The sequence below is a fragment of the Hemibagrus wyckioides genome, linkage group LG03 (genome assembly GCF_019097595.1).
Source record: "Hemibagrus wyckioides isolate EC202008001 linkage group LG03, SWU_Hwy_1.0, whole genome shotgun sequence".
Classification (NCBI taxonomy): Eukaryota; Metazoa; Chordata; class Actinopteri; order Siluriformes; family Bagridae; genus Hemibagrus; species Hemibagrus wyckioides.
This window is the reverse complement of record NC_080712.1, coordinates 24,855,004-24,927,092: the sequence shown is the minus strand read 5'-3', so window position 1 is coordinate 24,927,092 and position 72,089 is coordinate 24,855,004. Positions and strand designations below refer to the sequence as shown.

The 72,089-nt window shown below is 39.4% G+C and overlaps 1 protein-coding gene and 1 long non-coding RNA gene across 3 annotated transcripts; both read right to left on the bottom strand.

Annotated features, from left to right (window-relative positions):
• Positions 1–17,534: 17,534 nt before the first annotated feature.
• Positions 17,535–70,431, bottom strand: meis1b (Meis homeobox 1 b). Of its 2 annotated transcripts, XM_058379078.1 has the most exons (12): positions 69,709–70,431; positions 68,137–68,360; positions 67,075–67,216; positions 66,862–66,912; positions 66,417–66,467; positions 65,655–65,801; positions 59,032–59,143; positions 46,638–46,783; positions 31,409–31,485; positions 23,124–23,182; positions 22,134–22,223; positions 17,535–18,350 (listed from the first exon to the last, which is right to left on the bottom strand). In XM_058379078.1, exons 1-12 carry the CDS (start codon positions 69,718–69,720, stop codon positions 18,076–18,078), a joined length of 1,386 nt encoding a protein of 461 aa, XP_058235061.1. In that variant the 5' UTR covers positions 69,721–70,431; the 3' UTR covers positions 17,535–18,075. The 2 variants fall into 2 exon arrangements, 1 of the variants encoding a protein (XP_058235061.1); XR_009203544.1 differs by lacking the exon at positions 17,535–18,350 and adding an exon at positions 21,793–21,883 and having other exon boundaries at positions 22,134–23,182.
• Positions 31,492–46,620, bottom strand: LOC131345907 (uncharacterized). Its single transcript, XR_009203546.1, has 3 exons — positions 44,311–46,620; positions 43,843–43,913; positions 31,492–43,657 (listed from the first exon to the last, which is right to left on the bottom strand). It is a non-coding gene; the product is annotated as an uncharacterized LOC131345907 (long non-coding RNA).
• Positions 70,432–72,089: the final 1,658 nt, after the last annotated feature.

The window sequence follows — 72,089 nt, the reverse complement described above, 5'->3', positions numbered from 1 at the left end:
GTACAACACAATAATTTCTCACCCTACAAAACAGATATACTAGGTAGTATGATCTATTTAGGAAAACAGTGTAACTCAATAGCTTCTGGTTTATCTGAAATCCAGAGAAACCAGAGAGTGGTGTTGTTTGCAAACTCACATGTCATTCCAGGCTTGACTGATTTCTCTGTTAAAAGAGGACAAGTAAAACAGTGTTTGAATGAGGAGTAGACCATGATCTGTGGTCTGAGAGAGAGTGTGTGTTTTGTGTGTAGTAATGGCAGTGTGTTGGGACAGCAGAATCTGTTCAGGGAGATTTATCGCTTCAAGTCTTTGCTTGTATATTTTCAGTCTCCTGAACTGAGTAGAGCATCCATGATTAAAGAGAAGGGTTTCAATACACTTGTACGTAATGTACATTCTCTAGTTACAACCTGTTTGAAAACAAATTGTGTCAGAGTGTTACAATGATGTCAAATACTGATTCATTCTTAACTTTTAATTTTATGATATTTAGTATTTATTTTTATGATGAATTAAGCTTTACAGTTTTATGCACCCAAAATAGAGGCAAAAATTGCTTTGTGCCAGTAGGGTCAAATATTAAGTTCCTTGTGAAAATGTGGCTCAGTGATCCACTATAATACACACTTGCACGAAGAAATTTGTTCAGGGATCCAGTTAAATGATACACCTCTCTTTCTGAATGATAGAGTGTGTAGATGTACTACTAAAAGGACTCCGCTTGTGAATCCCTGTGACCCTGGCCCACCATGCAAGAAAGAGAATGGTGAGATGAAGTAAGCATTAAATAAAATAACAGATGCCTGTTTATTTATCTAGCCCTGAGGCCAAACTCGACTGGTGAGTGAATCAACATCAGGGCCATTTTCACCAGAGTAAATGGCGCATGTCATGGGTGGAGCAAACAAGAACATGGCTGAGAGGGTTTTAATCAAAAGACAATGCTAGACCTTTTTTCGGAACCCCCTTTCCATTCATGTGGGGCTTATAACTATACACTTTGCATGTGAAAGGCTTGAGATTTTTTTACAGTATGTGTGAGTATCAATGGGTGTGAAAAAGAAAGACTCTTTCTGGCCACATTCATAGCTCTCCCCATTTTCTCCCTTCTATCTGGTCCTGATGGAGTTCCAGCAGAGGTCTCTATGAATGGCTTTTCACTCATCACAAAAAAGGTTTCTCTAAGAACAACATAGTCGCAAAAAAACTTCACTGAGAGGAATCACTGTGTTTTATGATCTATTAAAAATTTTATTAATCTATCCACAAAACCAGGTTTTGGTCAAGGGTCATCACGCTTTAAGTAGCCCCCCCCCATGGATGGCCCCTTCCCCATCCTCACCCAAACAGCATATTCTAGCACTTAAACCAAAAATCTGCTTTATTCTTTCTAACGGACTGTTTATTGTCAAATGTGAATCTGTGGGTTCCATTTTCAGCTGGTTTTGACTTTTTTCATTTTCCATCCATGTGGATTGGACATGGAGACTTAAACACATCTTTGCTATTCGCCTTCTTCTTGTTTTTCATACCTAACCTGCAGAAGTTTTTTTTTAAAAAAAAAAATGCCCTGCCTCCTAGCACACAGACACTGCCCACTGTCAAATACACGTCCAGTTTTGTAGCTGGACCCCCATGCAGTGTTACTTCTGACCTCCAGTTCAACTTTGAACCATGACCTGCTGAAGTATCTGTGATGACAGGAAGCTGATTAACAACAAAATAATGCCCGATTCCAAGAAAGCGGAAAACAATCTATAAAACACAAAAAGAAGAAGACTTTTTCATACCACATCTCCAATCTCTCTATCGATCCTGACACTGTTTGTGGCACTGCGTAAAATGTTGCCCTTCTCACGCCCGCGCATCTTCTTTTTTTTTCTTTTTCGCTTTTCTCCCTCGCCGGTTGTGCGCCGCAGGTAGCGCGAGAGACGCGTGGAATTATGGGAGCTCGTCGGAGGATGTCGTTAATGAACTGAAGGCTCTCAGCCGGGGAGTAATGAGATGCAAATATTATGCACAAGCCAAAAACAAGGAATGCGGGTCACTGCGGCTGATTGACAGAAGGAGGCCACGCCCACTGCCACGAGCCGTGTTCTCTCTCTCTCTCTCTCCCTCCCTCCCTTCTAACGACGGTAACAAAAAGGAGTCTCTCATCCTGCACCACCGGCAAAGCGCGCTAAGCGACTATTGTTCCCTTCTACCCACTGGGAATTGTACTTAACTAGGCACGTCTACCTGGAGTTAAGTCTACTAATGTGCTATATTTTAACGATTTTTAATTTTAATTTCCAAAATGGGAAGACTATTGCCTTAAAATAAGACCAATGCTGCTCAGTTATTATGATGGTATAAAAGATGAAATATGATATATATATATATATATATATATATATATATATATATATACATATATAAAAGATAACTTTTATAAAAGATAACTTTACGTGTATTAACCTCATGCTTCCGAAAGAATTTACCAAGCTTTGATGACACAAGACTTTTATTTATAACATTTACAACACATTTAAACTCTGAACCTAAAAATATTCATTCAGTTTTTACACTGTGAGGCCTAATAATATACACATTTAAATGCCATCATATTATTATTATTATTATTATTATTATTATTATTGTTGTTGTTGTTTTTGTTGTTGTTGTTGTTGTGGCGGCGGTGGTGGTGGTGAGGTAGTAGTTAGGAGGAGGTGGTGTTAATGGTACTGTTGTGTTTCCCATTATATTTTCTTCTGTTGGTTTCTCCTGTGTGCACATTTTTTATTTTGATTAATACTAAAAAAATACAAAAATTATTTTTACACATACACAGCAGAACTAGAATTTTCTTGTGTACTCGGTCCTTAAATCAACTGTCTTTTATCTCTGATCTATTTTTCACTGTGTGTGTGTGTGTGTGTGTGTGTGAGAGAGAGAGAGAGAGAGAGAGAGAGAGAGAGAGAGAGACGATGTCGCCTCGATTGTTATCCTTCTCTCTTCACTGGTTTTGATTTTTTCGGCTGTCTGTAACAAAGCGCGCGTGCGCCGGACAGCTCCCACTGAAAGCTGGGAGTCAGTCCCAGCCTGCGGGGTTCACTGCAATTGAGAAAGAAGGAAGAAAAATCCTCTTTTAGTGATGAAATTAGAGTGGCACCTGATGATGTCGACTGTGACACGTGTTAATTGCTCTGTAGCTCCCCTAATTAGGGATTTTCAGATTGTGGTGCGGCTGCGGGGCAGATGCGGTGTAATGTTTGGGTTAATGTCCTGAAACACTCTAGCCATGCAAACATGTCGGCAATTATTTTGTGTAAGTCGATATCGATATGTTAAGAAGTATTAACAAATTTTATGTACAAAATGATTTTTATTTATTTATTTATTTATTTATTTATTTATTTATTACTCAGTTAATTTTGTTAGTTTTGTTTATTTTCTATTTGTTTATGCCCCTTTGAGCGCGAATGTAAATAATACAGTCTAAATTTTGAAATAAAGTTATATTAATTTATAGTCTAATTCAGTTACTTTATCTAATTTGCTTGAAGTGTGCTAACTTCGGTATTTCTGTTCGTTGTATTTTATGAACACGTATATTATGAGGTTCATTATAGGTTCATTATATCAGTTTTGTTTCTGAATGTCCTTGTTTCAAGTCTTTTTTGCAATTTATTTTAACTACATCATTTCTATTGCAATAGCTGTTAGAGGTGGCTGATGATGTGCAAACTTAATTTCGTAATAATTAGGCTACATTATAAACACCACATTCTTCAACTACATATTTCAAAAACATTACATGTTAAATTTTATATTCCAGATAATTTTCTTTGTAACTGTTGCTTTTGCAAGTTTTTTTCATGAGCCTATTTATTTACATTTCGTTGTCCTTTCAGGTGTGCTGTGCAGTCTGTTTTAAAAAGCTAGAATCTTCTGTACATATATTGCTTCTTTTTAAGGAATTACGTGCAAATTACGTGTTACCTACTACGTTTATTTATATTGGTCTTGGTGTATAACGCTTTGTTATTGCGCTGCCTCTGGTGAATTGTCTATGACATGGCTAATGGGAGTAATTGTTATTGTTGAAATTGCCTGCCATGAGACTGACAGCGGAGATTCTGGCGCGCTTTTACATCTGATCGGCCTCCTCCGTCGGGAAATGTCCATCGCCGCCGCCCAGTAATGCGCTTGTCGACGCCACTTTCATCTCATTGTTGACTACCAAAAAACATCGAGACATGTTGAGAGGAGATGTGTTGCAATCAGGTGAAAGGAGAGCGAGATAGAGAGAGCAGTGACTACAAATAAAGGCTTTAATTCCCACGTGTCTTTTTAGCTTTGTTTGATTCATATATTTTGTGTGTGTGTGTGTGTGTGTGTGTTGGGGGCTGGGGGGGGGGGGGGTCTGACCTCGGGAAACAGAGATATTCGTTCACTTACTTCAGCCTGTGGTTAAAATGGTTTGACTATGTTTTAACGTACAAGAAAATGTTACAAACAAATTGCTTACACACTCAATTCAGAGCTCTAAATCTACTGAAAGTGTTTTGAAACATGGTTCTAGCCAGGTGATGGGTCTGTGCTTGTTAGACAATGTATGCTTTTTACATGAGTATCGTCTGTTTAGAAAAAAATACTTGTTAAATACGGTAACAACGTTTCCAGTCTGAGGAATCAGTCCGATCCAAGCGAATAACATCTCTTCATTTGGCGTGGGCAACTGAATTACTGTATTCCTCTTCACGCAGAAGCAAAAGAAGCGTGTATTTAATACCTTATTGATTTGAACAAAGCTTGGCTAAATGTTTTCTATTGATTATATTTACTCTATAAGCTGAACGTAAAAATATGATTCAGTGATTCAGAGGTAATATCAAATTTTATAGCTCATGTCAAAACTTGTGCTATTATATGGCTTGTAGGCATTAAATTACAGGTAGGGTTAACACACAGTAGCCTATATGGTAGACTAGACAAAGAAAAACAGACTAAACTAAGTCTGAGTAATAATTCAAGCAGTGGACAGACTGTCATGCCATTAGCGAAGGACGAATAATTATAGTAGCATAATTGCATGACCATACTCCAATTTGATACCTTCGGTTAAACGTTTTTTATGTTATATGGTCTTACTTGCACAGCAGCAAGCGGATGATATTGTATCCAAAGCAGTACAAAGAAAAACAGCGCCCCTCCCTTTAATTATATCAATCAATTTCTTCTTTCAGTTTTATTCAAATAATGCCATTAGCTGTATATTCATTTATCATGGATGAAAAAGTAGATGCCATTAATTATCGTTTCCAGCATGCAGCAAAGTTGATTATGGTGATTTGAATATAAAACAAAACTACACAGATGGGTGGACATTAGGAAGGAGAGGCTCATTTGAATAGGTTAACAGACATTAATGGCAAAGATGATTTATTTTTCTGGCCTGCGTTTTAATGATATTGTTATTCCATGGAGTTATATGCATTCTCGTGAGTCCCGTACGGCAAAAATAAACGCTCATGCACTTTTTGATGTCCAGGGGGAGAAATGATTTGTAAAATTATTATTGCGCTGTCCACTTTATATGCCATGCACTTCTCGATTTCAGAGATAAAAGAAATTGATTTTACCTGTGGGGCTTTAACCTTTAAAGGTACTGTAAGTGGAACTGTTAAATAAAATATAATAAAATATGAGGGGTTAAACTATTATTTCACTGCTTTAAGTATAGAATGCTATAGGATGAAAATCGTGGTCTAATTTAATTTTCTGTAAAATAAATAAATAAATAAATTGATTAATTGATTAATTAATTGATTAATTAATTAACCATTGGGTAATTAAACATTGCTCCTGTTTCAGCATCTGATTAAAACTTAAATTTTCTTTTCTTTTTCTCAGTGAGAATTGTGTGCCTGTGCATCTTTATTTAATGAAATTACTGAAGAGGGAAACTGTTTTCACATTATCAGTCACAAAAACATATATACATACAGTACATACACACTCCCTATATTCACCTTATTCTCAAGCCCCTCTTGTGTTTACTGCTCCCTCACTTCCCCCTCTTCCTCTCATTCACACCTACATTACACCTACAGCTACAGGCATTAACCTGTGGAACAAGGCCTTTATGTATGAAAGTACTTCCACTGCCATGTTCCAATATATTAGATAATTCGTCCTAAAAGACTTTTTGGCCCAATCATTAAGGCATTCCCTTTTAATGTGAGCACTGTGGTGAGACAGGTTTGGGGCGATCTCTAACCATATGATTGTTTTCTCTGTGTTGTCTGTATGAAAGGAGGGGGAAGGCTTGCCCAAAGAGTGATCCCCAGGTGCTGCAGACCAGCCGTTGCACTTAGAAGCACTTGTTTCATCATAAAGCTGCAATAGATATCCAAATGAACAACTTTTTTGCATTTCATTGACCCCTGCACAGAAAATCACTAGTGACAATAGGTTTAGTGGGAGAGGAATAGAAGCTAAAAGAGAAGGCGGGAGTAGTGACAGTGTTGGCAAGCCCTGTGTGGGAGCAGGTGCCAGCAGAGAGGATAATAAACACGATACATACAACAAGATGGCTACTCACTCCAGCTAATGTCTTTTGGCTGTGGTCAGATCATCGGTCTCAAAATTCCACATTAACTTAATGAGCATTTCTTTTCTTTGCCTTCTAATTTTCTGTTTTCCCTTCTTATACAATTCTAGTATGAGTTCCATAATCTTCCTGTCCTTCTCTCTCACACTGCTGTCTTTTTCTGCTCCTGACCTGCACCCCTCTCTCTCTCTCTGTCTCTCTCTCTCTCTCTCTCTCTCTCTCTCTCACCAGTCAGGATCTTAATCAGCACCAGATGGACACAGTGTTGAAATTGTCCAAAAGGCTTGGAGAACGCAGGGAGCTGTCAGGCCTGTGGAGAGAGTGGAATTCTTCAGCAATAAAACTGGGATTTATTGCCTCTCTAGTCCCTGCTCTGATAAAATGTTCCTTTTCTGATAGAAGGAGGCCACTGTCCATTACACTCACCCAACTCCACTACCAACCTAAAAACAAGCTGCTGTCAGAGACCGAAAGCCTTCACGTCCCCTACCGAGCCAAATGAACCTGCTAAAATAGCCACTTTCCACAATAGGCCAGGTAATTGAAACCAGAATGTGGAGGATTTGATAAATAGCTTGACCCTGAAGGAATGTGCAAGTCATAAATTTTAAGTGCATTTTGGCTGTGCTGGATAAATGCATGTCTGTGCATGTACCTTTGTGTATGCATGCGTGTTCACATATATGTACAAGACTGTGTTTTTTTAATAATGGATATTATTCCTCCATGTTTCCTTCCTTCGTGGGGTTTAAAGCACATTTCCAGTCTATCAAATGTATGATTTCCAGATCAAATGCATGATTAATATTAGAATCTTATGGAGTTTGTTCATGTACTAGCTGGTTTAGATTAAATCACGTTGCAGGGCAAACCATGTGAAGTTCCAAAAGATGTGGCAGAGTTGTGCCAATTATATCCAACAAAATAAGTAATAGCATCTACAAATGAAAATTGATGTTAAAAATTGTGACTAATGCAGAGAAAAAAGGCTTGAATTGGAATGTGTCAACCATAAAATAAAATAAAATAAAATAAAAAAAATTGTCTATCACATTTTAATTAGGTTTAATTTTTAATTGATAAAAATCAATACAAATTGAAAAAATATAATATAAAGATATAAAATTTAATAATAATAATCATAATAATCATAATTATAATTTAATAATAAAATAATATAAAATATTCTGATCTAAAACAATTACATTTTAACTCATGTTAATGACTAGATTGTGATAAAAGGTAATTTACTGTTTGACAGATAGTTTAATCATGAACATAGAATTAAGTTTATATGATTCTGGCATATGGTTGCAGAAGAGTCAGGCTGTGTAAACAGAGCCTACAGAGGTGCTGCACATTGTGTTCTCTGTGATCCTCAACAAAGTCTTGTTTGTGCTAAGTTTTTGTCTCCCCATGACTATAATTTAGCATGCTAAATTATACAGCCATGCTAAAAGAACCTTGTCATACATGAAAGACTACCATGGGGTTCCCTGACTTGCTGACAGTTACCTGTACAGCCCTCTGGTGCAGGAATAAAATGAACTCTATTATGAGCCAGATGCATAAATATTTCCCTTCCTATTTTCCAAAATAGCTATTAATTTTACAAGTTTTATGGCTCTAATATTAAGTGCATGTGTTTTACAAGACATTGTGTCCTCTGACTCACCCCACAGACCCCCATCCCCCACCACACCACATCACTCCACCCACCCCCACCCCATTTTTTTGTACCTTGGGGAAGTAGGGAATTCACAGGCCCCTTTCAGACACACTCCTCCACATCCCATAACCTCATAGCCACCCTTTTTGAGAAACAACAGTGCAGTAAGTTGGGGTCCAGGAACAGGTAAATCCTTGTCTCCCTGATGGCATGCTGACCTAAGAGTGCAAAAACCTTAATCTTCATGACAAAGATGTCTATGCAATTAGTAATATATAGAGCAAATGCTATATTAATATGTTCTGACATCCAAAATAAAATGACCTTATGCAATGTATGTGCATTCATTCTGCCTTGGATTGATGTCTCTAAGATTTCTCTTGGCAGATCCAGAAGTTACTACAAACTGCAGACTAGTCTGACTCTGAATGTATCACTCTGGAGTGGAATTTTTAATGAATCAAGGAAGTAAACCTTGTGCATGTGTCCCTTTATGTATATTTAGATGCATGCAGAGAGAAGAGGGGACTCAAGATATGAAACAATCCAGGAATACACCTTGTCTTCTCCCCCATGGACAAATTGATGTCAAGCTGTCTGTCAAGATTAAGTGTCTGTTTGCTTTCTTTTCACATGTGGCTAGAGCACAAAACAGTTAGGGTCACCTCACTACCTTGTCAAAGCATCTTGCCCATGTAAGAAAAATGGATGAAAAGTAAACTTTGGGTGCCTCACCTGAACTTACTTTGCCTTAGCTATTATAGACATGGCTGAATTGGGGCTTTGCTGGTCATCTTCACAAGGACACTATCAAAGGGCCAGTTCCTGCAGCTTTGTTTTCCTGGCTGACGGGTTGTTTTCTCTCTAATCCACTGCATTAAGCCCCTTTCATACTTCCTTTCCTCTCCTTTGCTTCAGACCTCAGTCTGTGCTTTCAGAGCAGTCTTCATTTGCAATCCTTGATTATGATAGTGTCCCCACTGTCATGCCATGTTTTACTTAAATTAAATAAGCAGGAAATATTACCAAAAATTACTTTTAAAAATATTTAGTGTCAAGAAATCAGTAATTGTAGTAAATTTAGACATGGCTTGTGTTATAATTCTTTGATGGTAAAAAAAAAAGAAAAAAAGAAAAAGAGAAATGATATGAAATGATAAATTTATTAATAATTAATTGATCCATGCATGATGAGAAAACATGTATTACTGACCAAAATCTGGGTAAATAAACAATAAACAGTACATACATCTTTACAGAAATACAAACAGTAGTTTGCGCATTCATCTCCAGTATGTTTAACATGCCATAAATCTGGCCCTCTTAACAGTCCTTGTGTGTCTTAAGGTTGCCATGTCCATAATACCATATAACATAAGCACATTGTAGTTGATTGGTAGACATAAATATTGATGGCAGCTCAAACCCAGTTTAGCACCCAGCTACAATTCATCTGTAAACTGAACTGTTGCTGTCCAATAGAAAAATGTCAAGGTCTGGCATTTCAGGAGCAGCACAATCTTAAGCAGTACATCAATACAGCTGACCAATGCAGACAGGCAGTTTTGGTGCATAGCCTATGACCTAAAATGTATAAACTTCATTAATAAAAACATAAATACTAAATTATTACTTATTAAAGTTATTAAACATACAGAAGAGGCAAAATAACATTATTATAAGAAGTAAATGCTTCTCTAATTAACAGTATAATCTTATTTCTGAAGACTATTCACTTAATTATGTTGGATCAAATCAAGTGAAAAAACATAAACTTGGAGAAAATCGAAAGAAATCTGGAGTTTGAGACATGTCCTTTGGTAAAGGCTAAGGGAAAATAGACCACATTTTCAAGCAAACTATTTCCAACTATCTTCCAGTTATTGCAGTTGTATAAGGCAGGATAACTAAATCACATATTATAAATTATACATTGTGTATACATAGAGCACATGATTCAAAGATATTGCACATATTGAGCAAAGCATCAACAGAAGTTATAGATGAGAGTTGGCATAAATCAAATGTGGACATAAAATCCAAGTTTTACAAGGATATAGAAATAGAGTAGATCACGCTCCCTCTCTCTACTTCTGCCCTTGCCTATGAGGTCTACTCAGGTTTCTCACTCATTTAAGTGCTTTTAAACTTTAAAATTGCGTTTCGGTCATTGACATTCCATTTAGCAGCAGTGACCTTCCTTATGCAGACCCTAATAAATTGTGAGAAGTGTTAAAATGTGTTATAGTAGGTAAAACTACCATTTTTAACTTAAACCATCATGTGGAATAACAATGCTCCCCAATCAAGATTTGTTACTCTTATACCTTAGTGGACAGTAATATTAAAAGGGTGCATGGAGAAAGATGATACATCCTTGAATGGTCTAAACTATCAAGATATATGATAAGGGTTTTCTTTTTTTTTTGTAGTCCATGATTTTTGTAGGGAAACAGTTCACTTCTAAAATCTTCACCTGTAGGCAGATAAATTAAGACTGACTGAATGTGATAAAAATGGGTTCATGTAGAAATGTGGGTATTAAAAACTTTAATTAATTCAAAGCCTCTCTTGAGGTTCATGTAAGACACCAGTGGGGCCTTTCTGGTAAAATAAATCACAAATTTTGTGTTCAGCACAGTAGTGCACAGTAATTGTGATTTTAAAATATGTTAAAGGGTAACAAATTTTAGAAGAAAATTTTTGGCAGCTGGTGAGGCTGTTTTATAGTGTGAAATAATTGGTATACGTTCATAGCTTCTTTAGCTCTGCACTAATTTAGTTTAATTGGAAAATGTCTCAGCTGAGCTCTCTTTTGCAATCTGAACGCAGCTGAAAGTTGCTGGTAAATTCAAGCGCTTCTTTGAAACTGTAAATGTTGTTGGGTAATTATTTCTAATTAAGAAATTAAAGTTAAAAGTCTTATTAAATAAGGGTGCCTGAAAAGATGGGTTATCCGTTACATAATGCCAGATGTGATTCTTTAATTTCAGTACCTCGTGGTTGTGTTGGTAACGCTAATAAGCAACAGTAAACAACAACAAAGACACAAAAGTAGAGTCACTTGATTAACAAGCTTCCACTGGCGGTGTGAAACCGAAAACGCGACTCGGGAACCTGACAAGGCGAGAGCGCGTCGCCCCGACACACACACACACACACACACAAGGTAGAGGCGGTGGGCACCTGGTGTTGTGTTAGACCTCTTTAACACAGCTACGCCTCTGTCTGGTCTTCTTTAAAGTGGATTTCGCAGCTGGGTTGTTTTAGCGTCAGCGACTCAGCCACACACATACACACACCAGCGCGCATTCACTGTGCGGTATAAAGTCATAACCCATCTCTGTGTTCTGAATCAAAGAACCGTCAGAGGTGAACCTGTCAGTATTTATGAAAGTTGATATTGTCATGCAGCGAGATAGTACAGACTTGCGCGCTGTCCACTGTTACTACGTCAAGAGATGCCAATCTTTATTGAAACTATGCAAAAGACTAACATCCCCACCTCTAAAAACAGAACTGTGATTCTTACAAAATCAATTAGTTAATGATTTTATTAAAAATATTTCGTTTTAAACCCAACCCCAGGATGGACTTTAGTTTCTTGCAACGGTAGTAGATTTTGCACATAAGCCAGTGTCTTCGGTCGAATATGAATCTACAGGGTGTCCCAAACGTCCTTATATAAAGGGAAAATTACCCCCCTTTTTTGTTATTATATATATATATATATATATATATTTATATATATATATATATATATATATGGAGATTATAGGCATATTTAGTCTCTCAAGGAAAAAAAAAACTGGGGCACTTGTACTGTATATTAACTCTCTCTCTGAAGGTCATCTCGCTCTCTCGCGGCGGGTACAGCAGCTTCGGATGTCACCGTGCTGAGATCCGATCCAGTCGTAGCCTTTAATGAGCACCTGCTCTCCATGATAACACCAGCCAAAAACGCACTCACCATCTCCCTCCCATCCTTTCGTACGGTATGAAGTATTATGTTTCGGTTAGACAATAACCCCTCATGTTCTCGCCAGCTTTGATCTGAGAAAGCATTGGCTTCACGACTGTTATCTGGGGGCAAAGAAAAGCTTAACGCATAACTCCCAACGCAGCCGAAGTACATGGCATGCGTCTATTATCATCATTAGACTTTTTCTAATGACGTTTAATAATTATATCACTTGAAGTTCTCTTCGGATTAAATCCACGAATGTATTAATTTTGTAAATTATTACTTATTCTAAATAAACATATGAACTGTAACTCAGAATAAATTAATTTAAATACCCTAAAATAATAATATTGCATAGCTTTAAAAGGAAAATAAATAGACCCAAAATTAAAAAACCCAAAATCTAAAGTGAAAAAGGTCACAGGAGATGTTTAAACCAGTCAAATAAATTAAAGTCAAGGCGCATTGAAATGAAAATGCGCAAACAAAATTCGCTTGGCAAACCTATATTACATGCTGCAGTGTAGTAACTGTAGGTGAAAAGGTCGTGACACGTTAAGGTAAATATGTGAGTTGCAAGCTGAGACAAGACAGACAGCCCGAATTCCGCGCGCATAGCAGGGCAGTGATAAACCTGTGACCCACAACCACGTGGCCGCTCGTCTTTTATTTATGCTCACGGGCTAGAGTTGTAACCGAGAACCAAGGAACAAAAAAATAACTTATTCTGGCTACTGAATAAGGAGAAACGTAACAACAGGCATCCTCCAGAATGTGCTTATCTAAATTAATGAGATGCAATCCACTCATTGCGGTCCTGGGGTTAGCGTTTAATATATGTTTTTGTATAGCCTATATCGATATAACTTAATTTGGTTCTCAATTTAATAGACAACTGTTTTATTTTTCAACTATCCCATTCATACATGCATTTTAATTAGCTATGTCTGTTTTTACATGTAAAATCTGACCATGACAGAACCGTGTGAATTTCTAATGTTTGGCCACCATGAGCATAAATTCAGCAAGTCTTTAGAACTGTAATTTATGGATGGACATCATTATTTCAATGTGTTTAACCTCAGTTGTTGTTTTGAACAGGTTACACCTACGGGGTTTTCTTTTATTACATTTATCTACAAAATACTCATCCAAGATACCGTTTTCTTCGCTATAATTTGCAAGCATCAAAGTCAAAATTAGAGTCATATAGGATACTACTATCATTATTTTTTAATTTAAAATCCGTTTTGTCCCCAAATCTTTAGAGATCTATTTTGTTGTTTGTCAATCAATAATTATCATTATTTAAAATATTATTATAGAAACAGAAATTTGGCGAACAATATAGTGACCGAATAAAATGATATTAAATGAACAAACAGTAATGACCCCCGGATGCAGCGCCATGGTATCATTGATTACCGGCCTTATGAGATAATGCAATTACAAACATCAATACGATGCTGCGAGGGAAATCATTAAGTGGTGACAGTGATAAATGGCAGCAGAGAAAATTGTGCGCTCCTCTCCTATGGGGGCTCAGTGAATAGGGCACATGGTCACCATAGAGGACATCTAAAATAGCCCGAATGTGGCAGTAATTCAGGGTCTCTTAACCCAGTTCTAGGATCCCAAAGTCCTGGAAAGCTTAAAGCTTTTGTTACGCCCGAAACAGGGGATCCAATTCCTGAATGACTTGAACCGGGAGGTCCTCACACTAGAGGCGATATTCCTAGGTGATGTTTGTCCCGAATGACAAACTATCTTAAACAATAATGGTGTTGAAAGTGATATATTATTTTAAAGTTACTGTTAAAGTAGACTATATGGAACAGTGTGTCAAAGTAATATGGGATACCTGACTTAAAGGTCCAAAATAACATAATTTTGTCACTAATTTTTGAATGTATTTTAGTAGACAGTTTCTTTTTGCTCTACTATAAAGACACACGTGTCAGCTAAAAATAGTAAAATGTACAAAAATTAAAACAAAATATTGTTAAAGGTGTCATCTACATTTGTTTCATAACAACCTACCGGACGTCTTCACGTGTCAGGTGTCGTTCGTTTATAGTCAAAGAAATATAATAGTAAATTAAATAAATATTTATAACTGCTTTGGACGTGGTCACTCATTGTCATTCAAACTGTCATTGAACAAGAGTAACATTTGTAGTCGTGCATTTGCAAAGCTAGGAAAAAAATTATAAAAATATTTGGCTTGCATGAACAAGTTTCTGACATGCTTGATTTAATCGGTTAAACTGTTTTGCAGCTTAATACTTTTTTTTTTTACATTTTACTCTATAGACAATAAGTACAGGAAAAAATAAAAATAAATGTTTTCTCAGTGATAGAATAAATATTGGTTTAGGGCTAATTTAATTGAACTCTAAAGGGTCTGTATTAAACCCGTGTGCCAAACAATGTCGACATTGTACAAACATGATCCTTTTTCCCAGAAATGCGCTGCCCAAACAAACTGAACTGAATTTATCAGACGTTTACACAGCTCATTAAGGTTTCACTTTTGAATTGGTGTTGAATATCTGTGCCAAAGTACGCAGCAATATACATGTAGTCCTAAACAATTGTCCTTATAAACATTTACAATTACGTTGTCCAATCCATGAATCCATGAAGTTGCAGCCAATTAATATAAAACCACCACCACGACCACAATAATAATAATAATAATAATAATAATAATAATAATAATTATTATTATTATTATTATTATTATTATTATTATTATTATTATTATTATTATGTTGTTGTTGTTGTTGTTGTTGTTGTAAGTATTATTGCTAAATTGCGGAATTTTCTTCAATCACCTATAAGTAAGTAGTAGTACTAGTAGTACACTACTAGTAGTATAAGTATTAGCATTGGCAGTAATAACCTAATAACTTTGGACAGCGAGCAACAATCTGGTTCGTTTAGAAAGTCTTTCTAGGGTTTCATTTACTGCAGGTCATCTGTGTTCAGAGAATCCGTAAACACGACTAAGCTTAATTTCTTTCCATTTTTGGAATATAAAAGAGTCGCAAGTTTATAGTAAATACAAATCGAGCGTGTTTTATTATAATTTGGAACAGCGTTTATATTTTACGTATGGTCACGACTGCATTCATAAAAGGGTAGAGTTCCCAAAATTTGAGACCACAGGTAACTATAGCCTATTAGGCTGCAAACTCATTCTATTTGTTCTGTAACATAAACTCCCCAAATAATCGACTATTACGGGTAGACTTAAACTTCGTTTTGGTTAAGTATTGTAATGCATTGTTTTATATTAAGGTAATTTATTTTATTTTATTGTGTGTGTGTGTGGGTGGGTGGGGGTGTCAGGCGCATTAATGATATAAGTTATCAAGCGCTTTCGGTGTATTAAACGGGCTGTGCGTTTCCCCCTAAAGGACAGTTCTCCAGCTCCCCTAAAGAGGGCAGTCAAACATGGGATTTATCTCTCTCGTCTCCGGAGCGGGAATGGCGAACAGCTCAGGAATTCGAAGCCGAGTAGCTCTGAGCTGCTGTAATTAAAAACGCCCATTGGATTCTGCACAAAGAGTTTCTTACGAGTAAAACGCAAAACAATAAAATTCAGAAAAAGCAGTAATAACTCAGCAGCCACCCTTTTGTGATGTTAGATGAGAGAAGTAATGTTGATTTAGTGTGAGAGTTAAAACAACCCCTTTACTAGCCCCTAGCCAGAGCATTTTGTTTGTTTAGCATTATATGCTATTTTTGACTTTGTTTTGGTTTACTTTTAAAAGCGCGATTATTCCGACGAACATTATTTTGTGTAACTGAAATGTAGGCTAATATATCCAGAGGGAAAAAAGCCGTTGTGCTATTGCCAGGCGTGAGTCGCTGTTACAGAGGTATTCATCTTGTGCAGTAAGGCGTGGAGGGGGAACTAATCTTCCTATTTAAGTGTTTGTGGCAAATGTATCTAAATGAATTTTAATGCTAAACGGGGGATAATTCCTCCTTTATGCGTCAACCCTATGGTTATCCACTCGTCCACTGACGCATCACCCCTTCACAAGTGAGTTCCAGCATATGACTTTACACTAGGCATCTATTCTCTAGTGGACGACGAGGCACAGACCGGCCATTTAAAATCAGTTTCTCATGCGATCGTTTCTAAAGCTGTTGGTAAGAATTTTGATGTACAACACTTGAAAATAGAGAAAAACTACGTTAACTAACCTTGTAATTCGGTCACAAAATGGCAGGTGTGCCGAAAAAAGGATGTAAAGTTGGACAACCGTGTACCACTGCAAAAACCAGTGAGATATTATATGAGGAAAAATTCCTCACACTAGCTAAAATGCATCATACATGTATGCTAATAATAGCCCATATGGTCGCAATTGTCTTTTGCTGACTGCTAGAGTGACTGCAACATAAGTCCATAATCCAAGCTTGTAGCCTTCAACATCTGTTGAATACACATTATCTTGCCCCATTATAAGCAATAAAATTATTTTCAGTAATAATTTTGTCTTTCCTGAAAGACAAAAAACTCCACATGTATACATTTACCGTTACCTGCTTTCCCCAAGTGTTTGTACAGAAAAATTTATTAATTTACAATTTACACAATGCAGTACTCCAAACATGGGATGAGAAAATTAAACTGCTATCCCAATCAAACATATGATTCTGTAACTAATGGAGCTTCACTGACACACACACACACACACACACAGAGTAAATAAAACTATTTAAAGGAATTTTCCAGTGTTTCCCTAATCTCTAAATAAAAAAGGGATGCTGAGGCCAGTTGTTGGAACTGTAAAAACATTTATACATTAATATTATAATATGTGTTCTTTAGTTAAAAGTGTAAATATTTTAAGTTGCCTTCTCAGCTGTTTTCCCCAAATTTAAGAACTTGTGTTTATCATTGCAGTACAGATAGTACAGAAGTATAAATAATCAGAATTGCTTTTTACTGTGTTGCTAAGTCTTTCTGTAATGTTTATGATATCCTTTCAATGTATAACTTCCACTATAAGTGAATTTCCAGTTAATAAGCATAAACCTTTTTTAGCACAAGAACATGTGTCACAATTATTGACTGTGGCAATCGTGCATGTTACAGATGTGGTAGATATAGATTAGCTTTGAAAACATTGGAGAATTCCTTCAAGATTATTGAGCTTGTTTCCGTAACCGTCAGGATTTTTGATTATGCCTCAAACCAAGGGACCTTGGAGATTTTTTCAGAGTCTACCTCTGTCTAAGAAAAGCCACCCTCTCTCAGCAGAAGAAAAGGGCCTGGTAAATAATCAATGCAACCAATTATTGATTTATTCACATACTTATTTTTTTTAACGCAGGTGATTTAACGAGGGGGTCAAAAGTCTATGGAGATGGAACACACATAGTGTGGAAAGAAAAAAGTTCACATCCTTTTTTTAAAAAAAATCTATTAGAAACAACATAATATGCAAAACATTACCATTGCATTTACAATACTTAATTCCCAGTTCTTAAGTTCTTAAGTACAGTTCTCTGAACTTAAGTCCAAATGTAATTTTACAACAGTATACAGAACCCTCTCCTCCTTCTCCCTTAGGAGCTGATATAGCAATAATTTTAGACTTTCTCTATCTCTGTTTCATTCTTTGCAAAAGGGCACATGTGTCCCATGGTGTGCAGATGCTGGCATCTTTCTCATGTCCCGTCTGCACCTTAGAAGGAACTCAGTTTATGCGGCAAGCCAGCAAGTAATATTTGCTGGGTGAACCCCATAAGCAAACCAATCGCAGATCCCTGTCCTGATCACAGCTGTTTTTGAGGATCCATTTTTGTAGAAACATTTTGTAACTACTGGGCATTCATGTCCATGACTTGTGCGCCCATTGTGGGGTCTCCTGGGGGAAACATAGAGGGGCTGGAGGCTGACATGGGCATGGCAGGGTGGGCTGGTCCTCCATGCATCAACATCGCTGAGTGCTGGGGATGTCCAGGAATGTAGGAACATATCGGAGGCCCTGGCAGCAGCTGGTGGGGGAGCTGTGGGCAGCCATAGACAGGCTGGCTCATGCCTATGGCCGTCAGACTACTATGAGGCAGGTAGTCCCCTGGCATGCCCTTCAATCCTGTGAGTGGGAAGCACAAAAGAACTGCTTAACAAAACTCTATTTCAAATATGCCGGCACACTAACCACACCATCATATTTACACATTTATAGGAAACATAATGTCTTTGTAAAGTTTATACCATTTTAGCTAAGTAGCTACCTAACAATAAAAACTATTAAAAGTTGCTCTAAGTATACAGTTACTCTATATATATTTTGGTATTTCAATAATGGACTCATTATTATATAATGGGTCATCATACGTATTGTGGAAAATGTTATCTTCAGACTAGGGACTAGCTCACTGGACATAGCACATCAATCAGGGAGCTGTGCCAAGCACAATATTCATCCAGGCTGGTCACAATCACATTAATACAGGTTTATGGAACTAAATAGAACCAAATGATCTTGTGTTAATAATCATAATCATACTATCTATGGGTAAGACCTGCATGTATTTTATTTGAATATCTGATTGAAAAGATCAGATTTAGGAATAGGAATATATATATATATATATATATATATATATATATATATATATATATATATATATATATATATATATATATAGCACATTACTCCATTATTATCTAGTAATAAGAATTCCTGGGACTATTGAGTATGTGAGCTTAGAAAAGAATACAATAAATAAAACAGGTTCCTTAGGTTTCATGGTACAATTAGCTTCATTAAAACATACATGTTTTGTTTTCCGAAACGTTCATAATACTGACAAATGAACTGACATATGCCATACATTTATGCTCTACACCATCACTGTTTACCTCCACTTCCATTTATCTCTCTTTAAACATAATAAGCAAAGGTCTGTGGTTTAGTCTGAAGCCCCCTTTGAGAAATAGCACCATTGTGCTCAAATTAAACAGGAAAAGTGAAAACTGACAATGGGAGTCACTTGAGAGGATTTACATGGATGTGCGCAAGTGTGCCACAAGCATAAAAGGCCACTGGCCCCTTAGCAGTTCTGCAAAACCCACAGGAGCTTGCTGATCATTTCATTAACCAGTGCTGCTCACTTAACAGCTTTTGAATGACCACATTTTTGCCCTGATTTCTAAATATGTATATTAGGCAGTGCTATTTCTGATTGAACACTTTCACACTTTACAGAGAAAGACTCAACAATTCAAAAATTGCTGCTTTTTACCTCTTAATAAACCATTCAATACATTAAGTGGCTTGCCGTTGCATTTTTTTGGATTGCATCAAGGCTGACTTAACAAAGGATTTTGTGACCAATTCAGAGCTATATGCCCAAAGACCATGTTTTTTGAAATGAAAGTTCAGACTAGTGAAAGGTATCAGGGGATTTTGACCTTGCAGAAGGTTAACAAACTTCTTAATAATTGGGGGGAAAGAAATTGCAGACAAAAGGATTTCCTGCAGAGACAATGTTTCCAGTGAAGCTCACCAAAGCATACCAGCAGCATTTAGGCTTGAAAACGGGAAGGGGAGCAGAACATTTTCGTCTATGTATAAATAATGGTTTCACTGATCACTTTAAAATATTATATCCAAATTTAGGAGACACAGGGTCTTGAAAGTAAAAATTCTAAATTTGTGAAAGTAATATTTGAGAAGTAATTATATTTACAGGTAACAAAAATAAGTTTCTGGGGGAAAACAGCCATGTGCTTAGCAATCAAAGCCCCCTTCTTCTGCTTGAGCACACAGGATCTAAACTGACAGGTGCATTGTCTCCAAGACCCATAAGCTCTATAGTTGACATGGGTGGAAAGAATAATGCTCTCACTAAGATGGGTTAATTGGCTTTGATTTTAAGTAATGTTGCAATGTGACTGCTAGAAACACCTTAATTTCAGGTCTTGGGACTCCCTGGCAAATAACTGCTTAATCTTGCCTTAAGGAAAAATCCCCAACTAATGAAAATTGCTTATAAAATATAATGAACTCTTCGTCTCTTAATCAAATAAGATAACGTTTTTTCTGTAATAACCTATTAATTTAATTGGTCATGAAGTATAAAACACATCACTTACATTTAATTGACCTAGAAACTAAAGTAACAATATTTAAATTAGATAAGCTAGGAAATTTGAGTGATAAAGCCATAAAGACCAGCCATTCTCAACCACAGCGACATATTTCTGTCACGCTCTGGTTTCTCTCTCTCTCTCTCTCTCTCTCTCTCTCTCTCTCTCTCTCTCATTTACCTTCTCTCCCTTTAACCTATCTCATCTAAGATTCCACACATGGCCCAATTACAGAATTCAGCAAGCAAATTGAGGCTGTTTAAAGCAGGTTGCTAGCCAGTCTGCTGGGAACTATGGCAGCTGCTGAAATGCCAGAATTTGGATAAGGATACACTCTCCCTGTTTAGACACTCATACTGTCTGTCTGTCTGTCTGTCTGTCTGTCTCTCTCTCTCTCTCTCTCTCACACACACACACACACACACACACACACACACAGATAACAAGACAAGATGGATAGGAGCTTTAAAATAGCAAGGGTTGCATTATCATAATGTTTCTCTTGGTTCGGAACAGTACAGTCTAAGAAGTAGGATTTTTTTGACAACAGAAGCATTCTGTGCATGGCTGCATTAATGGTCTCTATTTTTGCATACTGAATAAGTCAAATCCATTTGTCACAGTGCTTGTGATGGCATATTTAATTTGGATATAGTCAATTAGGCCGGGATAAGCTGCATACCCTGCTGAGCACACCTCCATTTTGCACTCCTTCACTTCCTCTCCCTTTGCCATTAGTAATCCTATTAGGGCAGCCAGACAGGAAAATGGTAGACCAGGTCAGGATTGATGGAATCACCTTAAAAAAGTCTCACACTAAGAACAGATTCTTAATTTTGAAATGGCTGTGTGTGTGTGTTTTGACCAAGGGGCACAAGACTGTAGGGAAGTCATGAGGGTACTCATACGTCAGCCACACAGAAACAGATTTATGGCACGTTGGGATGCACACGTTTCTCTTGCTGCACTGTTGCTGCCTGCGTACATTTTGCCAATCAGTCTGTTGCTATGGTAACATCCCGCTAGCACCCAGTACTCCCCCTTCATCCAAAACCTCAACCTCAATCCCCCAATCCTCAACTCACCGTTCCCTAAACGAGTTTTCCTCCATCTCCTACACTCTCGCGCCTACCCTTTGCCTTAAGACACCAATTTTTCCCTCTGAATTCTATGATTCCATGCGCCATTTAATCATGTGGCTAAGAAAATATACAAGAGTGTTAGACCAGAAAACCGACAATTATACCACACCTGGACCTCACAAGATTAATAAGCACAAGATATTTATAAAAGAAAAATTTGAATCATTAGTAATAAAAAAATTTAATGATGCTTTTTCTCCCTTTTCATAAAATCATAAATCAAAAGGCAATACAAAATGAAAAAAGAAGAATAGTTAGAGTTCTGAAAAGAGATTAATGCCCTGTTTTTGTACTTACTTCCCCCACTTTGCGATTGGTTAACTAGAAGGTTACATGTAGTGCCACTGTCCCTCCATGCCCATATTCATGCCCATTCCACTCATAGGCCCTAGAAGGAGAGAAAACAATAGCAGAATGCCAGAGTATAAGAAAATAAGAATAAGCTTCAGAGTGCTAGCAGGAAAAGAATAAAGATAATGCCACGTGTTGAAAAGAGGATGAGGAAATGATCCACAAACCATGGGTTATACCTGTGGTAGAGTAAGGAGTTAGACAAGTGGCTGTACTAAAGCAAGAGAATTAGCATTGGTGGAAAGGTGCAAAATGGCAGGCTAGAAAAAGATACGCCAAGGTCTTACCAGGTGGTCTGATTCCCATGTGCTGCTGGCCATCCATCACAAAGCCTCCCATGGGCTGACCATCTGGGTTGTAGGGGGCTCCCTGACTTACTGTGGGTGAATTGGGGAGGGCACAGGACAGTGGTCAATTAGTGCTTTTAATTAAGTTTCTATTGCTGAGAATACATCATCTGCTAACAGGCACACAGGTTAAGGGTTCTTAGCCCAGTTTTTCTTCCTCACATATATGACTATGCATAATATATACATTTCCAATCAGACTTAAATAATAAAATTAAGATGGTACATGATTATGATTTAGTACCTCATTACATCATTAGTATCTTGAAGCAAATTAAATCCAGTCCACTGATAAAAAAATATTTAATGATCATTCTTTTCAACTATTCCTTATAATGCTAGAGAAGACTCCTTTTTCTTTTTACCTGTGAGCTATGGTGGATATATGCTGTTTGGAGGGAAATGGGAGAGGAGAGACTTTTTTTTTATCAAAAACAACAACCTCAATGTCAGTGAATGCCTTTGAACTTTCTTGAGTCCCCTAAAGCAACCTTGCTCTCTGAACCCCATTACAGCTCATAAACTTTAAAGCCGTCCACAACAAGCCATGCACCAGGGAAACTGCATTAGCAAAGCTTGGATGCCAAGCAAATTCACACACAATAAAAACATATTTAAATAATTATCCTCATTTAATTTCACATGTTTATATTATATTTATTTTTGTTAGACTCAAAACAGTTTTTGATTGGACAAGAGCTGTGGTATTTTACATCTAAACCACCGTTACAGTTTCAGTTCTTTATTTGATGATGTCTATTTTGCTACTTTATTCAGGACAGTATAAGGACTCTGAGCATGTGTGATTAATGCTTCGGATTAACTGAATGGACTTTTGTGGTCAGTCATGACCTGTGGTCCAGGCCAGGTGATGTATTTACCAAGAGGCAAACCTCTTGATGCATGGTGCATTTATTAGAGGAGACTTGCCTGCTCGGTTGGACTGGTCGATCATTGGCTGGACTATTCTCCTTCGTGCATTAATGAACCTGGAAAAGACAAAAAGAATTAAACAGCTTGTGTTTAGTTTTTCTTTCAGAAGGAAAAGCATCACTGCTACAGTGCAAAGTGTACAGTGGGACTAGTAAATATAGTTTGATTTCATGATGTCCACAAACATACAGTCAGCAGCCCAGCCTAAAACAGATCAGACCTGCCCAGGCAGCTAATCAGGGAGGTAAAGAAGGAGGGATTATTTTACTTTTCCCTTAAGACCTCAAGAGGGAGGGAAGGGAGTGTCACAGTGAAATCACCATGAACATAGATATGTATACTGAACTCACAAAGCTTAACAGCTTGTACAAACTTGCACGGCTTCAACATACACCACCTCAAGCAAATACAGCTAAGCCAACAAATGGCACTTTGCTCTTTCTCTCTGCATACTTGAAAGACACATCATGGTGTTTTAGTCCCCATTTCTGTTTCGACATTTAACCTTGTAACAGAAGTAGTTCATATGTTCAGGCCATAGATTTTTAACACACTTGGAGAGTGTCACAGGAGTAAATATATGGTTATCAGTGGAAAATATCCTGGTAAAATAATGTTGATATTCTCCATAAAAAGAAGTCATAGTGCAAAATGAATGTAAATGTTGGTTTCTTTTAAAATATTTTGAGTGTTTCTGCCAGTATGATAATTTTTCAAATGATCTTACCCAGCTCTGTACCCAGCTCAGCCTAAAATCCTTCTGCTGACCCTGTGACCTCAGTGACCTATGGGAGAGCAAGCTCAGGGATTCAGACTTGATTTATGTCCCCCTGCTGTTGCCACAGTTGGACACTTCCATTTCATCCTTTGATGGGGAATTAGTAGACTTTAAAGGAAACAATAGCCAGTCCTCTCTTTTCAGGAGAGTAAAAAAGTACAGGGAAAGAAAGAGAGAAGAAAGAGCAAAAAGAATTTACAGACAAAGGCAATTCATTTGCCCATCAGCTAATATCCCTTAATTAGAAAACATTTAAAATGTTTTTAAAATCCTGCTTTAGTGTCCATAAATTTTGAGTTGCCATATTATTACAAATATTACCAGTATCACTGTACCAGATCAAACATTACCTTATGGTTTATGAAAAAGAGAGCAGAAAAGGAATGTAGCGACATGGCAATACACCATCAAATGAGGGAACGTCTGGAGTTTTATCACCAACAGTGTGGGGAGCAAGGGGAGTCTTGGCCTAGGCATTCCATTTATTGCCTTCTCCTCTCTGCCTCCATCTCTGGCTTCAGGGTCAGATGCAGGTCACACTTGGCAATCTTCTGAGCTCTGCCCTTCATGCTCTTTCTGTCTTTCCCACTCTCACTCTGGGATTTTGTCCCACACTCTTTATTTTCCTCAAACTGAGCAAACAACTTGACTAATGTTGTTTATTTTCTGGACATCTTTTGCTAAAGGTATCTTAAACTTCCTCTCCCAGACCTCATCATATCTAGGGCCAGATGCACCACCAGACTGGAACAAAGAACACATGGTACACAATACCAGGCAGGGGACGGATGGAGGGGGGAGAGAGAGAGAGAGAGAGAGAGAGAGAGAGAAAGAGAGAGATTGAGGGAGGTAAGAGGGAGCTATAAGAACTGTGAGGAAAAAGAATGAATGGTCATGCTTTGCCTTGTGCACCAAGCACTTTAAGAACTTTAAGAAGCTGGTGAAAAGGGGGCTAAGAGTGTGTGAGAGAACACCAGTGCAGTGGCCCTTGGCTAAAGCCAGCGACTCCTTGGTTAAGAGTAAAAAGTTCACCTCTGCGCAAACCAGGCACATTATTGGGACGCATTTACGAGCTATTCAACCCAGCCACAGACAATGGGGGCCTATTTTGGAGCAAAACACCACCAGTGGTACCTCTGAAGTTGGGTGAAAAGAGTAGAGGCCAATGAGAAAACACAGAGTTTAGAAAAATGACTAAATAAAAGCTACTTATAAGTCAAATGAGGTACAAAATACCTTTTTTCTCCCCATCACCTCTGGTCTCCAAAAGTGTGTGTTTGTTACATACTATTTTGCAGACTCTTCCACAGAGATCATGGAAGTGATTTCTGTTTCGTCTGCAGGGGCCCTTATAATATCCCATTTTCATTACAAATGCCCAGGTGTAGCCCAATCGGCACGTGAAATGGCCAATTAAAAGCAAGAAATTGTCTTTTTCATCAGCTGCCTTTGTTGCGTGACCAATTAGGGGAAAGATCCAGATTGGAGATACAAAAGGTTATATCCCAGCATGTCTATCTAAATGCATATGAAGTAGGCCATTTTCCTCAGCAAGGCTTTTCAGCCTACTCTTCTATCCCCTCTCCAAATCTAACCTGAGCATGGTGGAAGTGTGTGCACAGCCACAGACAACCAAATTCACTCATAAAATCAAATTTCTACCAATGCAGCTACATTTACATGCATATTAAAATTCCACACAAGGGCACATTGGTTATGCTGGAGAAGAAGCTTGGTGATGCTTCCATACATCGGCACAGCAAAAACTGCACACTACTGCACACTAAAACAAATGAGAATGAGTACAGTTTACATATGGAATGTAATTATCATCAGGTTGATCTTTACAAGGATGGAGATGTTTAAATGAGACCATGTTATGAATTCACTGGCAGGTGATCTCATACACATCAACAGTGTATTTTACCCATTTGTCCACTATTCACACCCACTCACTTCCCCCATATCGCACTTCTCCAGTTAATACAACTTTTTTTATCCAAGTGTCCTCCAGATGTCCATTTAAGTAAGTAATTAGTTACATTAATCTTCAGTCACATGTTAGAAGATTACATTAATCTCCAGTCACATGTTAAAAGAGCATTGCTCCTTTCATTCTCATCTGGTGCTCAAAGTCATATAATTCTGCATATGCTCCTCCCCTGTGTGTCAAACAGGGGTCAGTCACTCTTGATGGGTTTAAATAAACCCAACCAGCTGTTTGCTGTACAGATTTCACAGACTTACACTCCTGACATTAATTCGCTCTCTTTCTCTCCCTTTCTTTCTTACTTTCACCTGTTCTTGTCTTCTCAGCACAGGTATACAATGATGTACATTCAAACATGTGTATGTTTTAATCCAAGATTTTTAAACAGGCTACAAACACACCTTGAACAAAAAGGCCATGATACATGATACAGTATCTTACATAGTTCTTCACAGCACTGCACCTTCCAAACTAAAGCTAACAGTATAGGAGTCACTACTTTGTTTTGCATTGTGCCTTGAATTGAACTTTATCCCTTCACTAAGGTATCTGCCTACATTCTCCTAATCAGAGAAAATGAGCGGAACTACGTTTCTTTAGATTTATCAAATACCTGTGACATTTTCATACTTCATGTCCATTTTTGACACTCCCCACCATTGATTTCAATTATTTCAATTGATTGGTCGCAAGTTTCTGGCTGGAGGAGCCCAGCTCCACTACTCTGTAGTATAGGGAACACAGTCTAATTCGGACCTAATTCAGACAAACAATCCAGGGATTACCTTGCTCTGCTCTTCAGCAGGTCTCTCCTGCCCAAAGAAAACAGTACTGATGCAGAAGGGGCTTTCAGGGAAGATGTCAGCCTAATCCTCCAGCGCCCATGTGGCTAGGTTGCTATTACTTCACCAACTACCCCCTCTGTTCTCTCCATCCTCCCCTACATGCTGCAATGGCCCAACTCCTCTCACCAAACAGAGTTAAAACCTTTCCATTAACAGCTGTGAAGTTGGCTTTTATGGCATAGGGGTTGCTGACTAGGGCCCCTGGGACTCACTTTATAAACACATGGCTGGTCAGGGAGATGGAAAGAGAGAAAGAGAAGGTGAGAGATAGAGAGGCACATAGGCAAACTGATAGTGTGGCTGAGGGGTGTAGTCAGGAATGCTTAGCTTTCATTTCAGAAGCAGGCTCACTTATTGGGATATATGAAGCTTGCTATTAGTGTGCTGAGCTATTAAAAAAAGCTGTTGCATGGTTGCTATTTAGATAGGTAGGTAGAGAGAGAGAGAGAGAGAGAGAGAGAGAGAGAGAGAGAGAGAGGGTCTTGCACTCCCTTGGAGCTGGGAAAAATTAGGTCATTTTTGGCAGCTTGTGTTCTGTTTGCTCTCACACCCCAGCCTAGAGAGAGAGACAGAGAGAGAGAGAGAGAGAGAGAGAGAGAGAGAGAGTATCTCATCTCACTCCACATATTTAAGTTAAGATTCTGTGCTTCATTTATTCATCTTTGGCTTTGGAGTCCTCTGAGCAGTTGGTACAAGGAGCTTGTTTTCTCTGTCTGGACAATAAAGACACAGAGTGCTGCAATATATGCTGGCACCAGTGTGTGGTAGCAAACACAGCTCATTGCAACTGAGTGTGAGGTAGAAGATATGGCTAAATAGCATGTTTTATGCCTCTCGCCTCATGGTTTCCATCAGGTCCTTTAGCACTGCCACCTCTCGCGCTCACCCCGGCAATAGACTCAAGTGACCAGTCTGTAAGCTAGCAGCCGCATAAAATATGTAAACTGATAGTACTCATTTATGCACATTTATTATAATCTTTTAGTAATTTAGACCTCTCTGAAAATGATCAAATAATACAGACTACACAACAGAGTATGGTCAGTGCCAAGGTTTTGATAATTCTGCTATTATTACTATAATTTATATCTTTAATGAAAATGAATTTGCATTCTTTTGATAATTTCTTAAAAGTGCACTCTTTGGCAATGTTTGGTCTGGACACAAGAACAGAAGTAAAAACCAAGTCAATGTTTTCAAACCTGGCACTGCATATCTACCCTCAAACTACCATATGTAGATTCCACCACAAGAAAGAGATAAACAGAGATAGAGAGAATTGATGGAAAATGTTGGCTGTGCCATTGGATGGTTCACAGACTCTGTTCAAATACACACACACACACACAGCCACATACAGTACACTCCCAAGCTCAGAAACAAAGTAACAGCAACATTGCACACATAACCTCAACACCCCCTAGTACCACACTGTATACACAAATATGTCCACCCAAACACACAAACACAATCTCATACACAGAGAACCACTCTAACTTGTCTGTTGTTGACATAATGCAGATAGAGATCAGGTCTGAGCAAGTGCAGAAATTCCAGTATGGCACAATTGTTAGCAAACACTCAAGAACTGACTGAGCCCAAATGCAGAGAAGGACAAACAATAAAAATACAGAGCCTCATCAATTTATGCTGGCTGAAGTTCATGCAGTTCATGGGGCAAAGCAGGAGAAGAGGTGTCTGGCAGTGTGTTTATGTTGTGAGAAGGGGTAAATACGGTTTAGCAGGGTGACCTCAGGTTGAGCTGTGAAATCTGCTTTAGGGCATGCACATAGAACACAACCCCCACCCCACACACACACACACACACACTCTTTATTCACAGCCCTGTAAATACTCTTATGGGTCACATACATGAAATGAGCATACAATCAGTGTCTATCGTGTTAAAACACCAAATCTAGAATCACCCAAAAACTCTGAAGTGACATAAACAACCATTAAACATTTATTAGAAATGCACAATAGGTCAGAGGTTATGTTTTCCCTCCAAGGCTAAAGAGGACTGCCAAAGCATACACATTCTGAGCATGGAGCAATCAGCTATAGCTTACACTGAACAAGTTTCAACTGCTTTTATCATGAACAGGCCTGGCTGTTAGCAAGGTGAAGCATGCCAATCATCTCTCTCTCTCTCTCTCTCTCTCTCTCTCTCATTCTCTCAGGCATAGAAACCGGATCCCAGGACGCTATTTCTCTAAAGTAGCGCCGCCACACTTCTCGCCATGCTTTTAAGACTTTCATAAAAGCCGTCTTATTGACAAAACAATCCATCCCTGAGGTTTAAACACCATCTTTAAGGGCATTATTAAATTCCGCCAGGAAGGGAGGACTGGACATGCGAAACCCGATGACCCACCCATTGATTTCACATCAGCGCTCTTTATGGAGCATTCTGAGAACACATACTTGCTCTGACTAAAAGATCAGAGACTAAAAGTCCTTTTTCTTCTCTCTCCGTCTATTCTTCTTTTCCTATTTTTCCCTTTCTCTCTTGTAACTGTAGTGGATCTACAGGTTTTTTCACTGTACTTTCTGTAACACAACACAGTATCTCAGTAAATCAACCTGAGCACAGTTGCCAAAAATAGATCTTGCAGTCAATCCACATTCTCCACCCACTGCTTGCCTGTTTCAGCTTAACATTGTGTGCTCACGCATGTGTTTCTGTTTCAGTGCTCATGTGAGCATAACTCAGTGTGCATCTTTTCCATGTGTGTGATCTATGTGTTTTTTGTATTCAGATTTTTCCCATGCACTTTTACATCTAGAGTGTCTTTGTGTGAGCAGCTACTTTTCAAATTTAAATATCGACTTTAAAATCACCCCAAAAGTCATGTTTGAACCACTGATTCCTGAGTGAACACCCTCTGCTGCTTTAGCATTTTTATTTAATTCCCAGCTTGTCGATACTCAGGGCCCTCATCAATAATGAACAACTACATGTGTGTTAACACATCTAATGCAGCATAGCTGATCTCTTCTTATTCCCCACATAGTCACAAATTAATGTGAATATAAGGATAGCACTGAATGCACATAAATTATCTAAATATTTTCAAATGAGTCACACTGAAAAATAAGTGAATAAAATGTGCATGTTTTTAAAGGGAGATAATGTTGGTTTAATCTGTGTTGGTTTAATCTGAGTGGCTGCTGTTGCTTGCTCCGTTTGATGAATTTCATCACTCTTGGACTGCTCAACACTGTGCTGGCCCTGTGTTTTGACTTGCCTGATAAATAGAATCCCAGCACAGGATGTTGCCTTTAAAATCAGTGGGTCAGGAGGTAACATCACCAGGGGTTGCCATGGAGACGCCCAATGGTGAGCTTCCTACCAAGCACAACAGGCCTATGGAGCTACAGATCCCGCATACTACCCCATGGAGTGTGTGTATATCTATCTCTCCTTCCTTCTCACTCCCTCCCTCTCTTTGTCCTAAGTTCCTTTCCATGTTTCCCCAGTTCCCTTAGATACATATAAGCACACTAAAACACACACACACATGCACACACACACACACAGTGTATAACACATTGTGTGTGGGGCACAAAAATCTCAGAATGGAGGGTTTAACATTAAACCTTAGGATTTAACCACCCTCAACTCATAATTAATAACACAAATGTGATACAATAACACACATACATGAGCTGCTTGTTTTTACTGATACAATTCCACTATTAGCCCTGGCATATAAGAACTGGTTAAATGAGGAACATAGTCATTTGACAACAAGTGTTCCAGGGCATAATCTGGCCAAATAATATCCCATGGGTTCCTGTAAGGTCGCATAAATTGATAACCTCAACAATATTCCCTGGTGTTATTTAGACTGTGCATCACCAATACTTGATTTGTGAAAATGAATCCTCTGAAGGCATATATGATGAGAACGTTGTCTCCAAGGCACCAAATTGAACAATGGCACGGATTATGTTGTCAGAAATTACATTTGCCATAATGGGCTCTAATATGTCTCCCATATTTCCAGTCTAGGCTGAGGTCCACATCCAAAGAGGATATATTAAACACAGGCTCTGCCTACATCCAGGCCAATTTTTTTTAAACAAAACCGATTAGAGCATTTTAATCTCTTAGAATTATAGAATATGTAATAAAAGCTTTCACACAGCCTGGGTGGGATTTCTTATCTTGTGACCTGGCAACCTTGTGGAAAATAAATGTGTGGCAAGACTGCAATCAAAAGTGCCAGTCTGGACTTGGTTTCAGTGGCCTATCCCACCTCTCTTGGGCAATTCGTTAGACATGGCTAATAATGGTAAGTACTTGCTGATGACCATCTCCAATGAAATGCAACCCAGGATGAAATCAGGATGATATTAGGGCTCCAGCATTGGGAACCTAGGAATCAAAGGATGTGCAGTACAGGCTAGTTTTTAGAAGAGGATTTTAAGAGACATGCAAGGCTCACTTCTCAGGGGAATAATATTCGGTTCACACTCAGAACACTGAGGCGTTGTCTCTTGAGATATCCTAGAACTATTCTATTGGCTGGATTGATGTTAAGGCAGATGAGGTACAAAGGGGAAAGGAAGTCAGGCTTTGGGGTAATAATTCAAATAATTAGACACTGCCAGAGGCAAGGCTATTGTTTGAATATAAATACAAAAAGTGCAATTCACTTACCAGTTATTCACTTGCAATATGGTAAGGCCAGTGTCTTGGGCCAGCTGTTTTTTCTGTTCTTCTGAGGGGTAGGGGTGCTGCAAAAACACATACAAAGCAGAGTGTGTAAATAAATCAATTAATTAATGTGAGAAGAGATGTAGCTCACAAATTCGAGAGCAAAAAGTGGCAAAGCTGTTGTTAATTAGTGCAAGAAAGCAAGGTGCCTCTATCTTAGAACCATTAAATGAATATGAAATAATGTAATTAAGGGCAGTGAAAAAGACAAGCCAATTATAAAGTTTAGTGAAGTGTAGAAACAAAAACATTAATTAGGAGTGCCATGCTGTAAAATCTCACTCTAATTTATATTAGTGCACCTCCCTTTGGCTGTGCTACCATGAATACAGAATATCACAAACAAATCTTCAACCATGGAATAGAGGTTATCCATTTCTCACTGTTTCAGTAGCATCAACAACACTTGTATCTATGCCAGGTATGATCTGCCAGCTGTCCTTATATAATCAGTCTTGTCCTTTATTAACAGTTGACAGCAGTTGAGTCCCGGGGATACCACTGCTATGTGTGGCATAGGGATGGCATATTCTCACCCTGTCACAGCTACATTAGCCAGTCACAGACATCTGTGTGCTCATGCATGTACAATATGGCAGATAGAGATTTCCTTCAAGTGCATTATGTGGCACCGTGACACTGCATGGGCAGCAGCTTGGTGGATATCATATTAAAAGGAAACTTAAAAAAAAAGTGGGTGGGAATTAACAAGATGAAATCTGTGAAAAAATTAAGGAACCACCACATCTCATTAAACAAGTGATATAAGACAATCTCTGTAGGGCCTTTAAAATGCTAAGAGAAGTCAAGAGAGAATGGTGTCCACAGCACAGTTATGATACAGAGACAGGGAGAGGAACTGCTCTTTCATCACTTGAAAATTCATGTGTTCTTCATTCCTTAGTTATATAACATATTATACATAATGTATACTGGTCACTCTATTGTGTATTTTGTGTATCTGTCCTGTACTATTTTGTTTTGTCTGTTTGCACTGTTTTTTTGTCTTGCACTATTTGCACTAGGTTGCACACAATGCCAGGGTTAGCCCTTTATATGGCTAGGACAACTAAATTTTAGTCCTTAGCTATGTGTTGTTTTATGTAGCACCAAGGTTCTGGAGAAATATTGTTTCCTTTCACTGTGTACTGCGTCAGCTATATATGGTTGAAATGACAATAAAAGCTTCTTGACTTGACTTGAATACCCCTACTCTTAGAACAGTATGTTGCAGAACGAGTTCACTATTAGATCAGCGTCTCTAAACCCATTAATAATACCTGAGCTTGCCATGGACTAAACAATATCAAGTGCTTAAACTGGGCCAGAAGTTGTGGACTCATCAACCAAACCTGAAGTCTCTAGCCCAAAAATGCACTCAAGAGTGCCCTGCAAATAGTCAAAAAGCAGAAAAAAATAATTAGGCTTTGAATGGAACATTAAATTAGAATTTAATTTTATTTTACTTTATGCATGCTTGTTTACTGTGATTTTCCCTGAGAAGGGGTGGGGGCTGTTTTCATATTGCTCAGTCATCTCCATGTGATCTGATTGTAGGTAATTGGAACAAACTGTGGCTAATTTAATGCAGATATTTATAATTGCAACATTGCCGAGCCACATTTGAAGCAAGAGTTATGTTTATATCCTGGTTAATTCTATCTAACCCAAGCTCTGTGTTGGGCAGACTATTCCCACAGTCACCTGAAAACCTGAAGTTTTGACTTTCAGACAACAATCTAATGGCCCCAATATCCCAGAAATCTCATTATTTCATTTTATGTAGCATTACCATATAAACTGGGATTTGTTGAAAAATTGAGAGCGTCACAATGTGGGAGAGAATTTGCATGAAACATATTGTAGGCTGTGGGACAGCCATGGGAACATAGGCCTTGTGACTGAGATCAGGAAAAGCCACGCCAGAGGCTACAAGACAACACAAACGTGGCCTGTTCTACAGCTGGCTGGCCCACACGCACTCCTACCCCAGAGATGGCTCTGGATGGACCAGATTGTAGACTGAGAGACGACACGCTGCCTTCTGGGGAGCCTTTGATTCATCTCAATATCTCACTGTCATCAGACTGTTAATACCAATACTAACCCTAGGCAATAATTGCTGGAGTGAAATTCTGACATGTCATGCTGGCCAACTCTGTAGGATTCTAAGGAGCTGTAGTTGGTGAATTTTAGGTAGGTTATCTGCTTTTTGGCTTTATTGTACTTGCCTAGGTAATGCTTATACCTCCATTATAGTCTCCATATATGTGGTAATATTATGTCATTTACTCTGTTAACACCAATAGAAACATTCAGAACATATTCATAGGTACTGAGATACTTTGATAAAATAACCATTAAAACAGTACCTCTAGTAAACGATTTTGTTTCCTTAACTGAACTCCCACCTACAGATTAACAAGTGCTTTACATTTTTGTGTCTCCAAGAAAACTACTGCTTCCAGTCGAAAAAGGAGGTTCAGAGAGAATGAGGTTGAGGGGTGGGAGGTACATATTACACAGTTCAATAACATTGCTCATTAGGACCCGATTACCTATTCTTCCTATATTGCTTAACACTTGTTTTGACAGTATCTCCCTGTCCATTCACAGTTGCTACTGCTCACACATTTGACTTCATGACCACTGCCCACTGGCATATTCCAATATCTCAAAGTAAGATCTTTAAGCCCAGGAAAAAAGTATTTAAATACTATTTATTTGTATCTGGATTTTTACATGATCAAGAGATTAAAGAAATCATGCATGCCCTTCACACCTTAGCATAAATTTAGCATAGCCAGTTCACCTACTGGCAAGTTTTTGGGAGGTGGATGGAAATCAGAGAACACAGAGAACAAGGAGAAGTACTACACAACCACATGGATACATCATGCTACTCTGCAGAGCTACTAAACCATCCTCAGGATCAAACTGGAGCTTTAAGGCAACAATAGCAGCATATCCAAAATTTAATTAATAAGCTGAGCAGGTTACAGTTCTGGTTAGGAAGATGTAGTTCATATTGAAAGAAATATCTGTACAGTATATATATATATATATATATATATATATATATATATATATATATATATATATATATACACTATATTGCCAAAAGTATTCGATCACCCATCCAAATAATCAGAATCAGGTGTTCCAATCACTTCCATGGCCACAGGTGTATAAAATCAAGCACCTAGGCATGCAGACTGTTTTTACAAACATTTGTGAAAGAATGGGTCGCTCTCAGGAGCTCAGTGAATTCCAGCGTGGAACTGTGATAGGATGCCACCTGTGCAACAAATCCAGTCGTGAAATTTCCTCGCTCCTAAATATTCCACAGTCAACTGTCAGCTGTATTATAAGAACGTGGAAGTGTTTGGGAACGACAGCAACTCAGCCACGAAGTGGTAGGCCACGTAAACTGACGGAGTGGGGTCAGCGGATGCTGAGGCGCATAGTGTGAAGAGGTCGCCAACTTTCTGCAGAGTCAATCGCTACAGACCTCCAAACTTCATGTGGCCTTCAGATTAGCTCAAGAACAGTGCGCAGAGAGCTTCATGTAATGGGTTTCCATGGCCGAGCAGCTGCATCCAAGCCATACATCACCAAGTGCAATGCAAAGCATCGGATGCAGTGGTGTAAAGCACGCCGCCACTGGACTCTAGAGCAGTGGAGACGCGTTCTCTGGAGTGACGAATCACGCTTCTCCATCTGGCAATCTGATGGACGAGTCTGGGTTTGGCGGTTGCCAGGAGAACGGTACTTGTCTGACTGCATTGTACCAAGTGTAAAGTTTGGTGGAGGGGGGATTATGGTGTGGGGTTGTTTTTCAGGAGCTGGGCTTGGCCCCTTAGTTCCAGTGAAAGGAACTCTGAATGCTTCAGCATACCAAGACATTTTGGACAATTCCATGCTCCCAACTTTGTGGGAACAGTTTGGAGCTGGCCCCTTCCTCTTCCAACATGACTGTGCACCAGTGCACAAAGCAAGGTCCATAAAGACATGGATGACAGAGTCTGGTGTGGATGAACTTGACTAGCCTGCACAGAGTACTGACCTCAACCCGATAGAACACCTTTGGGATGAATTAGAGCGGAGACTGAGGGCCAGGCCTTCTCGTCCTACATCAGTGTGTGACCTCACAAATGCGCTTCTGGAAGAATGGTCAAAAATTCCCATAAACACACTCCTAAACCTTGTGGACAGCCTTCCCAGAAGAGTTGAAGCTGTTATAGCTGCAAAGGGTGGACCGACATCATATTGAACCCTATGGATTAGGAATGGGATGTCACTTAAGTTCATATGCGAGTCAAGGCAGGTGAGTGAATACTTTTGGCAATATAGTATATATATATATGTATCCATGTTAAAAATATGTAAATATGTTCTTATAGAGACTATGTGTATGTGTACTCTAGTGTAGATAAAAAAAAAGGCTGGATATTTTGAATCCACTAGTCATGCTGGTCTGGGTAATTTTCTTAAGCTTGGCTGCTATGTCTTTCTTTTTTCATTGCAAAAAAATACTAAAACAGCATTTGAAGAACAGATGGAAAATATCGAACTCATCCTCCCTGCCTTTTTTTCTGCCTATCTTAATGATATGTCTTGTCCAAATATACTACTCCTTTCATCAGAATTTCCAGCCTGTCTGCAGCCATGCATGCCAGGAGAGCTGTGTCCTCCCTGTGCATTTTTGTACCGTCATGAATCTTATCAGAAAGAGAGAAAGAGTGTATTAGAGCACCAGTAAAACTCTCAAAGCCTGTTTCCTCTGTGGCCTCTTCGAAGCTCCAAGTGTTGAGTCCAAGCTCTATCAGAGAGATAAGAGACAGAGACTAACCCCTCCTCTCTTTGTGAACAGCAGGCTGCAGTTCTACATACAGTACAGACATAACCCATGCTGCCTGCTCATCCCCATCCTGCGCCTTACCCACAGAGAAATCCCCTTACCCAAAATGACTCAAGATTAGGTTGCTGAATATAGGGGGTAGCACTGCCGGAGGAATAAATTACTTGTACTTTGGTTAGATTTTAGAGTCAGTAAAATAATACTAATAAGAGAGCTGGTGCTACTTGAAAGTGGTGTATCGTAAACTGTTGCATGTTTTTCTCTGGAAAAAGTCAGGCATAGTTATGGGTGCTTCAATGAGAAGGGATATCTAGGACCAGCTCCAACAGTTCATTGTTACACACCACCAAAGCAATCCTGCAGTTTGGAATAAGTTTGGAGATTCATTTCATTAGTTGCTTTTATCTTTGTGATTTTCCTTCAACTAATGTTCTCCTCCAGCTCAAGCCTGAGTCTTGAAGATATCTATTCATTAACCAACATTTGGCATTGGCTGAGCCGGGTGGAATGAACACATCCTCCCTAGAGCTGATGGAGGACATCACTTTTTGTGTCCTATCTATGCAGTTAATTACAATTAGTCACAAACCATCCAGCTCATCCCCGAACTCTGATTGATCTTCATTATACATTATATTAGAGTTATTATCATTTTTAAGTTACCTATAAGCAACATTTCTCCTCTTTTGTGTGATTAAGAATAAGGGGGCTTTCTGCACAAGATGGCATTTACAGAACTTTATAATATAGAGCATGTGCTGAAATTGTGGCTTATGATACCCCAAGAGAGCAGAATACAGGGCAAGAGGTGCAATTCTTAAATCATAGCTGGAGGAAACTAAGCTAATATCTCCATGCTTAAGAAAACTAAGCTTGTTACCAGTGGGTGTTCCCAGAGACAGTGTCTAGTCCTAACCGACTGTCTGCTCTGCCAAGAAAACTGCATAGCAGGCACTGCAGTATTGTTTTCCTGTCAGGCAGTTTCTACACAACCAAAATCACTAGGGAACTCTTTTCAGGTGTATGGGTCTTTTTCAGTTGGATCTATTCTGCTGTCTCACCTATGTATTCGATGGACCTAATCCCCATGGAAACTGAGCTGCCCCTCAGGAATGCCTGGGGCTGCATCCGGGGGCCTTTTTGGCGGAGGTGTCCTCAGAGTATCACATCAACAGCCCATCTCAGAGGCTCTCCCTTGCTCGGAAAAGGAATAGTCTTCCACCTCTCTCCATGGGCTCTTGAATAAACAGATTTTGGGCCGAATTTTACTGTTCCTCTGCCAGTAGCTCAGCCAGTGTTAATGTTGAGCTTGCCAGGCCCACAAGCTCCCAGATTACCTCCAACATCTGCATACACGTTCACTGTTTCCACGGTAGAATTGAGTGGTTATAGTTGCCTTAGTCATGGAGACAGCATTGAATGGCACCATGAATCTTCTCTTTCGATATCAAATGGGATATGCAGTTTCTAAAGAAGTTACTCTCAGTGACAAAAGCCACAGCAAATTCCTTTTTTGTGTAGGTGGCATAAATTTGCAGCACTGGCCCTCGTTAGAGAGCAACAAAACAGGCTTTGAAGGTGGGAGAATGAGAGAGCAACAGAGAGAGAAAGTAAGGGGAAAGAAAATAACAGCACAAAGCTTTTGCAAACCCCCTCTCATCCCAAGATCCTAGTATGAATAACAAAATAACAAAAATGTATGCATATGCGAATGTGTGGTCGAATTTTGTGGGGGAGTGCCAGAAGAATCTCTCACATTCGGAAAACAACTGGAGGCCAGGGTTTCAGTGGCCCACTGACTGGCTTATAGTGGTTGAGAATTCTGCAGAACCTTTTTCATAGGGCAGTGATGTGAAGTTCACAACCAACTAAACGAACAAAAAGCCAGCACATGAATAATTCACAGCCCCTGTATTTAGAAAGACTTATTCTACAACAGGAAAAGCTGAAGAAATTTCACCCAATAGAAGCTCTTTTTGTCATTGAATTTGTCCTGGAGAAGAAAAAAAAAGGAAATGCGTCAAAAACTCGTCTTTAGCACTCTAATTAGTCGCTCCATGCTAAAAACATCTTTTGTTTGTTTAGGGGTGAGGGTGTACTGCAGTGCCTATGGGTCGGGACAAATCCACTTGATTTGGCTGCACTTAGCAAAAATGTGTCTACAATTAATGCAGGGAAATGGTCTGGATTACAGATCATATTCAAAGTAAACCACTAAGGCTTCTGTAGCTGGATGAGATGCTACATCATTAAATCCATACCTGCAGTAATGATCCATAGAATAACATGCAAAGTTTGGTGGGTAGAGATTAACAAAATTTTAGGGCATGAAAAGAGCAGAGGACCACTTCATTTGGAGGCATAGGTGGACGCATTTGAATGGCTTTACATATTGCAGCACTGATGTATATTTTGCATGATCAGTAGCTATGAGAATTCTACCACTGGCATTCACATACACACAGGTGTGAATTATGTCCAATAAATACTCAGTAAGTATTCTCTGCTATATGAACTACCAATTGTTTGCAGTAATCTTTGCTGTGCATTTTTAGTGCAGCTCATATTTACACTATGATGGTACTTCTTTGATTGCACTGTGCATATGGGTCTTATGTTATATGTTGAATTGTTCTTGATCAAATTTGCCCAGTCACATTTTTGTGTAGCTGGAGCATTTGGTATATAAAGACAGGTGGTGATGGACAAAGGCTATCACTGACCTGACAGAAATTCAAACAATAGTGGTTGCTGAACCAGTTCTTCACTCTCATTACACAATTCAGTGATGAGTCTAGGAAGCCACATATTACATGTTTAAATGGTGATACATGTTACCACACACCTGTTGCTTCACAATAACAGGGTAATATGATAGGGTCACACATGTTTTAGGTTTTCTGAGAGTTTGCTGAACTGCAGCTGATGACTCAGGGTTAATTCAGGCGTGTGGGGGTGGGGGTGATTACGTAGTTTACTGGACCACTAAACCTCTTTAAGCTGGTAATTACAGCCCATTTGAGTAGGGGGAACATTGAAAAGCATACAAGGGAGGTCATGTGACATGCCAAACTGCAGCTGGAAGGCACTCAGCAGGAGATGTCAAACCAGGTAGGTATAACCATCAGCAGTCCAGTGCCACACATTGCTGCCCAAACACTCTTCTGAGAGAGAATAAACCACTAAATATTTTGTGTGAGAATGAAAAGCTGCACCAGCTAGGTCTGTCTCCTCTTATGCCAAAGAAAACAAATTGTTGTTTGGGAAATTATCAAGAGGCCAGAGAGTGAAATGCAAACAGCTACCAGTGTCTACAAAGGCAGTCGGTTACACAGCAACTGCTCTTGTCCTCTGCTCTTTCAGCCAAAATCAAGCTGAGATTCTCTCATCGTATGGAAACTCGCAGTACATTAAATGGGAATAGAATTGTGTTACTATATTGCTCTTTTGACCATTCATGTGTCTGTACTTTCGAGGAAATTATCTTTTAAATAACAGCACAGGAACTTGATACTAAAAGGAAGCATATTTGAACAAGGAGGTTTGAACCTGAATTCTAATAACTCATGCTATACTATTATATTATTATCATAATTACCCTAGTGCCCTCACTGTTTTAATTAATGTTCATGGGAGAGGCTGCTGGGGAGGGTAAACCTGGTCACAGTTGAAGAGGATTTAGAACTAGGTAAGGGCATTTTACAGTTGCTCCCGTATACCCATTCCAAGCAAGGAGAAATTGAAAAAACAAATACATGGTGGGTGATGGTTAACATTAAGAGTCATACCTCTCCAAGTCTCCCTTTCTCATTATTTCTATTTGCCACAGAAAGACCTTCCCCATCATAGCACAGTATTTAAAAATCAGTGAATTAATCTGTTCTAACAAACAAGGGAACACTTCCTTGACTATGTGCAATACCTCAGCCATGACCACAAAAACACTTCACTGTTAGCACAGAGAAGATGGCTTATTCCATTCTTTCTAACACACACACACATATTTCCTGCTATTTTTTATGCTTACTGAATCTCCACAGGAATTACAAGGATCAGCAGGTACTCTAAATGCAGTGCCCATACAGCCATGCATCTCTTATTGCACTGGCATGAACAGTCAAACCTCATTATCTGCCAGATCTTAGATAGAGCTAGAATAATCAGGATAAAACTTCTAATTTAAGTGCAACATGCATGACTCATATTATAAAGAGGAAGAACTGAACTGATAAACTAATTTATCAAACAGAGTAACTCTGCTGCCATATAATCAGACACAGACCTGCACACTGGAAGGAGTGTATCTGGTGGAGTTCTGCTCTAGGGCTGGGACTGGGAGCTGGAGCCATTGTAAGTAAAATTTATTGAGCTGCTGACTACAGTCAGAAATATCCCCAAGCCATGCAGATTGCTACATAAACTGGACAAACACAAAAGTAGATCATCTAAACTAGCTTCAACAAAAGAACTTAATCAAACACCCGATTCTGACAAATCAGTAGTGATCTCTCACTACAAAGTTTTTTGTTCATTTAACTCAAGATACTAAAGCCTTTTTATGCTGTTCAAATGTTTCCCTCCAGATGCACTCATCTGCCCTGATGGACTCAAGCACTTCCCAAAATCTCATTGCCAATACCTCATAAGCCTCAATGAGAACATGAAATACTGTGCAGTGCTTGATATATCTTGCATTAAAATCACAGCACACAGACAGATGGAACATGGCAGGCCTCAGGACTTGTACTTGCTGTCTCAGCAGGATGTACTATGCTGGCCCCAGTGAGAAGCAAAGCTGCGGCAGGGAACTACACCAGAACCACTCTTTGAGAGCCTGTGATGACTAGGCCTTTCATTGAGTCCTGCATGGAAACCAGAACTTACCAGCATGAAAAGCAAGCCACTGTGGTCAGCAACCTGGCCTGCTTGTTACACTAAGAAGATGCCAGTTGAGGTTACTGCAATCACACACAAATGCCATTGGCTGCTCCTCCTTGGCAAGCTAACTCTTTACACACTTCTGATAATGAAACCCAAGTCAGGCTCAGCAGTCAACAATGTAAAACTGCAGACACCATCAGAAGCTGTTAACTAAGAGTGCAAGATCAAATGTGATCTACCTGATCTGCATGACAAATTGATGAAAAGTGATTTAACATTATGTAATTGTTGGGCTTGGAGAAGTGCTAATGTGGGACCGGAATGACTGTTGATGCCAATCCTCAGTGGTTCAGAGGCTGTATAAATTATGTTGATTTTGAGGGATGTTACACACAGAGAAGTGTAACAGTATGCTGGTGAAACAGGGGAAAGGCAGAAAAAGGGCAATAGATTAGCGAAGAGTAGGATGGTATTGCGATTTCTCAGCATAATGATGTTTAATATTTAAGCACAGCTGATGTATGGGATGCAGTTGGAGAAGAGAAAGCCTCGGCAGTGTCCCACTCATCAATCATGGCACAGATGGCCAGAGAAAAGCCACCATCCTAAGTGACAAGGAGGCGTCCATCGGCCACTGGCAGCCAATGCAGGGTCTGCCAATTCAACCCATTCTTTAAAAGACACACCAGTGTCAGCCTAGAAGGCTTGCAAATAATGTATACATGTGGTTTTCTCGATCTCTCCCTCTCTGGGGGACATGGGGGATGGCTTGAGAGTCCATCCCACAAAGACAAGGTCCAAAGAGTTGCCTGCCCCACATCCCAGGGGCCCGTCATTGGAGTAATTGATGATGTTTTCATTACAAGGTGTAGGAGGTGGGTGATGGGTGGGGGTGCAGCCTTGTTCTATAGATAGCCCTTGCCCCAATTGACTTGGCAGCTTCATCTTTGCCATTAACTTCAAGTAATAAGCCTCAAGTCATCGCTTCACACACATACATGCATGTAGGGCAAAAGTCGAAATTAAGATAGATGGTATTAGACCACTTGTGGATGCTTTTCTACAGAAGCAGGGTTGACAAATCTGGCAATAGCAATCTGATGTCACATCAGAAACAGCAAATAAATATAAGGCAATAATTCAAAGGCAGTGCATATACTTAGCTGTGGAGAGTTATCTATCTATGTGATCACACAAGCCACACAACCACAACCAATATAAAGTACTGCAAAATGTGTAATATTCAAACTAATGTCTAATATTCTAGTCCTCAGTATTTGAATGAAGCAATATTTAAAAAATTTGCTAAGATTGTCTCATTTTTTTAAACAAAGAACTCATCAGAGACATAGGACATTAGATTCATATAAAATAAATAAATAATCAGAAATGCATGATAAAACAGTATATACTCACTATACCATTTCTCAGGCATAGATTTTTGCAGTGGTTTTTAAGCTGTAATTATTTAAGTCTCCCAAGGGCTGTCTAGTGCAGACAAAGTGATGAAGCTGCTAGGTGAAGAAGGCTTCCTGCAAGGACTCCCTGCCAGGTTAGAGGCCACACAGCATGCCTAGGGTTGCCATGAGTGACCAGCTTGCTGACAACCTCAGTCTCCAGCAAACAATCAATGACTAATGGCATCTGAGGCCTAGTTGAACCTGGAACTTAAATGGCCAGAATACTTTTTTGCTTTGTTTTTTTTTTATTGAGGCTACTGGGAGTAGTCCCCAAACACACCACTCACATGAATGAACTCTAAGCTTACCCTCTTTCTGACCAGGCAGCCCAAACTTTTTTGCCCATTTGCAGTCTAGATATAGGCAAAGACAATGGAAGCAATAGAAGTACTGTTTAGACATAGAGTACATTCTTACCACCAAGCATACCATATTCCAAGTGGCAAGGGGCATAGTATAATTTGCTCCAGAGATCAGACTTGTCAGTGAAACATTCACTGATTAACATAATATAACCAGTAATGTAATCAGAAGAGCATATATAGTTTGGTACAACAATTTAAAAAATGCAGCACCTGAACTATGATTTTTACATGAATTCTGTGTTTGACACAAGTCATTATTTACTAATAAGTCCATTCACCAACAAATTATTCTTATAGTAATGCATCTCTAGGTTGGTTTACCGCTTAGCTTCAAAACATTCAGGCATGATGCAGTTTGATGGTTATATTTTGAATTTGTGTGTTTTATCAGACAAAGTCTGAAAAAGAATGATAGACAGAAACCTGCTTTGTACTCAGTAGTTAATTGAAAGTCATAGCACATGCACTATGATTTTTACATAAAATTCTATGTAACATGATTTAATTAATGTGATCATAATCATGTACTGCAAATCAAAATTTACTCATCTTTTGATGTTCCACTGCTCTGTGCCAAAATGACTCTCAACCGGTGTTGTTTCAAACAAAAATGAAGTCGTCCATCCTTTGAAAAAACCCATATTATTCCATATGCATGCCATATGCTTAACATCTGTAATTGTGCCCAGTGAATGTAATAATCACAAGAGCAGGACACAAAAACTCCACTGCTCTGCACCCCCATCTTCAACCTCTAACTGTGGAGAACAAATTCACCCTCAAACTTCCTGAAGAGGGCATAGCACCTACCCCCTGCTGTTCCAGCCTTGAGCCAAAGGAATCACTGCAGAGATGAATTATTGCACTTTTCACACCTGGTTCTGGTAAAAAAAAAATGTAGCACTGTTGACAGTGGTGACAGCATGTTTCAGCTCAGAAATCACTGCAACAACTGTTACTAGAATTGTGCATATTCGGTGCTAATTTAGGGTCTAAGTGTATTAGGAGGTATAGAATGTTGCTTTGCAGTTATTCTTCTAACATAAACAAGTAATAAAAAATGGAAGAAGGACATTATGTCGCACTGAGGTTTGGATTTTTACAAGCTGTAATAGAGCACTCTATTCTCCAGCTCTGTGTTCAAATAAGAGGAAGCACTGAGCTACAAGTGCCAGCTGAATACTGCTGTTCCACGCCAAGGCTTTGCTTCGGTTGGGTTGCAACCATTTGAAGCCTGAATTTTATCTAATTACTCGATCACATAATTTTGCAAATTACCTTTTCATTGGAGAGATGAGTGCAAAACCACAGGCATGCTGAGCCAAAGGCTTCCATTTGCTGGACATTTGGGCCAATTAAAGAAGAACATACAGTCTGCAAAAGGTAACATTGTAACTATTTTAATGATGAGGAGGGGGAGAGGAAAGAGTTACAGAAAAGGGAAGACAGGATGCAGTGTTTTGCATTTCTCCCCAGGATGTCTGAAACAATCGATAAACAGAACAAAGAAAGTTTGGAGAAGGAACAACTGAAATAGAAAAGTTTTTCTTTCTGAGCTGCAAAGTTTATTGGAATGTGTTTACACTGGAGAGTTACAGCAATCAGAAGCGACTAGTAAAGTACAGCCTTATTAATACTATAGATCCATGGATCATTTTCAAACTGAACCAAATACTTAGAAAGAACATATGCAAACACTTTTGCTTGCTGTCTGTATCCCTCCCCATCATTTATGCTCTTTCTGTTTCACCCCCTTCTTTTCTCTGACTCCACAGCCTGGCAGAGTAATCTTGTCTAACCACCCACCTCACATTTCCGGTTTTGTACAATGGTTGTGCTGGTAGGCTCATGTAACATAGATGGATGCCTCCTCATTTCTCCTGGCCAAATCTAAGACATTAAATTAGGGCTTTCATAAGGCTGCATTGTTTCGGAGGCCTGTTAATTGCTACTGGCCAGTATCTCTAAGTACCAGACCCGTTTGTACACTAAACTTTGTACATCCAATGAACTACTGAGGCTCCTCCCTTGCAATTTGTGCATTTGTTCTCTGTTGCTTTGCCTCTCTGTTCATGGTGAGACTGTCAATAGCTGTCAATGCCAACAGTATACTGCTATACATCCAGGCCAGGAAGCAGAAGGCAAGAGAAGAGCTATATCACCTGGTCAGTGAACCACTGCACACATTTAGTTTTACACATTTAGTTACAACAATGCTGAACTCTTGCAGCTGTGCAGTGCATATGTCTATATAGATTGTATAGAAGTATACTGTTGGTTCTTCTTTCTGCATCCCCCACCACCACCCCACACTGTCTCTGCAAAGTCACCATTTTGGCAGGCATGATGTTCCAACTTATTGTGTTCTCTTTCTTTTTCTCCACTGCTCCCACTCTTTCTTTTTTTCTCTTTTTTCTGGGTGCTCTGGAGGCTTCCTGTGGTTGAGGGGGCCGCTGTTGGCAGAAACTCAGCCTCCCCGCCAGCGGCTCCACATTTAGCTGCACTGCCTGTCCGCCAAAGAGCATGCTCTCTCTCTCTCTCTCTCTCTCTCTCTCTCTCTCACACACACACACACACACAAAGCAATATCCTAGTGCTGTCCACACGGCCAGTAAACCAGGTCAAAGCAGACAGTGTGCTCTCACCAATCACTTCTAGCTCTAGTGCAAGTGCATGCACTGTGTGTGAACTAGCAAATGTCTTTCTTTTCACACACCTTTCTCCTGGGGCCCCTTAAGGTGATGGTTAGCAGGAGTGACTCTGTGTTTTCATGTGTGTGTGTGTGTCAGGGTAAAGGGGGGCCAGGGGCAGATGAAGGTTTCAGGGGCCCCTGAGGTAGTTTTCTGTGGCACAGATGTGAGAATGGAGGGTGACCACGTGGGCAGGCTTTGGAAATGATCAAATGGGTTCGCCCCAAATCTGCTCTGGTTTGAAACACATTGCCTTTCAACACCTCGAACAATGACTGGTGGTACTAATAGGTGTGTAGTCTACAAATCCTAAAGTCATCTGTTTAGCATTTATAATCATACAGGGAGCCACTTTACTGTGTTTAACTGAGACCTGGGGTTGTGCAAAAGTCAGTTCTGTGAGTGCAGTGTGTAACTTAACAGTGTGTTAAGTCAGTGGTGTTGATGTATGGAAATAAAGAAACAATGTCTTTGCTGTGTTCAGATTAGCTTGTGGTGAACAAAACCGAGGAAATAAAGTTCATCAAGAGTGAGAGGACAAGCCAGCCACATCAATAAGGTATGCTTCCTTGATACTTTTCTATTGCAGGTGGGGACACCCGCAGACAGTTAACCACTTCTGTTTCACACACAGACGTCTCCATGCTAAATAATAATATCCGCTCAGATTTACCAGCAAATGCACATACATACATCATGGAAAACAACTCCATCTATTAACTCGCTCATGCTCCAACAATAAGGACTCTCTTAATAATCTTTACACCTTTACCATCACTAGCTTAAGGCTGTTTTTCTCTTAAGCTTAAAATATATCCAGGCATGATGCAATTTAACACAGTTTGGATTTGAGTTTTTTAATAAACAGAAAAAGGCTGAAAAAAAACAAAAAACAAATCACTACTTTCTACTCACTGTCAAGTGCTGGAAGAGCCATGCCCGCATGATATTGGTTGCTACTTTGGGGAAGATGCCACGTTTTTTATTCCTCTTCTTCTCCTTGTCAGGGTCATCATCATCGCCCGTACTGGGAGAGGCCACGCTGTTGTCCAGTCCATCACCTGTGAAAACAGACACACAAATATTTATGCATTGTCAGCAGACCCTGCTTACATCAGCTGACAGTCATAAACACAAATGCTCACATACACACACTGGTGATTTTCTTCTCAACAAAATAAGGTAACAATTACTGCACTAGTACAGCTTACACACAGCAGCTCTATATGTGTTGAGTTTTAACACTTTAGAAATAACCTCCCTTTCTCCTACAAAAGAGAACCTCCAAACTTTGAGTAAATACAGTCACTCAAAGGACTTGTACTGTCACATTTGTTTACTGCCATCAGAGTCTGAGAAGGATCTGCATTGACAAAAAGATTTAGTCTTTATCAGTGGAACTGGGGAAACATTTACCCAGAGCTTTCTTTTTACCTTAGGTGGAGGAGTTACACTGTAGCATAAAAGAAGGGCACAGAAATATAAATCTCCTGCACAGACAGTGGCTTTTCAAAACACCCAATTTTAATAACAATGCCCCATGAGTGCCAACAGCAACCTGTGGGTTCTTGATAAGGCTCCATTAAGGAGAGTTACATAGCAGCCAGACCCAGGTGGAAACACAGGAGAGGACTTTGGATGGAGCATGGCATTGCTCTGCATATGATGAATATAGAGCTTGTGTGTGCACCTAGTTTTATTCACAAACCCAATTATTGTGTGCTTTATGAATTATAGAGAGAACCCCCCCGTGTCTGTCATTTTATAATTGTTATTATCATTATTCAAGAGGAAAAGCAGTCGATTCAGATGTTTTAAATAATAAATCATAAAAGAAACATGAGTGAGGTAGACTACCTCAGAGAGCTGTGAATTTCAACAGCTGAGCTCTCTCTTTGCGCACTGTCCTCAGCACGGCAGACTAAAGTGAGCACTGAGTTAGAATTAGTTATTTATTAATTACTCGAGAAGTGCTCCCAACATGCTGTTTTAAAACCCTTGGAGACACCACGGCTTAACTCTTTCCCTACCAGCACCTTTAAGTACTTGCATGAGGCTTACTCATTGATAATTAATGAAAATGTCTGTGGTAATCTGACTGTAGATAGTTTTCTTTCCAGCTTCAGTAAAATAATGAAGGGCCTAAAATGGCCTTTGCTCCCCATTACCTCAGGCAAAAGAATTCCTGAAAGCATGCCTCGCGGGCATCTGAATTATATACACCATTAGGAGAGTGGAGGCTTTCTATGTTCCATATACCGCCTGGCCCTGCTGCATGCAGCAGAAAAGGCTGCAATTTCTTAAGTGAAGACTTATGTAGATACAATGGCACTGCTTTACACAAGGGCACATTTCCCCCTTTAGACATCAGAGCTCCCAGGACACCCCCGGACACCCCCACAGAGAAATAACACTCTATCAGACACACACTCAGTCACATCACACACACAGAATGTGAGCTTTGATTACATCATTAACTGATGCCAAAAACAGTTGGGCTTAAACAGCAGTTTGTCCTCCCTACTGTTTTTAGGCAAATAAGACTTCCTCGCTCCCGCCTGAGAGGGGAAGCGGCACCGCTGGTTTGTAATCTAAGACCAGATTTTCATTGGAAGCAAATGCTCTCAAATCGGTGTAAAGACCAGTTCATGTTCAGCAGAGCTTAAAATAATAAACCCAGGGCTTGTCCCATGCGACTAAGCAAAACAGAAGCAAATGCTAGATATCAGGAAAGAAGATGGAAAGAAAAAGGGGAAGGAAAGAAAGTACGAGTGAAGAGAAAAGAAGGGGGATGGCGTGAGAGGGAAACAGATTTTGTGATCTCTGAAGTAACTCTGTTGTGTCTGCTCTCTTGAGCCGTTCTTCCTCCACCTATTCCCTGTTTTATGAATTGTTTAACCTCTTCCCCCCAGTATTTTTACTTAACCCTGACCTCCAAGGACCAGTGCCTTCGAGGCAGAAAAGAGGAAAAGAAAGAAGCTAAAGCCGTCGATTTTATTGGCATTTCCATTTTCACTGCAATTTGATACTGATGCACCTTGGCAAGGTCTGGGGCTAATTTTGAATCCTTTCTCTTCAACATCAACAGAAGCCAGCCATATGGTGGTGGCTGTAAGCCGTATTTTCACACAAAATGTCATCACTGGCCACACTGAGCCTAAGCTTCTTACTCCATGACCAAAGAAAGGCATGTGAATGGTGGCAAGTCCAAAAAGGTGAAAATAATCATAAAAATGATGCCGGTCCATAAACAAGCTCACAGCCTCATTAGACCAGCAGCAGGCCCCAGTGGCAGATTTATTCGCCTTTTCGCTGATGCTGTGAGGAAATGCCATGGGCTAACTTTGGCCAACTGCTAATGGGTTATGACAGCGTCTTAGCAGCTAGCAGAGGGGTGTGTGGGGGCGGTGTGCAGGCCAGCCTGCCACTGACAGTGAGGGGAAAAATGTCATCTCATCTGCCCATGTGAGCTGGAGTCTGTGTGGCAATTAGGGAGCAGGCCGGTGACTGGAGCAGGCCAGAGGCTGAGGAGGATGCCCCACGGCAAACCAGGGAGAGAATTTTTTATGATCTGGTCTCACAGACACATACACACTCACACTCTCCCTGCCTGCTTGCCTGCCACACAAATCAGGTTAACACTCCCCCTCTCAATGCTTTTGTCAGCCAGCTCTCCTGGATGGCTCACTCCCTGTTTTTGCTCACCTCTTTCCTCTCTCCCTTAACCTCATTTTCTTTCCTAGTGTTGAAGACCCCCCCCTTTCTCTTTACTACCCTCTTACCCACTCAAGGCATTTCCTGACATTATCAGTGGAATCTAGGGTAATCTGTTATGATCTGATTAGTCAAAAGGGCACTTTAATTGGCACTACCTGTTCCTTTGTTGGCTTGCACACAACCCTAAGGTGTCAGACATTTTTCTCATGATTTACGAATTAGCAAATTGGCACCTCCAGACTGTCAAATACAGACTGCCACTTAAGCAGAGGCATGTGCATGATTTTTTTTTTTAATTTTGCAAAAAATGAGTGTTTCATTGACGAAAAAATGATAGAGATTTGCAAGCTTTTTTGAAGCCAAGGGTTATAAGTCAATGTGACAAAATACAGAGCACAGTTGTTTGCCCCTTTCAATCTCTTAAGTGTTTTGATAACATTTTATAGGCCATGGTCTGCTGGATTGGGCCAAGTCATGGAGACAGTTTTTGAGTTTTTTCTTCTTACTTGACCCTACATTCAGTCTGGATCATTTCTGGACCACCTTTTCCCCTTGAACCAAAAGGGGTGACGTGCATTTGAAACACATACATGCACACTCTCACATACACACAAAGTACTCAGTACTCACACAAGTGACTCAGGATTCCCCAGCATTGCAAACCCCAGCCTATGGGTCAGTTTCAACATCCAACACATTTACACACCCCTGCCGTTCTCTCTAACTTACATACACATGTCCAAAAAGAGAGAGAGAGAGAGAGGGAGAGAGAGGGAGGGAGGGATGGGGTGATGTTAGAGAAGACAAAGCAGCATTTATTTTATTCGGCCCATTCATATGGTCAGAATGGACTAGGCAAAGATAGGGGGAGGGTGTTTAGGGTTTTGTGGGGGTAGAGTGGGGGAGGGGGGTTGGCGGTTAGTGTTGTGGAATTGGGGGGTTGGGGCCTTTGCATGGGTCACAAGCACCTCCCGCCTAAAATATTCAGATGCAGGAATTCCTCATGCAGAATTTTCAACAAGAGGCGTTCACAGTCTTAAAGTGGTTGCTACATTCTCAGGGCCTCAGCATTCACACAAAATGAACAGCCAAGATTAGAATAGATAAGCATGTAACACTTGCTCTGATGCCTTCTCTGATGATTCATGATTGTTTGTAAATATTTGTTTATATCTCTTTGCAATTAAAAAGTAATGCTTTTTAAGTGTTTTAATAGAAAAGCAGGCACTACATTTAACTCATTTAATATCTGTAGAGCTCTAGGACAGACCTACACTATATTGTTCACTTTCTCTTATATCATGCACATAATGGAAAAAAAGAAACTAAAGTAAACACTTTGGATAAATATTATTGCTACAGTTTCAGTGTTTATATATTAAGTAATTAACATATGAATTACTATATATGTAATGTGAGCTTATAGTATTGTGTTTAATCAAGAACACTTGAGAATGCTTGCTGTGATATTGCCCTGTCTGGGTGTGTGTATATTTGCGTATGCGTGCAAAACATACAGTTGCTGAAAATAGGTAAACATACATCTTTTTCTTTTTACCTTTTAGAATTACAAGGACAGAATGGCAGTGTAAACACTAATCTGTAGAACTTCGTGATTAGAATCTGCAATTAAAGGTGATTCCTTTCAAATGTGGTAAATTATGACAGTTTAAAGAACTGAAGAGCCTTGAATAATGCTGACAGACGCCGACTTGGTAAAACCATAATTCGATACATGAAAACAAATGTAATTACAAACCCTTTTATCATCGCTTGTGTCTCTCTGCCCACCTTTACTGCGCTGGAACCCAGGCTGTAATGTGTGTTTAATGTATTCCATATTTAGCATTGTTCCATCTCTCATTACACACTGGTACACATGCCAAGGCCTTGCTGTAAGCCCTTCATGCATTTTCCCAGGTCTCTGGGATCAGGCGCTTGACATACCCATAGGTAATGGCAAAAATGTCATTGCAAATGTTACGGCTCTCTCTCGACTGTGTCTGTGTAAGGGTCACTTCCACTGAAGCCCTCGACACATTGGAAAAACGCACCAGGGCCCAAGGGCAGAAACCACAGCATTAACTCAGTAAGCCACCCTCTTTCTCTCTCTCTCACTTTATCCCTGCTCGCCCTTTCTCTTCCTGTTTCTCGTGCCCACCTCCTGGTCCTCCTCTCTTTCCCGCTCTGGTGCTTGAGTTAAGGGGGAAGAAACTATCGAATGGTAGTGCAGGCCAGTGAGTTTACCCTTTCATGTTGAGCACTTTTACTGTGCAACTATTGATTTTTTTTCTCCTTTGTAATGTTTTTTTTTTTTATCTGAAGATATAAGACAGGAAAAAGGCAGGGTGCGAAGGTTCAAATGGGAACACATTCAGAGTCCTTCAATTCCACTGAGACTATCATACACTCACACATACCTTACACATTCTTTTTTCTCACCTTTTGTCTCAGACGGCTTTTGACACCTTCTTCAGGCCAGCTTTGTTTGATAACAATCCAGGCCAACTGACCAGGAACAGAGTGCTTTAAAAAAACATGGCTCACAACAAAAAGACCCCTTAACTGCTTCCTCACACAACAACAATACTGGAACAGTCTGGCCTAAATCAAGCTAATCTCCTGAAAGCATGGTCTGAAATGCTTTATCAAGTGTTGCATGTTCAGAAATATGCACATTGTACACTAAAACCAAGCAAGCAGTTCAGTAAACGCTAAATGAAATATTCACAGTTAACTGTTTAGTCTTCAGTGCAGTCCTATAATTCTGCAATATCAGAACCAGACTAAGGACTATCATATAAAAACAAGGCTTTTGACTGCAACCACTTACTCGCCATGCTTTTTGGGCATGCTGTGGCAAGTTACTAAATAGAACTGAATATCCTGTGGTGGTAAAGAAACCTTTATTACCGGCTTCTAGCAGATAATTTTGTACCTGGTGGCTATCTAAATAATGCAGGCAAAGATAAGTGTTTCAATAGGCAGGGATTTTCCCCTTTGCAGAGTACAGTTGATAATAAGGGAAAATTTCATTGCCAATAAAAGCCCCCTCAGCTCTTACTAAAATTATCCAATGGAGTTAACATAGAGGGGCCAGTGGAAGGCAAAATTACATATGATTAGCTGCTTTTTTTGGGGGTGGGGGATTGTTAAGAGCCTGTTTGTTAACCTTGTGAATGCTTTATTTTTTTCCGTACAAGCTCCACAATCCTACCCATAGGGTCACAGCATGCTTTCTGAGGTTAAAGGAAGTGGTGTAGAAGGGATGTGGGGGAATTGTAGTCCTATCAGCTAGGGGTGAGCAGAGGAGATAAAGCTTTAGTGCTGGAAAAGAAAGAGCTGGTCTGAGCATCAACTTCCTGATTACAGCAGAACAGGACAGCTGGACACTAGCGATACCATTACAGCACACACCTCCTCACACATCCCACATGCAACACACACACATGCTTGGCACAAAGAGCAAAGGGAGCTCCAGGGGCCAGTGTGCCTCTATTGGACACAACCTTTACATTTAGGTTATCAACTTGGGAATCACTCCCACTCCTGCCTTTCTTTGACTCATTCACACTCCGAGCACCAGCCAGTGATCAGGTTACTATTCAGAGTGTGTGTTTCGTAAACACAGCCAAGTAAAAGCTCTGACTCTCTCTTAAACATTCCTTAAAGTAAACACACCCCCTCTAATCACATACCCACAACCACACACTTTTTTGTTTGTTTGTTATTTTTCATTCACTCCCTAAATCTATAGAAAACAGCCTTGAAGAGTCATTTTTCCCTCTTCCCACTAAATCCTTCAACAGGTATCCATGTCAAAAGGCTGGCCCTCAGCTCTGGAGGGGGCAATTATTAAGAAAGGGTCAGTCTCAGGTCAAGCCTTTGCCCAATTGTTAATGCAGCCCTCCCCCTCAAAGAAAGCCCTATTCTGCCAGCCTTCAGCTTTTCTTCTGTTCAGGCCACCATCTTCTGCCTCTGTGTTCCAAAAACAGATAGCAAGTAATTCTGTTATCGCAAGTGACTTCCAGTGGTATGTACACACCACACACATATGTACCTTTAATGTACGGTTTGATTCTCAAAATCAGTTGGTTTGATAAGCAGAGTAAAATCTGCTTCTATTTGTTCAGCTAGACAAATATATTTGTTACTTGTATTGGAGTTAAATGGAAAGGAGAATAACCAAGATTGTTAAGCCACAGAATGACACAAATCATAATGGACAAAAAAAAGAAAGAAAAATTAAACATCTCAACATCTCCTGCTATCTGTCACTAAATGCTTATTTAATTTCAAACAGACACAGCTTCTTACACACAACTTGTGCCACAGCCACTATCTACAGGAAAATATTCCTCATACAGCACTATCGGCAGGGCAGCATATGGCAAACTAGCAGCAGGCCATTCATCCTCATCCTCTTTGGAAGCTAAAATTAGCACAATGCTGTTTGTGGCTTTCAGCTGGATTTCAACCACTGTGATACTGCTAATATAAAAAGCCAGATGACCTCTGCCTCAGAAACAGAGAGAGTGTGTGAGAGAGAGAGAGAGAGAGAGAGAATTCATGCACTGATCATGGTAGGATTATACTGTTAGGTTAATGTCTTTTTTCCCTGCATGACTGCTGAAAGACTAATAAAAGTTAATCTTGTTTTATTTGGAAACAATTTCTCAAATGCTCATCCTGCATATAATTCAGTGCAAATGTAATGTTTTAGGACCAGATTAATGGAGAGGCCTCTCTCTTTGGCAGACAAAGTCTTTCCTAATCTCTTTATCAAAGACTTATCAATAAACTATATGCCACACTGTCAGATGAAAATGCCTTGCTAAAGAACACTGTTAATGCTGTTAATCTCTCAGCCTGTTGTTTTTCTCCCTGTTATCTTTTCCTCTGGAACTCTTCTCTCCATCCACCAGTGTAACACTGATAGTTTATCTCTTGGGTCTTATCTGTGTTTCCCTGGGAGAGCTGAGCAGTGTATATCTAATGTCCAGTAAGGTCCAGAAATAATACCTTATTTATCATCAAAAATTACCATAAACAAAGTTGGGGGGACTTATTAAACAAGATAAACTGCTGCTAAAACTGTACAGAAAGTATTTTGATGTGATTCAAATAATTCTCATTTTGCTTATAGAAATTTCTATCTAGAAATTCTTTCTGAGGCCTAAATGACCAAACATTTGATCAAGTGGGCCTGTCTAGAAAATGTTTTACAAACACCAGCAATTTGGTTTTGGCTAATAAAAATTGCTTAAAAAAAGAAATTTTTTAAACCCTGAGAGATGAGCAAAGTATCTACACTATTAAAATACCACAGTTGTAGACTATATACAGCATCTGCTTCCCCGCTTGAGCTGAATATCCCATAGTTTTCCATACTGATTTTTTGTATAATCAAAGCATTATTAATACATCAAGGTAAGGCCTAGGATTTCAAATAAATCCTGAATCATCAGAAAGAGAAAAGAAAAAAATCGGTGACCAGTGGGAATCAAGTTAGAGTAGCAGAAAGAGAATAAAGGGGGCCTTCTAAGCTCCATGGCCAGGGTTCACATGTCAAACTCAGACCAAACAGAGCAGAAGGGAGTGCCCCAATGACCGCTAAATCCCAGAGCAAACGCCACACTCACAGTGTATCATTGCAGCTTTATGATCATTATCTACTGTGAGACAAGGTGCTTAAGCAGCCCTATAATTGCCAGTTAAACAGAGCAAAAACCATGAGAGAGGTTTGATATATAGAGAGTAAAAGAAGGAGGGGTTTGTTTGCTTATCTTCTTTGCACATTTCCCTTTCTCTTTTTTGTTCCCACACAGCAAAGAACCTAGTTCTAATCCCAAAGTCATAATGCACAGCACTGTGGGAACCTACAATGTTTCCCCTTTTTCTAGCATGAGAACACTGATGCTACTTCTGGCCTTATCAGTGACATGGTCATAAAGCCATCAACAGTAGTATCTGTCAGCAGTGTTTGTTAGTTTTTTCATTGCTACTGCAATTTGCTAGGGTTAATGGTTTAACACATGGGTATGAGGTTGAGATTGGATGTGGAATTTTCTATCCAGTTAACCCAACAAGCGTACTGAATAAATTTGTTCAAGACATCGCTATAAAAATACACTAAATAAACAGCAACTTCCTCATCTGCCTTATATAACCTAGCATTATCCATCTTTGAGCTACGTTTAGCCCTTTTGCAGTGAAGATTCATAAAATCATCAGAAGACCTATAGCCTAGAGGAGAATGTGCTCCCCTCTACATGCTGGGAGAAACACACACTGCTCTTTCATGTTCCTGTTAGTTCATTCCTGTTTACGCCTTTATTCCCAAACAATAAAGCCTTAACCATTGCTGCCTCAACACTCCCTTCCCTGTTTTTTTCTCTACCAGCTTTTCTGCAATTGTGAGTTTGCTTAATATACAGCTACTCTGCTCACCTGATACTTGCCTTCAGATACCTTTAACTTTTATCAGACATTGAGTCCCTGATTTTACCAGACTTGAGTTCCAGCACAGTGCACATCTACATGCACAACAGAGAGTATAGCCACCTTTATCTAAATGACAACAGCATGCTTGAAACAGTACATTTTCACACTTGTGGGTCAATCAAAGTGAGAAACACATAAGGGGAAGAGACAAAGACAGAGACAAAAATGCAAATTCCAAATTAAAAGCCCAAACCTGTGTGCATTCAAAAAATGAATATGAGCCGTGTTACACAGCAGTGCTAGATATTCAGTGATTAAAGAAAGCTAGTACATGCTCCTTGTGAGAGAAGAGGGAAAGAGTGAGAAACAAAGAAGGAAGCAAGCTCTTCCAGTCTGTTGGACAATTGTTTCAATTAACGAGTGAGTTTGACGAGCATGAGCGGCAAGGACTGTTTGGGCAAAACTAAAAGCACACTGCTGCTGACTGACATGAAATCTCAGGCGCTGTCTGCTGACCTGCTCTAAAATCTGACCAATCCCTACACAGAGGCGGTAACTTGGGGCCAATGAGCCAATGAGTACTCATGCTTGAGCTGACCTTCACAGAGGCCTGTGGCAAAATGAGTCGATGTGATGTTGAGAACAGCACTCACTCGCTCAGATCAATGCTGTAAAACAATGATCAGTATCTTTAATCTGCTCATACTGCCTTTATCTTGAGTAAAATGTATCTTTGTTTCTGGAACAGAGAGACTTTGGAAGCCACTCAGCACTGCATATGAATCAAGCACTTGAATCTTGGCTGGAATTTTTCGCATCTCCTTAGAAAAATGGGCAGCATGTTCATTTGTTTTGCACATCAATGAAAAGCTGAAATTGTCGATAATCCTGGTAGTTTATGTTTGGTGTGAATTTTATGAACTTGGTGGTTGTTGAGAGCCTTATAGAGGTTTATTGAGGCCTTTTTTTCTATCCTCAGCCAATATGCATGTAAATTCATGCAGACAATAACAAGTGCCTCCCAGGAACTATTTGACTTGCCACACTTGTTGAAGGGGGGCTCTTCTACAAATGGGTCCTGGTAATTGCTGATACGTATCAAACTAGTCATCACATTGGCCACAGACTCTTTGTAGACACAAATGAAACCCTAAGCTTCTCAAAACACTCAGCATGCTTTCTGTGTCCTCTCTTTATGCCCTGCCCATTTGTAGTAGTGTTAAAATTCTTATCCCTTCTCTCATCTGTGTGGCCCAAGGGTGTTCCTTTTAATCTACACTTGCATAGAACCCGTGCTGCTCTATGGTCAGAAACTGAAGAGGCTCCTAATAATGACTTGTTTTCTTCTGCACTCTTAAGTCAAACACATTCAATAAAATGGGTGTGATCTCAGATACAAACCCACAACAAGTCCTCTGAGAGGGCAACTGTCAAACAAAGGCGGGTATGCATGTGCTACGCTGAGCCAACCTAGCTAATAGAAATGCTCTAATTAAAGAAAGGCTGGGCTGGTTCTCAGCTGGACTCCTTTAAGGAGATGAGACCCTCACTGGGGAAGACATGCAAGTAGCAAAACTAGCTCTCTTCTATAAGGTACATGTTGGAAAAGACCACATAATAGTCAAATATACTATCATAACTTGTATCAGTGTTAGAACATATTTAAAGTCACAACATGGCGACCATGAATCCATATTCTCTTGGTTATTTCATGATTACGTTTTTTGAATAAGCTCTTTGCTAATGCTAAATATATACCTGACAAGAGCATGTGTATTGGCTTTCAAACAGATATTTATTAGGTGCATGCTGGCAGATGGATGTGAGCAGTGAAAGGAAGTGCTAGAGCATGGAAAGACGGAAAAGGTCAGTAAGAAAACAATCTATGAGAGAGAGAGCGAGGGGGAGGAGGCCACTTGGGACAGGGGAAAGTGGTCATGAGTGTCTCAGCCAAAAGGATAATAATGTGCTTATTGGGATTATGAAGTGACTCCATACAAAACATGCTAATACGGTAGCTTCCTCATTCAGTAATTAACCCACATCACCTTAATGCACTCCCACATCACATACAATAGCACATTTAAACACTCTCACATACAACACCTTGGAATTGAGCTATGGTCATGCTTTCCAACATTAGAAAGATAATAATAAAACATGCACCCACAAAATGAAGTTAGGTAGGGGGACTGGAGGGGTGGTGACATTAAAAGCCTACTTCTAATTGGAAGCATGTGAGAAATGAAGTGTCAGTCTGGTCAATAAAGAGCAAAGGTCAGCAGCAAGTGGTAGCTCCAAACCCTCACAATATGTGTTCATTAAGCAGTCCAATCAAAGTAGGGCAGCCTGCCTGGAACATTAGCCATCAGCCATCTGACCACCTCAGCTTATAGCTGTCTTTCTCTATCCAGAAGAGGAGGAAAGAAGAGAAAAAGAAAAGCCTAGGACATCGGAATCACCTTTTAGTCATCCAGAATGTAACATGGCTCTTTTCTGCTAGCTGCCTTCCCAGGCCCTGGAATCCTCGTCCTGACACTGGCTTCAATAATAAATGAAGTTGCTTTTTGCCTACAGTTTGTTTGAAACCAGACTGTCTGCTCCTCACTCTGATCCCCCTCACAGGACAACAGGGTGCTCACTGCTTATTATGGACTTAGATGTACTACATAGACTAACAAAATGGAAAGTTAATGTTCAGCTTCAGATTTCCACTGGTGTGTCACTGGGGGAGAAAGATTTGTAGGATATATCTGCTTTTCTTCCTAGAGCTGTTCAGACAGGGACATTCCATAGCCATTCCATTCCTGGATGGAATAAAATAGTAAATAAGATTGAGGTGCTCTTCCCCTGGACTGTCATCGCCAGTGGCTGCACAAATGCTGTGTCTAGCCGAAGGAAGCCTCATTAGTGTGTATACAGTTATCACAACCAGCTGATGGACTTAAACATTGTAACCTGCATAAAGAACCATGTATCAATCTGCTTTGGCTTCAACTCTTTTAACTCTTCTCTGTTCCTACTGATAAGCTTAAGTTCTGCTCTAATGCCAATAGGATGACTACTGAACAGACAAATAATTATGTGTGTATATATGTACATACATACAATCATAAATACATACTTGAAGGATTTTGGTAGAGCTTACCTTGTTCACTGCTGTTGTCACCACTATGTGATGTGTGTCCACCACTGGAAGGTCCTGGCGTACCTCCGGAGCGTGTTGAAGCTGTGTCATCATGGTCTCTGTTCCATGAGGTCTGCACAGAGAGAAAGGCCAAAAGAGCACACAGTCAAGCATCAGACCATAGAGACACAATGCAAAGATAAGAGCTCACTACATTCCCACACCACAAAACAGCCAATGCTATCAGATATTCCTCATAGCTATTTTTCAAGGGAGCATATGTCTCATATGTCTCCTATGCCATGCACTCTTCACTGTGATGATAACTTTCTGCAGCCATAAGCCTGTTGTGCAACAAACTATTTGGCTCTCAACAGTTCATACTCGATTCAAATCACTAATCTTATATATTAAAGTGAATATCTGCTCATTTTGAAACCAAGCAGATAATATGAACCAGACAAATAATGTTATCAGAGATAAGAGATTCATCATTCTGAAGACATGATGTGGCTATGAGATTGATTGTCCTAAAGCTTGTACCTCCACACATAAAGGCTAAAAGCACAGCAGTGAGAGTCAGAGCTGTTGGCCTCTTCTTATATCTCAAGCAGAAGGAATGTAAGTGTGTCTTTCTGTACAAGAGTCTTCAAGCTGAACAAAATCAAATAAGAACCTGACTCTCCTTGTAGTGTAGCAAAAAAAAGGAAGACAGAGAAATCTTATTGACAATTCCGTTTATGTATATAATGGCTTAGGAGTGTCAGCTGTTGGGCGTACGCATGTGGCAAATGGAAAAGACATGAGGATAAAGAGAAAGGGCCTGAACAATGGAGAACTACAGCCTGGGAGCCCTCAGCCCCATGCAGGGTCTGTTCACTCTATACAACACACAACAGATGTTGCCTCTTATCAGTGGGTGTCTCAGCAAAAAGTAACGTCTGTGCAAAAATAAAACCTAGGACATAGCGGGACAGCTCATCTTCCTCTGAACATAACAAAGCTCTATATGCTATACTTTTGATTCAATAAATTAGTCTTGTCTAATAAAGAATAAAAATTACACATCCAGTCAGGCAAAAAATACATTTCCACTAACACATTAACAGAAAAATTAAGTGCTGAAAAATCAACAAGACCAACTCTGATTATTTCACATATTCTCTAATGATCCTGATTTACTTGCTGTATAAATATTTCTCATCTGTGTAAAAAAACATTGCTTACAATGTGTTAGCATGAAAAGCAAATGCTATTACGATCAAAGTTTTAAAAAAAATGTATTCAGCGGCATACCATGTGTATGGTGTAAGAGGTAATTTAGAACATATGCTCAGAGACAAAATCTGTTAAATCAGATTCAATGCCAATGATTTAAAAAGGAAAAAGGAACAAGAGGGAGAGTAAAAATGGATGGAACCTTATGCTTTAATGAAAAAGAATTGTACAGTATGCTGTCAAATGGAGAACACCAGGCTCACAAACTCCACAGCCCCAACATGTTTTACATACAACAAATCCCAAATGAAAATATAATTAAGAGAAAAATGGCAAACTATGGCATTAACGGTAATTGAACAAAAGAAAGGGCTTGTGGGAGGTGGGCTGCAGAGGCCCCTGGGAACGGGGGAGGGTCTTAGCTGAGGGTAAGTGACATCTCCAGGGTGCACGCCTATTTATAACCAGTTGGCCACTCCTTGCTACTGCAGATCTAACAGCTAATTAATAGAAAAAGGCCAGATCACAGACTAGCCAAATGCACAGTAGCACTTCATCCTTCCAACTAGCCAACCAGAACGAACACACAGGAGCTGGAGGTAAAGGGTGGAGTCTATTAAATCATCACAGAGAGAGGAGCTGATGTGTGTGTGTGTGTGTGTGTTTGTTGATGGCCGATTATGGGTGCCCTGGATGCAGCGGATACACTCCCACTGCACACAACAACACATTTGATATAGTTCACTGTCCTTCTAATGACTTGGCTGGAATTTCTTCAGTCTTTTTCTCTTCCATCCCCTCCCCCTACATTCTTCACTCTTTTTCTCCCTCCTTTTCTCTCTCAGTCCTCTGCCATGCAGGATGGATTAATTCAATTCTTAATTGTTTAGTAAATTCAATTTTCCACATTCTATTCTGCATTACTTTAGCTAAAGTTCTTAAACATGTAGCGCACAACCCAGGGAGCAGCGTTTGTCATCTGTGCATGCTTCTCTCTCTTTTTCATTACCATTTTCTTCCTTCACCACTTAATTCGCCATGAACAGATTTTCCTTGCTGGAAATTCTGATTCTGCTATGATCGGTGAGGCATTCCAGCCCATTGCATTTGTATTGTGTTTGGTTCTTTCTCACAGAGCACTCCCACATTACACCACCACTCATGCAAAGAGTGCTGAATTCCAAACCATTTATTATTATCTAAAAAAAACATTTTCTTGAAAACTACCTTAAATATATACATATATATATATATATATACATACTTGGTTTGATATGTACTTGAGTTTACAGAGTTGCAGAAAAAAGAAACTTCACACATTTTCATGCATTCTTGATTGGGCTTCCTCAGAGCACCAGTGTCACTGCACAATGTTTTGTTTTGTTTCACCAGCCTTTATCCAGATATCACAACAGATGCTAAATGAAGTTTGCTTTTATTCTCCTACAAATAGCACCAAACAAGATTTGCAAGGGTACTTGAGCAAACTGACTAACTCCTACTCCCCTGAGAGTTTCTGCTGCATCTTTGGATTCACACATGAATTTAGCTGAATGGACGCAGATGCCAATTCTATTTTTTTTTTTAATGCTGGGTTATTTGTTTATATGTTTACTGTTATGTGTTGTTAAGAGTGAGATTCTGTGAACCAGCAAGAAAGTCGCTTTAACTCAGATCCAGTACTAACTCATGCCACACTGAAATATTAAAGGATTTTTGAAAAGAAAGGATTTTGATAATGGTATGCATTGGTAGGAAAAAGAGAAAGAAAAATGCTAGAACAAACCCCTCCCCCGTTACACCTACTCCAACCCCAAATCTCCCACTGCAAAAAGGGAGAAAAAGGAGCAATGGAAAAGGGGGGAAAACTTTATAATTGCTGAAGAGATCTGGTTGGTTTCAGTCTCTGGAGAGAGAAAATTTTATCTGCATGGCCTTTGGGTAATATCTACTTTTAGAACAAGTAGAGCCACTCTTAATGAAAAACACACAACTTAATCACAATAGCATTGTGATATATACATAGTGACTTAATATAAAATGTATAGGATGTTCATATGATGATTATCTAGAAAGTGAAGTAAAAGAGAAAGAGAGAGTGACAAAAGCCTATAATTCCTTCCTATGGTTATTCACAATCACTGTACTGTTTGAAACAATTGGCTATAAAAAGAGTTCAGCAGATGTAGGCAAAGATGGGAATCTATAAAGTTCAGAGTATCACAAACAACAGATACTAACTAAGGAACAAACAACGAAAAAGATAAATACTCTTGCATGGGGAACCTGTTCAGTGAATCTCATGATAAAATACGTCAATGACAAGAGGACAAACGCTGATCTGAAAAGATTGTTTTCACTCAGCCCTGTGTAAACATATCAGCTCAACCACAAAAGTTTGTAGAAGTCAAAGGAACTTTCTAAATATGGACGCATGGACATTATTAATACAAGATAAGGCCCAAACTCTTGTACACTTTATCAACCTACAATAGAAACATCAAAATTCGATGAAACAAGCAAAGCCAAAGACATTCTATCTCATGTGTGTAATAATCAATATTCAGCTAAATTTGATGGCATAGAGCTCACAATTTTACAAAAAACATATGTGCATGCATACAAAGAATAGCATGAGTGAATAAGTGAGTAGCTTAATCATTTGCCATCCTCTTCATCTTATCTGGAAAAATCTATTAAAATTGTAAAATTGAAAAATATATTAAAATCTATCAAAATAAGAATCTATTAAAATTGTAAGCACTATTGTCATAACTTAAGAAGCTGTTTTCATACTCTAAATTCATTAGCAAATAGTACAGCAACGCCTAGTATAAGCTGAAATTAGAGGCAACGGTGCAAATCCTGTAAATGCAAATACTCTTGCTCAACTTTCCAGATTGAGCATGAAGCATAATGATGTAAAGGTGACATCAATTGTCTCTATCACTAAAATGTTTCATGATATAACGGGACAATATGCATAAGAGTCTTTATATTGTCAAGTTTTATATTCATACATACTGCCTTGTGTTTTGCCAGGTTCTCAGGTGTTCTCTTATATAGTAGAATATATTTTCAAAGCAAATGACCGAGTTCTAAATTCAGAAATTCTAGGCAGCAAGTTCGAGGAGTAGTGACTTACGCAGTGCACAGTGTAAGCTGCATTTGTACTGAGCTGTACTCAAATGAGCACCAAGGCTGTGAAATCAGCATTGCTGTTTGGTGATTGCACAGGACTAGCACGAGGAAAGGGTTAAGCAGGCTCTGCCAGGCACCTGAGGGGGAAAAGAGCCTCGCGTTTATCAGCCAGCGCTGAACGTCAAACCGTCCAAACTTTCAAAACTGGCTTGGCTGCATTCACACGCCAGTCGAGATCTGCTGACTTTTTAACCTCCTGCTCCTTTTGTGTTTTTGGGAGGCGCCGTTCTTCTTTCACTGCTCACCGTCCGTGCAAAACAACGGCGGCATTACTAACGCGATGCATGGGCGCACAGAGTGCAAAAAAGGCAGAGTCTCATCAATTCTGTGTATACTCCGCCTTCTGCATGAGTCTTCTTGCCGGAATAAATTGGTTTATGAATAAACGAGCACCCTTGCTCCCTCTTGTGCAGAATTTGCACGAAGAACATTTTCTCTAGTCCAACTCAACTATATGCCCGAGGGCATATATTAAAAATACATACGTAGCGAGGGAATGCACACCCAAATCAAATTTGGTAAGGGTGTCAATGCGTAACAACCGCAAACTAAAAATATAAAATAAATGTAAAATAAAATAATATATTCAACTCTCAAAATGCGTTAAACATGACTTCCATAGTCACATGTAATACTTTACGTGTAATATTTTGTAGAACTTATGGGTGTCTTTAATACGTTCAATCTCAAACTCCATATTTATAGCTAATAAGACTAGCCAGTGACAATATAGGATAATGATATGGTTTTGTCCTATGCGCTGGATATAACCATTCACGAAATCAGACGCCTTATCTCGGAATAAAAAACCAAACATTGTCAAGCGTCAATTAGCGTTTGGTGCATGAAAACTTGATAACGTCAGCTTTGACATGTTCACAAAGAAGTGTAAACACAACCTGCACCTCGATATTTAGTTCAAAACCACTATCAAGGAAAATATAGGCCACACTTATAATTCTAAAGTCAATTAAAGATCTGAATTCGTGCCCCCAAGCACAGCATAAATTGCTCTTGTCAAGTTATATACCTAGATACCCTTGGGTGTTCTTATGGGCCTAAGCTATTTCTATCACTAAAAGTCATCTGCTCGAAAGAAATCTGTCTGCTCGGAAATCTTTGTGAATGTTACCTCTCCTCTGGGGTAACAGAAAAGAGAGGGAAAAAAACAATGGAAACACAATATTTAATCTGGACTTGGACTTTCATGAAGACTGTGTGCGAATCTGTTCATTAACATTAATAGAAGTGAGATGGCGGCCAGAGGCCGTTTCATTTGGTAATGAATTGAGCAGCACGCCAGAGTTTTCACTCATCGCACAGCTACAACTGGTCAGGGCCTTATCCGATCACTCGACCATATGGATTTAAATGATTTAGCCTAACCGCCTCGTTACTTTTTATGTTGGCGAATCTGTCTCTTCCCCTTAATATGAGCACTTATCTTTCCTTATCTATAGTAGCCCTCGCTGGACCCGTACATCTTATTAAAATTGAACATACCGTATGTTAGATTTTATAGAGATAATGCCCTATAGTCATAGTAAAAGTTTGTGAAATGTCAATAACTTTCGTGCAAACGTCCAAACCAATATGGTACCATGGTATGTTAGTATATCGGTTAGCAATAAATAGTATCAGTGTATCAGATAACATTTAGCAGCCTATATTCCGGTCCATCAAGCAAACATTCCGGAAATGACCCGTTGATCATGCAACACCGCGCTGGAGACTATAAGAGAAATGTACTACGAGCTGTTTCTGTAAGTAAATAAATAAATAAATAAATAAATGCTGGCGTGACCCACAATGAAGAACAGGCTAAACCCCGGCACAAAATCTCAGGCACCTAGTCTTTACTGACTCGCACCAGTGCTATCAGGAGATTTTTACCATCACAAACTACTCACCCTCCATTTGGTTTTGCGAATACCCAGAACCTCTGAATTTGGATTCGTTAAAAAAAGAGAAACGATTAAAAAAAAACACCGACACGGGAGAGGGCTAAATTAAAATCGACACGGAGCAGGTCAAGTTTGTGGCAATGCTTTCACAAGTTAATCCCCTCAGGTCGGATCCGGGATCAAATCCTAATGAAGCGATAATGGCTACATTATTCAAATGTTCTCTCTTCATTCCGACGCAATCCGAAAACCCTTAATCGCATGCAAATAAGCGCGAGCAAGCAGAGTGACCCCAGTAAACGCAGAGCGGCGCCACTCTACCTGATCCAGCGGCCCCGACGATCTCGTGATTTCCTCGCTATCCGACTTAGATCCTCCTTCTCTTTCGTCTATTACCAGGTCTATGGGCATCTTGCCCTTCAGACAGCTGATATACCGGTGGCAAAAGTTGTCACACAGCTCGTGTACCTAGAGAAAAAAGTAAAATAGCAAAATTAGGCCCTTTGGCTAAACCAGCAAATCCATCGTTCCAAATAACTTTACTCCAACCGACAGAATAGAGATATCACATCACAATTGACAGTGACAAGAGCTACACACCATACTCAATACCCGTATTAAATTCATCTGCTCTCGGGGTTGTGGTCATTACGGACGTAACCTACTGGAGTGGCGTTTAAGGTGAAGATTTTAATTGCGTCTAGTTATTTCATTACTGCATCATTTCATAGAACACTGCCTCTATGCCCACTAAGCCATGCAATAACAATGAAATCTGCATATATTCGTGAATACAGACATGGGTATGAGGCATCGGACCACAAAAAAAGACTTTAATATAAAGTGTTTCACATTTACTCTAACATTAAAAACGTCTGTCAAAGTATTTAATCCTTCTCCAGGATACTGTAAGACTTGCAGAAGTATCAAAACTTAGCGGGCATTTCTCTGGGCCATTTCTAATTCTACAACAATAAGATCTGTGTCCATCTTTATTTGTCCTGCACTTAAGAAATAAACATTGGTATTGATTTTGAGCCCATAATTGTGAAGTGCAAGATATGAACTTCTGTTTGGTATTACCTTCTCCAGCTCCAAGAGATGAAAGCGTAAAACTTGTATGGCTTGTATCATCTAAAAAAAAAGAAAGAGATAACGGAATTTCTCCCAAATGAACGCTGGCATGTGTGTAAAATATTGCAAAGGGCAAAAATGTGTTGAAAATGAATGGTTGTTCTAGCTTATGTGCATTTTAGGGTCAATAAATAGAAAAAGCTACTATGCAACTTAAAATAGTTTGTAAGCGAATGAGGACTTGCAACTATGTTAAGTGTACTTAAATGTACAGCGAATATGTAAACAAAATTCTAATTTGAATAATTATTTTTCTAAATTACATGAGGTTGTGGTACTGAGAAAATAATCTGAATAAAAAACGTAAAAATAAAATCAAGTAGCCGAACACGAGGAACTAAAAATTTGCAACAACAAACAATTTAAACACTAAAACACTATTGCTGTCACTTACCAAATTATCAAGTTCAGGATTTGACGAAAATAATGGCTTTTCTGCTCTGATCTAGAAAGAAATGTTAACGCATATGTTATATAATACACAATATAATCCCTAAACCACTTCATTATTTTAAAAGAACCAGTGTGTGTTCATACTGGACAAGATAATAGAAGTATCAAATATTCAAACTGTACTAATCAGTCAAAGTTAACTTTGTGAACTAACCTGTTTGGCGAACACGGCGATGTCTTCGTTGAAGGACTCAGAAGAACACACGTCTCCTCCAGCCACACCGGGTTCCCGAGGCGTGCACGTCGCTAACTCACATTTTTCAAAAATCAGTGCTAGCAGTGGGAAAAGGGGGTGCCTAAATAAATAAAAGGCATATTGTCACCCCATGAAGAAAAGCTTGCAAACAACAGACAAAAAGATACAATTAATTATTGCAAGTTCAAATTCACAACTGCTTTTTGAGAAATAATTTTGCTCAAAGCCAACCTTGCTATTACGTATTATATTGTATTATTTTAAACATTCCACAGGCTACAATAGTAAAAATTCAAGAAATAGCATGTAATACAGCCTACGTATATATATATGCAATTAAAATAAGAGTTCAAAAAGCCTAATAATAGTACGCTAATAATTACACCAAGCTACTCTGTAAGGCCGTGATTGTGTTTCATTCATAATAAATGAGGGAATTTATTATAATAGTTTCAAAATTTTTTGACAATTGAATACTCAAAAACAAACGAAAGTTCATAATATTTTAGTTATAATAATAATAATAATAATAATAATAATAATAATAATAATAAAAATAATAATAGTTTCACTTATTTATGGATGCCTAAAATAATGAGTTGAATACCGTCGCGGACAAATTAACTTATATAATAAACTAACTTCAAGACAGGGAGTTCAAATGATATCATGTATAAAATAAATATTTGTTGCAAACTTCTCGATCTACCTGTAAAAATTACATGTGGAGAAGCGTATCTGAAAAAATAACACTAGATTATTCCATTCTATTCTATACTATTCTATAATGTTATACCTATAAAATATAACGGGGGTCTTAAAACTAACAAAAAAAAGAAAACGTGAAAAAATACGTGAAAAGAGATTTTCAGATTGCATTAGTAAACTGCACAAACTCCTTTTAACCTCCGGGCCCAATATAATGATGGAGTGGCAAGTGCTTTTTGTGCTATAGGCAGGTCGGATAATGAAATGCGTGTTTATGAGTGCGTGTGTGTTTTGAGGGCCGTATAGCCGTACCCGTAAATGGCGTCCTTGTCTCTCTTGAGCGCGTCGTTGACGGACGCTCCCATTGCGGGTGCCATGGCGTTGGCGTGCGCAGTGTGCGGGTACTGGTGTGCGTGCAGTGGCGGCGCGTGGTTCAGGTGCACCGCCTGCATAGGCCGCGCGCCGCCGTGCGGGTCCCCGTACATGGTGCTCGGGATCCCGACGCCGTCCATGCCGTAGTGGGGCAAGTCTTCGTACTGCACACGACACACACATTTAGCCACTGGGCGATGTGCGCTCAGTATTCCTCCATCTCAAACATCATTAATAAACATATTCGAAAATAGGACGAAAATATCACCTATGAAAAAGAAATGCATTTTTTTTACAAATGCATTTTTAAGAGTAAGTAAAGAATGTAGTCGAGTGTATTGTCAGTGCGCACTCTCTAACTAAATCGCGTTTGTTAAAATTACGAGACTGGTGGTTTGTGAGGCGCAAAATGTTCATTTGTTGTTGTAAGTTTAAAACTAAAATTAATAACAGCAGATTTATACCTACATTTAGTCCAAATTACAACCAGAGTAACACAGCTGTTAAGATTTAAACACAACGTAGTATTTCTCAGATTGCCTGTGCAGTTGTGGTTAATCTACCATGTATATTTTTGTAATGACAAATGCAAATAGACTAGTGCCTAGTGTAGACTATGCATGGTGCAGTTAAACTAAGAAGAATTATTTTTGTTTTTGTATGTAATTACGTTTTAGAACGTATGTACGAATGTGTTTTGAACACGTAACATGTTTGTGTGAAAATAATAACCTAAAATTCGGCCTGTTCCTTTTAAAGAATTTATGTGAAAGCCAAATGTTAATTATTCATCGTGATAACAGAGGCTGACAGGACGATAGCAGTGAAAGTGTTCACAATGGGAATTAACACATGCAGAAACCTGTAAAAGTGTAAACACGCTTAAAATTCACGTTGCAAGCAAAACGTCAGAGGTTCAATACTTCAATGGTGTGCGAGTTCTGCTTTCAAACTGTTTACAAAATTTTCAGACGTATATGGGAATTGATATGTTATAAGGCTTTAAAATAGCATTTTCAAGCTATTGTTGACAAATGTCCATAAATATTCAAATGCTTAAGAAATCGGACCATACTTTTTAATGTTAAAATTGTCACTACTTATCATTAATTGGTTAATTACTTTGATTACATTTTACTAAAGTATGTAAATGTACTTACTAAAGCTGGCATACAGTAGTCGTGAATTTATAAAGTAACACACTGGGAAGTCGGAGCTGGTCTCGTCGTTCCCTGCCTCACTTTTACTGAAATAGGTTACAGGTCATGATTATTTTCATAAACAGCTGAAGGACTCTGTGAAGCTTGACTCTGTGTATTAATCGAGTAGATTAGCGAGATCCATGCGTGAAAATAATTACGAAATGGACGGCAGTAAACATACATCTGTAAGCTGCCTAAAAGAAACGAGAGAGACAGAGCTGAGCTGGGCGCCACTGTCATCGGCCACGTTTCAACGCTCGAACCGCGTTTACCAAGTTGGAGAAACTTTTGCGAAATCAGCTGTACGTACCCGCTGCGCCATCGCCCTCCACGCTCCCTCAGCTTCGTTAAACGCTAAATATATTCCCTAAGAGGCCAGGTTGAAGAAGTAATGAGAACGCAATTTCCGAAGGAAGTGGAAGTTTTTTGTTTTTTGTTCTGTTTAGTTTAGTTTAGTTTTATGTTTGTTTTTCGAAAACAAAATCCAAATGCCTCTTTCAAGCAGTCCTTCACATCAACTTCAGCCAAACACGACCAGGGTCCTCCGCTTTTCCCCGCCGGACAGCGATGAAAAACCGAAAGAATCTTCTTTCGCAGACCTTTTATGAAAATATACCCCTCAGACCTAGCTAGCAAGTCCCATGGCTTTTTGCCACACAGCCTGTCAATCAGAGGCAAGCTTGTCAAAGTGTCGAATGAATGATGATCTTCCGTCGCGTTTCCACCGGTTAGCACACCTCGCGACAACGCTGCTCGTAAAAACGCGCGCAAAAATCAAGCCCTCGTGTGTCTCTTTTGCTCGCTTGCTTCTCTCGTGTTGATTTTTTATGCAAAAGCTTCTAAATAAGCTGTAGAGGAGGTGGGGTGAGGATTCTGGCTTAGTTCTTCTTAAAGGAGCCACGATCGATGCTACGAGCCGCCTTCGCCGGTCGTGCACAGCTAATGTGTGTGTGTGCGTGTGTGTGAGCGCGCGCGTGTGTGCGTGTGTGTAAAACGCGGCAGCGCGCTGAATCTGGACCAGACTGCCGAAACCCGGAAGTAGTGGTGGCCATAACAGGTCGCGCCTTCCACAGCGCAGTGGGCTACAGCAAGTGGCTCGCGGAGAAGGGGGTGGTGTGTGTGTGTGTGTGCGCGCGCGCGTGCCTTACCCTGGACACGCGAAAGCACAATTCACTGCTACGGTTAACCGGGAGAAGTACTAAGCTATGTAAAATGGGTTTATTTGAACACCACGATATGATCTTATTCACATCTATTCAAAACTGCCAACGCCCTTATGATTCATTCTAATGTAACATCGTGCGCTATAATATAACTTAAGTCTAATCATATAAGTAGTGTAGATCCATATTAACCAATACTGTCAAACTGAAACGCTGTAATGCTCAGAAACGTGATCATTGGATAAGTCTACAATGTCGCATTGCTATTTTGCATATGCTACAGTAATATTCCTGTAAACATTAAAATGACAATATGACCTGTCTAGTTTATGTTTGCTACAGTGTGAAAGAAGCTTTTATATGAATGTGTACTGACATGTTTATCGCTAAATACACCACAATATCTTATGCGGGTCTGTACCACGTCTCTCTCTCTCTCTCTCTCTCTCTCTCTCTCTCTCTCTCTCTCTGTGTGTTTATGTGTGTGTTTGTGTGTGTGTGTCTTTTTTAACCACACAGAGTTTATATAAATATGTTTGGGATCTATCCTCATACAGTTTGTCCTTCGCGCTCTAATCTTACGAGGCAAACCCCCTTCCCGCACACACCCCCGGGGGACTGTAAATGGGATGGTCCAACCCTGTAGGATATTAGAGTTTGGTACGGTGACCAGTGGCAGTGGACAGGGATACAAGTCATCTACCAAAGCTGACCCATTATTAATTGATCTATTCGAGGCAAAATTTAAGGAAAGGTAATAAATATCTAATATAAGCCTAAGCGATCACATACTCAGAATGTTGTTCTGCCCCCCCCCCCCCCAACACACACACACACACACACACACACATATTACTTGTGTTATAATACCCTGGATTGTTATATTATTTGAAATCTACACACAAACAATAAAATTATAAACTGTATTGTCAATTAGTCTCATTTTCATTAAGCAGTAGCATAAATTGGGCGTTAAGTAGAGACCATAAAGGTGATCTATACTGTACTTTAATACCTGTAAAATCAATATAGCATGTGAGACCATATTATTCAAAAAAAATGTTTGTACTCCTATAATATTTGTGCAGAGATTTACTGTCGCGTTTTTCACGTCCTTCGGGAGATAATCAAACGTGTAAACGCAGAACCTGGTGCTTACAGCTTATAATGTGGCAGCGCATATGTGTGGGTGAAGGCGATGTTCGGTGTTAAGGTGTGGATAAAAATGATCTGTCATTTGTCTGTGACTAGAAACACTTTATAAATCAACACTGAGAATTTCCACACAGGGGAGAGCCAAACTCAAGTAGCAAGAACAAAAAATAAAACAAGGGCCAGTTTAACGAAATTGTGATACATCTTCAAACCTCTCTACAAAGTGTCTACAAACAGCACGTCTCAAACAGCACACTAAATGGTAAGTGAAATAACTAATCAAAAGATTTAAAGGTTCAAAAAGATCAAAATGTTTTGAACGCAGCCGCAGACAGCGCGTCTCTCTCTCTCTCTCTCTCTCTCTCTCTCTCAC

Excerpts from the sequence above, each read along its gene's own strand:
- meis1b (XM_058379078.1), bottom strand. Across the intron at positions 67,217-68,136 it reads GACAAGGACGCCATTTACGG|GCACCCCCTTTTCCCACTGC; the intron begins GTACGGCTATAC and ends TTATTTATTTAG. Across the intron at positions 18,351-22,133 it reads CATGGGAATCAGACCACCTG|GATTGAAGGGCATGCCAGGG; the intron begins GTAAGACCTTGG and ends TCCCACTCACAG.